Source organism: Vombatus ursinus, unplaced genomic scaffold, assembly GCF_900497805.2.
Source record: "Vombatus ursinus unplaced genomic scaffold, bare-nosed wombat genome assembly UNPS02014818.1, whole genome shotgun sequence".
Classification (NCBI taxonomy): Eukaryota; Metazoa; Chordata; class Mammalia; order Diprotodontia; family Vombatidae; genus Vombatus; species Vombatus ursinus.
This window is the reverse complement of record NW_020954596.1, coordinates 71,435,333-71,507,421: the sequence shown is the minus strand read 5'-3', so window position 1 is coordinate 71,507,421 and position 72,089 is coordinate 71,435,333. Positions and strand designations below refer to the sequence as shown.

General features: G+C 35.4%; 2 pseudogenes; both read left to right on the top strand.

Moving 5' to 3' along the window:
- Positions 1–33,049: 33,049 nt before the first annotated feature.
- On the top strand, positions 33,050–51,303 carry LOC114023832 (annotated as a pseudogene).
- LOC114023830 lies at positions 51,303–51,937 on the top strand (annotated as a pseudogene).
- The last annotated feature ends 20,152 nt before the right edge of the window (positions 51,938–72,089 follow it).

Below are 72,089 nucleotides of genomic sequence, written 5' to 3'. Positions count from 1 at the left end.
AAAGACTACAGCTTATAAGAAGGATAAGTTTATTTTGATAGTTGTAGGAAGGTTGATTGGGAAGGGGAGAAAATGCAGGTTGGAGACCAACTATTATAATAGTCATGGGGAAAGGTGATGAGGCCTTGAATTAGGGTGGTCCAGAATGAGTAGAGATAAGGTGATCAATTTAACTTGGGAGCTTTTAAATATTTGATTTGCCCTGGCAAAGAGGTATTACTATTTGACATCTATATATTTCTGTCTTTAGCTCATTATTCTATATTTTTACCAAATATGGTTAGTTAGACCTTCCCTTTATGGTAGAAATGATAGTGCTACTGGTGGTACTTCTGGTGGTAACAGTATTACTCTCAGTTTGACTTGATACTGTGCAAGAAAGAAATATATATATATGTATATATGTATATATATATATACACACACATGTGTGTAGGTATATATATGTGTGTGTGTGTATATATATATATATACACACACACACATATATATAATAATTTATGTAATATATACAAGCAATATCCTAGTGCCTACTATATGCCAAACAATACTGTGCCCTGAAGATACATATATATGCATGTATGTATATACACACAGATATGCACATACACACATACATATAAGTATGTATATGTATATATATATACATATACACACACTATATACACACACACATACACACATACATACATACATACATACGTATATACAAAATCTAGTTTTTGAAGGAGCTTTTTTTCTTTCAATCAGAGAAGATAATGCCATCATATAAGTTTATTTCATAAATGTAATAAGCACCAAGTGAAGAATTTATTCTACCAAAGCATATTGGAGTTGTCCCTAAAATTGTTAGTCCTCCAGAGTTGACTGGGATACTGAGATATTAAGTGATTTGCCATAGTCATGCAATTGGTTAGTGTCAGGAGTAGGACTTAAACTAAGATCTCCCTGTTGTGTCAGCTTGCTGACTATTCATTCTGTCAAGTTGCATCTCAGATAGATAGAGTGAGATATATAGATAGCTATACATATAGATAATATACAGCTGGGGTCACAGGGGATAGAGTGTCAGGACTGGAGTCAGGAAGATTCATCTTTCTGAGTTCAATGTGGCCTCAGACACTCACTAGCTGTGTGACCTTGAACAAGTCACTTAACCATGTTTGCCTCAGTTCACCTGAAAAATGAGCTGGATAAGGTAATGGTAAATCACCCTAGTATTTTTGCCAAGAAAACTCCAAATGGGGACATGGAGAGTCAGACATGACTGAACAACAACAACAACAAAGATAGATAGATAGATGATAGATATAGAGATATACACACAGAGGGAAATCAGGAAAGGCTTCATGTAGAAGGTGTTACTGAAGATGAGTCCTGAAGGAAATAAATAATTCTATGAGATAGAAGGGAACAGGGAATTCATACCAGGTGGGGGATATAGCAAAAGCATTCAAAAAGGAGAAGTGTTGTGTGTATAAAGAACGAAAAGTATAAAATAAGCTTAAATTTAGTTTAAAAAAAGGCTCTGCAGCATATGGATGAATCAACATCTAAAACTACTTCCTCAGAGTAGTCACTATTAGTACCTGTTTCTGAAAGTTAGTCCTAAATGCCAGCACAAATACCATCTTCCTCGAGCATGGTTTTGACCATAGAACTTATCTCCTTGGCAGCCAAGATGTCAGCATTGGTACAAAGCCAACACAATTGGCCTCATTCTGTCTGCTTCAAAAGAAACCTTACTTTATACTATCTATCCCATTTGCCTACTACTACATGAAGGCTAAATTATTCCTTGTACACACATTCATTCTTTTCTCTTCTAGCTCTGTTGTATCACTTATTGTTATAAATCATTTCAAATCCAGTTCAAAAGTGTCACAAAAATTTCTCTGAAATTCAAATAGGAGGTATGCCTCTTCATGGGAAGAGAGAGAACTTTATACTTTATAAATTGTTTTTACAGATCCATATGCATATGGTTACTTTATAGTGTGGTTCTGTTTTCTTTCAACTAGATTGCAAACTCATAAAGAATAAAACTAATCCTGATACTACCACCACCACACTACCAGGTTAAAACTTAAACCTTGTCTTTGATGCAAATATAGGAGACCAAACAGAATATGTAGATGCTAAACAGTCACAAATGTTTGCCAGGGGGAGTCAAACACTGAAAAGATCCCACCTGGTCATCTTCTTATGTGATATGGAAAAGCTGAGGAAGACAGCTTTTGTGCTGCTATTTAGGACTGCTTTGAGGGGAGAGCAGCACACCAATTGCTAAGAATGACATAATGACTCATGTTGCATCAGTCACGTGTTGCAGAGCTTTAGGGTTTTTACAATCAAATTTAGGCTTGTTTTATACTCTGTTCTTCACATACACAATCCTTTCTCTGTGCGTTTTCATTGGCCTTCCTTGAGGGCAGGGGTAATATTTTTACCTTTCTTTGATTTCTCAGCACTTAGTGCAGGGCCTGGCACATAGTATGTTTATTGACTTACTTATTGATCCTATCTAATACAAACCCTCATCAAAATTTATTTGGGCCATTAAACTAACTGGACTCCTTGCCTCCAGTTTCCCCCCTTCCCCAAAAAATCTTTACCTGTCAAGAGACTTTTTTTTTATTCTTTAAGTAACAGTCCTGATCTTGTCATTTATTTTATCAAAAGTCTTCAGTGACTCCTTATTACTAAAATTAGTTAATAAAATGTCATTCTTTTAAGCATAGCATTTAAGACCCTTCAGAATCTGGTTCTAGCCTACTTTCGTAATCTTGTTTTATATTATTCATATTCATGTCCTACAAAGTAGACTGCTGGTTGTCCTCAAAACTTCATGTGGTGATGTTTGCCTCTGTGAATTTAGTCAGGCCTTTCCTGGAATGTACTTCCTCATTTGGGTCATTCAGAATCCTTCTTTTCAAGAGTGATCTAAGGTGTAATACTTTTTATTTGTTTGTTTATTTTTTCCATCCTTCAAGCTTGCTGGGCCCACTTTGCTTTTACTTCTACATTACCTCTGTGATCTCATCAGTTATCATATAGGCTCAACCTTCCCCTCTATGTATATGTTTCCCACGTCCACATATTCAGTCCTAGTCTCTATCCTGAATGATACCTTAAATCATGAACTGCCCTTTAAATACCTCAAATTGGATGTCCCATAAGCATTTCAAACTTTATATTTCTAAAGCAGTACTTCTTATTCAACCCATACTCCCATGAAGAAAACCCTCTTCTTTCTTCTCAACTTCTCTCTTATGGTTTAAGGAACCACCAGACTCCCAGTCAACTAGGGTCCCAGTCCCACGGTCATAAACTTCTTTGTTCCATCCCACACTTCATTCTGTTATCATATTTCATTCTAACCTTCAGAAGAACTCTTACAAATGTGCTTGCCTTTCCACTTACATAATCACCACCCTTTTATAAACCCTCTTTGTCTCTTGTCTGAACTATTGCAATAGCCTTCTAATTCATCTCCTTGACATTTGTCCCTACTCTAACCTATCCCCTACTTAGCGGACAAATCAATTTTCCAAAAGTGCAATAATATCCATGTCTATCTCATATGCAATACCTTCAATGTCTCCTCATTTCCTTTAGGATCAAAAATAAAATTCTGTTTGTTATTTAAAATCATTTGCTTTCTTGCACCTTCCTACCTTCCCAGTTTTCTTATGCATTGCCCCCCCCACCACACATGCAAACACTCTGTGACCCAACTATACTAGCATACTTGCTGTCCCTCACATGAGACACCCCATCTCCCTGCACATTTTCACTCTGTCCTCTGGAATGCTCTCCTCATCTTTAACCTCTCTCAAACTGCTTGTTTCAAGGTCAAGAATTGAGTACCTGTATTGTGACACTTTTAAAAAGAGTTTTGTGTTTCATGTGTATAGATAAATATAGATATAAATAATATTATACATATATATACACATATATGCATGTATACATATAAATGTAAATTATATACATGTTTTTCCAGTCCAAATTACATTTTTAATAGCAAACTCTAAAATAGATAATTTCACATTTGTAATCTACAAGTTTCAACGCATTCATTTAATCATCTCTTTCTTTCTGTTTAGAAAATTTGACCCAAGCTAATGAAACCTGCCCACACAATTTTCTATTTAAAATTATAAGAGAAGTAAACAGATTTCATCCCACTTGCCCTACTATATATTTAAATAATGTTTGACTGTAGGAAAATATCCAATCACATAAATGTTTAGCCTTTGAAAACTGCATGATTATTTCTATTATTTACCCTTTTCCAGAAAAGAGTTCATACAGCAGCAATAATAACAAAAATATATACATTTATCCTTTAGTGCACAATCTAATTGAAAGAAAAATGCTTTTTTAAAAATCCTTCCAAGGTCATCAGGATATATGCAACAACAACAACAACAACAAAAATATAATGAATGACATTTAAAAGTTAGAAAATCATAAAATTATTTTTACTATTTCAATTTCATTATTATACTTTCATGAATATATTTCATACTTTTTACTTTCATCAATTTTGAAATAATATTAGAGAGTCTGTTTATTATTGGTAAAGACTACAGCCAAAAGTGATGACCATTCCCATGAATTCAGCAGCTGCTGGAAATTCGAAGAGAAAACAAAAGCAAAGTTTCATGATATGGTCTTCTCCAAGTAGGGCATTGCCATCCTGCCTAACAACAAATCAATTCCCTAAATAAGCTTTAGTGTGAATGAACAGCAAGCTGTAAAATTCAACCCCAGTCTTTCTTTCATTGAGATACTTATCTTTCTCACAAGTGTAATATCGAAGCACCTTTTCATTCTCAGTTATTAAAAGATTAAAAGCTTAGCATTGTAGTGGGGGGAGGTGGATCAGCCAAGGCTTGCTATCTTCTGCCTAAAGGTTTTGGGTTTTTTTTTTGAACTACGTGAATTGATATCATTTCCTTGGAGGCTGCACCATCTGATGAGAACACTGCTGTTTTGTCCTGTAACACTGCTAGCAGGTGGTGAAGATGAAGGGAAGGAAGAGAATGGAGCATGTGCCACTTAGAGGGGGGATGGCTGTAGCTGGCTTTTAAAAATCATTAAATGGCAGATCCACAATATGTTCTGTTAGAAACTGATAGCCAACTCCTCTGTGTCCTAAAAGAAATTTTAAAGTTCATTTCACCATGAGACTGTAAATATTGGTGTTGATATTCTGTGCAGTGCTAAGCTGGTAACATTTAATAATAATTAATGTCATTATTGAGATCTTTTCACCCCCTAAAGCTGTATAAGCTGGCAAGGTGGATTAGTGACACATGTTTCCTCTCTGTCATATCAAAATTGTGTAAAATGACATGTTCAATTTCTCCCTGAGTTGACTCAGCTCCTTCTATTTTCCAAGGTAGATTAACTTGTTTACTGTACAGCTTCCTAAGAATTTTTCTTTGGATGATTCTTTAAATACTTTACCATTTTCTAAGGTTTTTAGACGTTCTTCTGCCCTAGACTGATTTTCATTCTCTGTTAGGGCTTGTTTAGTCCTGCTACTTATGAGGCATGTCATAAAATGTTTGAGAAACAAAGGTCAAGAGAAAGTGATAGATTTGTTTTCATTTGTATCTCCCCCACACAAACCAATCCTATTCTCCAACATCACCATATACTTAATACTTCCTTTCTTTCAGCATCTATAATCAATGTTTAGATTATTCGATCCTTGGCTGAGAAATAGACATTGAAATCTGCAGGGTTACTTTCAAATTAGCAGTTTAGTTGTTAGGTGAAAGGTGTTAAGAATATTTGAATTAGGGAGGCAATAGTTATCATAGAGTGGTACCCACAAGATAATTAAAAAAAAAAAAAACAACACAAGAAGGCTTCCAGGGAAGAATGTTGATCCTCTGTGGAAATTTAGGGAAAGACATGGACAAGATGAGATAGAAAAGGCATAGGATAAGAAGGTATAAAAGGGATGTGGTGTACATCATTAAAGGGAGGAGCCTTAAAAGTGTTAATGAATCCATCCTTTGACAGCAGTTAAGTGGAGAAGTAGATAGAGCATTAGACCTAGAGTCAGGAGGAGTTGAGTTCAAATCTAGGTGTAGACATATACTAGCTGTGTGACCCTGGGCAAATAACTTGTCCTCTCTCTGCTTCATTTTTTTTAATCTGTAAAATGTGATAATAATAGTATGTCCCTCCCTAAGGTTTTGTGAAGATAATATGAAACATTTGTAAAGCACTTTGCAAACTTTTTAGTTTTATATAAATGTATCATCATCATCATCATCGTAATTTTTATCACTATTATTTTGTAGTAGTGGAAATAGTGTCCAAAGATGTGATAACAGTCAGTTATTAGACTTCAAGAAATCTTTAACTCAACCATTGACACTGTAAATGAGAGTTCCTTATCCAGTAACTAATTCATGGACATGATATTTAAAAATGGAAGCATATCATCTTTTTTTTTTTAATCTTCTCAATATAAATTAAATGAGTGGAAAGAAGAAAACTATACCTAAATGAGTTCTTAGAGAGACAAATTGGTGTTATTTTGTACCCAAAGAAAATAAGAAGAATTGTTTATTAGGATATTTAGTCAGATAATTTTCTAGCATGCTTGGTAATTTTTTTGTTAAAAGATCACCATGACAATAATTGCAGCTTATGCAGTAACATCAATTGCAAAAGATGATAAAATAGAGAAATTCTATGAACTCAATAAGAGCCTCCAAATTAAACCAACATAGACTTTGATAACTGGCCTATCAAATGCCAAGGCACATTGATAGCTGGCAACTTCAATGCAAAGACAGAAATAGATGAGAAATCTATTGGAAAATAAGCATTCAAGAACAAGGAAAGAGAGGAGGCAAAAAGCTAGAGTTCACTGAAGCTTCATACTTATATCATGCATTTTTTTTTCAAGGAAAGAATCACTAGTTCTTGGATGTGGCAAGAACCAAATAGAGCTGTAAAAAATGTATTTAGTTTAGGAAGGAAACTACTTGTTATTGAAATGGGAGTCAGCTTTCAATCAGCTGTCTTAGTATAGTCAGACTCTTGAGATGCGTAATCAAGTATCAAATCACAAAGCTATTAAAAAACAATGAAAGTGAATGAAAAAGAATGATATGCAATTAAAACATATTCAAGCCATTTATTAATAATTTAAATGACATGTAGACAGAAAAAAAGGATATAGAAGTAAACTAGAGCAATGTAATATAGAAATTTAACAATGTGACATGATTGCCACAACAAGGACATGTAAAGAATTTCAATTCAATTCAATAAACATTTATTAAATGTCTACTCTATGTCATGCTAAGCTCTGGGGGTGCAAAGAAGAAAAATACATCCTATACCCTCAAGGAGCTTAGGATTCAACAGGGGACACAGTATGCAAACAAACATATGCAAAGCAAGTGATATAAAGAATGAATAGGAAATTATTAAAATAGGTAAAGCACTGGAATTAAAGGAGATAGAGATGGTTTCCTGTAGAAGATAAGATGTTAGTTGAGACTTAAAGGAAGCCAGGGAGGTCAGCAGTCAGAGCAGTGGGGAGAGAATATTCCAGGCGTGGGAAACAGCCAGAGAAAATTTTGAGATGGGCAGCTAGGTGGTGCAGTGGATAGATCTCCCACCTTGGAGTCAGGAGGACCTGAGTTCAAATCTGACCTCAGGCACTTGATACTTACTAGCTGTATGACCCTGGGCAAGTCACTTAACCCCAATTACCTTACCCCCAAAAATGTCCTGAGTTGAGAAATTGTGTGTCTCGTTCATGGAACAGTCAGGAGGCCAGTGTCACTGGATTAAAACACAGGTTTTGGGGAGAAAAAGAAAGAAGACTGCAAAGATTAAAAGAAGCACTAGTTTGTTAAGGGCTTTGAATGCCAAACAAAGCATTTTCTTATTTGCTCCTAGAGGTAATGGGAATCCACTGGAGTTTATTGAGTAGTGGAGTGACATGATCTGATCTGTGTTTCAGGAAAATCACTGTAGTGGCTAAGTGGATCCTGGATCGGAGTGAAGAGAGAGAATTGAAGAGGGCCTGTAATAGATGCATTGTATTATCAGAAGACAGAAGAAGGCATATTGGAGAGATGTTACAAAGGTGAAATTGATAAGCCTTGGCAACAGCTTTGATATGGAGGTGAGAGATAGGGAGGAAAACAGGATGACTCTTAGATTTTCAGCCAGAGGAACTGGGAGATGCTGTTCCCCTCTGCAGTAAAAAGGAAGCTAGGAGTGGGAGAGAATTTAGGGGAAAAGATAATGAGTTCCATTTTGGTCATAATGAGTTTAAGATGTCTATTGGACAACCAGTTCAAATTGTCTGGTAAGCAGTTGGAGATGTGAGATGCAGACTTAACTTAAGGAACACGAGTTATTTCCCTCACCTTATCCCACAATTCCTGCTATCACCACATATCTCTCCTCATTTTCACTGAAAACTCCCTTGAAAAAGTCATCTAAATTAAATGCCCCAACTTCCAGTCCTTTTCTCTCCTCTAAACCCTCTGCAATGTGGTATCCAACTTCATCATTCAACTGAAACATTCCATAAAATATATTCTTTGATCTCTTGTTGCTAATAACTTCTCACTCAACAAACCTTATCCTTTTTTACCTCTCAGCAGTATATGACACAGTTGATTACCCTGTCTTCCTATATACTCTTTCCACCCTAGATTTTCATAAGGCTCTTCTCCCTGGTTCTCCACATGGCTTTCTGGCCAATACTTATCATTCTCCTTTTCCAGTTCTTTATCCATATCACTTTTACTAATGCTAGGTATCCCCCAAGTCTCTATTTTGGGCTCTCCTTTTTTTTCCTTCTATGCTATCTCATTTGGTAGTACTAATCAATTCAAATCACCTTTATGCAGTTGACTCCTAGTTCCATATATCAAGACCTTGTCCCTCTCCTTAGTTCCAGTATCACATCACCAGGTAGTTTTCAGACCTCTTGAACTGAATGAACATTGGGCTTCTCAAATTAATCATCTTTTTAAAAAAATCTCTTTCCAAGCCTCTTCTCTTCTGAACTTTTTTATTAATGTGAAGGTAATTACCACCCTCCCAGTTACTCATTCTCATAAACTTGGTTTCACCCTATATTCTTCACTCTCACAAACTCTAAATATGCAATCCTTTATCAATGTAGTCATTTTCTACCTTTTCAGCATCTCACATATGTCTCCTCTTCTCTCACACAATCACCAACTTGCTGCAGGCCTTCATCATCACTAGTTTCTTCCATCTATAGAGGAAGGCACTAGGACATTGGCAAGAGTTTTGTAGAGGAGACTGAAGGTGGTGGTGTCAGTCAAGGCTTGAGTTAACAGCATGGTTATGAGATTAGAAGTGATGATTTCATCCTGGGAGGGGTATTTTGTTCCATTTAAATCAGGCAGAGTAGCAGATACAGAGTGGAAAGTATATATGTCTTATCTATTTATCCATCCATCTATCCATCTATCCATCTATCCATTCATCTATCTCTATCTATCTATCTATCTATCTATCTATCTATCTATCTACCTATCTATGTGTGTCTGTTGATTCACATACTCATATATTCTTCACACTCTCAGATGTGCTTATAGAGGAGGTATAAACTGAACTAAAAAAGACAAAGATAGGGAAAATAGACAGATTAGAACAAGTACATGTAGAGCAGATACATGTTTAAGGTGACATAATTATGAAGAATGTTAATTGATTAATTCACAAAGTATTTTAAAGAAAGAAACAAATGAAAAGAAAGGATATAATTGTGGTGTTTATTAATTAGTCAAATGGATCCATATCAATTCTCAAAATCCTTCCAACAATGCATGTTGCTACCCATCCACACCTAAAATCCTGTGGAACTTTTGCCCATATCCTCTCATAAGTTTTACAAAAGAGCAACCAATGAACCATTTTCATGTGACAGATCTATCTTTTTGGATACAATCCAATTAATTGATTCTATCAACAAATTCCTCTTTGGTTACTTATTGTAGTTTCCTTAGCCACCACATGACTCATCTCATTATTCTTTGTATGATATTAATTTTTAATACTTAGGCAATGGCTTTATCCCATGTATTGTCGACATCCAACAATGCCAGGGATATACTGGTCGTAAAAAGAAGGGCATTTATTTTCTTAGATAGCATAATTTTATAAAAGGAACTTTGCAATTTCCTGAAAATAACTTAGATATCTATCTCTTCCTTCTGTTCCTCTCTGAGCCCAACTCATTGGCCATCTGTTCTGTTTGTTCCAGATATATGATAGATGCTATTAATAACAAAATGGTAACTAAGCAAACATCAATTATTGATCTACCCAGCTTATTGTGAAGAATGTTCTGTCTTCATAATATCTCTCACATCCAAATCTTCCCCACTCAGATCATCACCTTCTTAGTTCAGGCCTTCACTGTTGGCTCCTATACCATTGTAATAGCTTTCTAATTATTGCTCTCCCTGCTTCAAATCTCTAATATTCAACAAACTTGGATAGAGTATTGGACTTGGAATCAGGAAGATGTGATTTTAAATTTTAAAAATGCCTATTTACACATATACATATAAAGCATCACATACATATACAAGTGTATATATACAAATGCATATACGTGCATATATATGCTTTCACGCATACACACACACACACACACACACACACACACATACAATGATGCATGGATGGGAGTAATCTATTTGGGAGAGAGCTCCCAAGGCAGTTTTTTTTCTTTACTAAATAAAATATTTAAAAAAAGTAATCACACACCAGGCATATATATGTGTATATACATACATATATATATATGTGTGTATGTGTGTGTGTGTGTGTGTGTGTGTGTGTGTGTATTCTGAGTGGGGAAGAGTTGAATGTGGGAGATATTATGAAGGCAAAACATTCTTTCATATGCAAGTAATGAAAAAGATGGAAGGTTACTAAGCATAGATGCTGAATTGACCTAATGTTGAAGGTATAATCTTTAATCATTCAATAATCCTTTATTTGTTTAGTGCCACTCTGTGCCAGGTTCTAATGATACAAAGACAAATATGAAGCAGCCTTTGCCTTCAAGGAGCTTACATTCTAGGAAACAACATGAACCTAGATAAATAAATAAAAAAATATATACAAAGTACATACAAAGAAAGTTCAAGGACAAAGACACTAGCAATTAAGGTAAGTTAGTCAAATAAGCAGGTAAGTAGGCTTCCTGTAGGAGGTGGCGTATGAGATGAGCCCTTATGTGTTCTGAGACAACAGTGAGGAAGGAGCTAATTCCAAGCACAACGTACAGAGTGTGCAGAGGAAAAAACATGGGAGATGGAAAGCTATAAATGAGGAATAGCAAGTAGATGAGTTTAGCTAGAACTCTAGAGTTCACCATGAACTTAATTTTACCAAAAAAACAGTTATTTGATGCCAGTTATAACAAAGGGTAAGCATACTTAGAATGAATGAGATAATGATAACAGACTATGAGGGGAAGAGATTTAGTTAATTAATATTTTATTCTATCTTCTCTCTCAAAACAATCTTGATAATGAAAAAGCATAAAGCAAAGATACATACCAGGAGCCTACCCAATGAGTCCCATTCTCACATGCACTATGGTCTGCATGATGTCAGTCCATGTGGATCTTGGAAGCCTGATTCCAGAAATGGGTGATAACATATAATAGATGGGACCTATTTCTTGATTCACACATATATAGGCATTCTGGTTATATCCAGTTTCCTTCCACTGTGTCAGACAGGCAATTTAATTGCCTGCTGAGTCAGAAGTGAGAATGCTTTTCAAAAGCACAAACCAACCATGGCCAAGGGGTTTTCTTTTTCTTACCTGGCTACAATCAAGGCAAGAAAGGCTGTCATAAAGAGAAAGTGCCTTGGTGGGTTGATGCCTGTTGAATTCATGCCAACTTCTTGCTCAGGAGCCAATCAAAAGGCTTCTGTTCTTCACATGCTAAGAGAACTAAAAGTAGTCATATTGTCTATGTATTGATGGAGGTGAGGAATAAAGTCCTTAAATTATGTGTCAGGAAGCCTTTCTCATAGCAGGCTTCAAAATCTCTTTCATGAGGACTGGTAACAGGCAGAGCAGGGTGGGTCTGCTCTGGAGCTTAAATGGTCAGGTCCTGAGTCACTCAGTTTATACAAAACTGAAACAAGATAAAAGCAAATAAATTATAAAATACCATGTAGTTCTATCTCAATGAATAAAAATTACTCTTATAAGCCAAAATACACTATGAAGAACTAAGAAACTGAGTATAACTGAGTACAACTTTTTAAATTTATGAATATGTATACACACACATATATATACATATATTTATTCATTTTATTAAATATTTCCCAAACAAGTAAAAAAAAAACTTTTAACATTCATTTTTAAAAGTATGCATTCCAAATTTTCTCCCTACCTAATACACCTCCCCCCTCCTTGGAAAGACAAGTAATTTAATATCAGTTATATATGACAAGTCACATAAAACATATTTCCATATTAACCAGGTTGCAAAAGAAAACACAGATACACACACAAAAGAAAGTGAAAAAAATATGTTTCAATTTGCACTCAGTGTTCTTTAGTTCTCTCTCTGGTAGTGAATAGTGTTTTCCATCATGGATCTTTTAAAATTGTCTTGGATCATTCTCTTGATCAGAGTAGCTGAGTTGATCATCCTTACAATATTGCTGTTACTGTGTATGATATTCCATTTCTGCTAATGTCACTTTGCATGCATTCATGTACTTCTCCCCAGATTTTTTTTTCTGAAACCACCCTGCTACTCATTTCTTATTGCACAATATTATTCCATCACAATCTTTTACCATAACTTGTTCAGTCATTTCCTAATTGATAGGCCTCCCCTCAACTTCCAATTCTTTGCCACCACAAAAAGAGCTGCTATAATTATTATTTGTACTAACAGGTCCTTTTCCCATTTTCTTTGATTTCCTTGGGAAACAGATCTAGTAGAGGTATTTCTAGGTCAAGGAGTAAGCCAAATTTTATAGCCCTTTGGACATAGTTCCAAATTGTTTTTCCAGAATGATTGTACTAGTTCACAATTCTGCCAACAGTGCATTAGTTTGCCAATTTTTCCACATCCCCTCCAGCATTTATGTTCCTTTTCTGTTAAGTTAGCCAATATGATAGGTTGTATGGTGGTACATCAGAATTGTTTTAACTTACATTTTTTCTAATCATTAATGATTTAGAGCATCTTTGATTTCCTATTCTGAAGAATGCCTGTTCATATCTTTTGACAGTTCATCAACTGGAGAATGGCTCATTTTTCTTTTCTTTTTTAATTTAATTCTGTTTCTTATGTATTTGAAAAATGAGATATTTGAGTAACTTGCTATGAAATTTCCCCCCCCCCAGTTTCCTATTTTCCTTATAATTTTGGCTGCATTAATTTTGTGCAAAAGTTTTTTTTTAATATCATGTAATCAAAACTACCATTTTACTTCCTGTGATTCTCTGTATCTCTTCTTTGGTCATAAACATTTCCCTTATGCATAGATCTGAGAGGCACATTTTTTCATGCTACCCTAATTTACTTCTGATGTTACCCTTTATTTCATTCATCCATTTTGTCCTTACCTTAGTATATGGTGTAAGATGTTGGTCTATGCCTAGTTTCTGCCTAATTGTTTTCCAGTTTTCCTAGCAGTTTTGTCAAATGTTGAGCTATTAACCCAAAAGCTTGAATCTTTGGGTTTATCAACACTAGATTACTGTGGGAAGAAAGGTGTCTCCGTGGATAGAGCACCATGCCTGGAATCAGGAAGAGGTAAATTTAAATCCACCCTTAAACATTTACTAGTTGTGCAACCTTGGGAAAGTCACTTAATCCTGTTTGCTTCAGTTCCCTCATCCATAAAAGGAGCTAGACAAGAAAATGGCAAACCACTCCAATATCTTTGCCAGACAAAAACAAACCAAAAAAAACATAAATGGGATCACAAAATCACTAAGAGTTGGACAAGATTGAAATGACTTAAAAACAACAACAGTCTACAGAGGCTCATTTAATGCTGTATTATGTACATAGTCTATTCCATTGGTCCACTACTTTATTCTTAGCCATTACCAGATTGTTTTGATGATTACCACTTTGTAATATAATTTAAAATCTAATATTGGCAAGCCACTTTCTTTCACATTATTTTTTTCATTGATTCCCTATTGATATTCTTGACATTTTGTTCTTCCAGATGAATTTTATTATTTTTTTTCTATCTCTATAAAAGAAATCATTGATAGTTTGTTTGGTGTGACACTGAAAACATAAACTAACTTGGGTAGAATTGTTATTTTTATTATATTGGCTCAGCCTACCCATGAGCAATTGTTATTTCTTAAATTGTTTAGATCTGTTTTTATTTATGTGAAAAGTATTTTGTGATAGTGTCCATATAGCTCCTGGGTTTGCCTTGGAAGCTAGACTCCCAAGTATTTTATACTGTCTACAGTGAGTATAAATGGAATTTCTCTTTCTAGCTCTTCCTGTTGGGTTTCATTAGTACTATATAGAAATAGTTATGACATATGGATTTATTTTATATCCTGCAAATTTGCAAAAATTGGTAATTTTTTTGATTAATCTTTCAGTTGATTCTCTAGGGTTCTCTAAGTATGTCATCTTATGATCTGCAAAGAGTTATAGTTTTGTTTCTTTACTTCCTATTTTTATTCCTTCCATTTATTTTTCTTGTTGTATTGCTATAGCTAGAATTTCTAGTGGTGATAATGGACATCCTTGCTTCACCCCTGATCTTATTGGGGAAGCCTCAAGTTTATCCTTGTCATAGACAATGCTTGCTCTGGGTTTTAGATAGCTACTAGTTTTAAGAAATGCTCCATTTCTTCCTATGTTTTCTAGTGCATTTTAATAGGAATAGCTATTTTATTGTGTCAAAAGATTTTTTCTGAATTTTTGATAATATCATATTATGTTTTATCACTTTTCTCAAGATTTCCATTTTAGGGCTTAATTGGGAATTTCAAATTTGTTTTTCTTCTAGTTTTGTTAGTTGCATGTTCAATTCATTGATCTGCTCTTTCTCTCTTTTGTTGATGTATACATTTAGAGATAAACATTTTCTCCTAAGTAATGTTTTGGCTGTATTCCACAAATTTTGGAATGTCATTTCATTGATGTCATTTTCTTTAATGATGTGATTGATTTTTTCTCTGATTTATTTTTTGACCCACTCATTCTTTAGGAAGAGGAAACTGAGGGAATTGAAAGATTAAAATAGCAAGTGGTTAGTTGTGGGAATTGAGTGAACCACACTGATTCCACCTTATGACTCAATTCTGGAGCTAGCTCAGTTCCCTTTCTATTCAATCATGGGTCCAGTCCAAACTCTGTCTTGCAAGAAAAGTTTATTCAATTGTGGGAATTGGGAGAAAATTTTATTGTGGTTGAGAAGTTGGATCACATTTAACTGCTGCTTAGAGACCCTTAACTAGTGACCTGGGTTATGCTGACCAGAAACCCAGTCAGATCCAGAGACTAATGCAAAGAATATTCTCACAAGTATACATTTTATAAAATGAATATATCTTATCTAAAAACTGGCCCCATATTGATCAATCAGTTATTGTTTCCATGTTCCTTTGATTGTTTACAGGTGCTTTGGGAGATTAGGACATTCTTTTTTTCTTTTTAATTCAGGAAATTGCACACATATGCTCCCCCTCTCAACTTGGAAAGCCCCTAATCTTTCATCCAAAGAGAAATCAGATTACCTAATGTTATATTGTTTCCTTCTGATTATTATTATTATTTTTGATATATGAAAGTCTATCTCCCTCTATATTCAGGGTCCAGCCTTAAAATGAGAAATGGACCTGGTCCCAATTTGTTAGGCATTAAACATGCATTGCTTAATAAATCAATATGCTTAGAAGATCAAACCTTTGTTTCCTCTGTCATTTGGTGAGCCATGCTAGGTCTAGTCAGGGCTCTGACTCTCCTGTTGAATCAAGTCTTCCAGAAAAAACAAACAAACTCTCTCCCTTGAGCACTCTTTAATCTTTCACTGAAGAATTTTTTTTGGTAGAAGACTGTCCACCTCCACCCTCGAAGTAGGACTCCTCTTAATCACCATTTCTTCCAAGCTAACGTAAGGTTTAAGTTTTAGTTTTAGATTAAGTGTGCCACTGAGAATAAGCTAGCTTTCATTAACACCACCAAACAGCAAGAATCACATCACAGCAGAGGTGGCAGCAGAGGGGAAAAGAAACATGAAGGAAAGAGTTAAGGATAGAAGCAAGACTGCAAATCTTGTCAGTTAAAAGCACACAGCTGGGAAACTTCAGGTGAGAGATTCCTGACTGATCACGAAAATCGACTTCATTAGCAAATAGATGCAGGGACAGCCATTGTCTTTAAAAGACGAAATGTGCTTTTCATAAGGACTTAACTGTTCTCTGTTGCAACTTCTGGCTTGAGAAGGAACAGCAGATGGCCTTTGTAGATGGTTTGATATTCTAATGAGGGAAGATATATTGCTATGAGCTCTCTGTTCTGATCGCATAGCCCACTAATCAACTAATTGAATAATTGACTGGGCTGTTATATATAGCCCAGATATAGCCAGCTTAAAGAGTTTGGTGGTTCTTTAGCTTTAAGAGATGTGCTCTTCACATTAAAAGTTAACACTGTCTAAATGTCTTTTTAAGGATAATAATTAATAGAAAGGCTTGTTCAAGTAGAGAAGACTTGAGGATTTCCCTAGTTGAAAAGTGGTAAGGATCAACATTTAATCAATCAATGAACAGAGAAGCAGTTTTGTGTGGTACAGATGTTCCTGAATGGACTAATAACATTGAAGCCTAAAGCCTGGACTTGTGAGTTTCACTAAACCCAAGTTTTTCTCTCTCATGGGTTTCTATGCCAGGTTCTTGTAAATGTGGGCCCACTTTTCACCACATTATTGAGTTTATTGGTACGATAGTGTGATATGGGCTTATATATGTATTTTGATGTATTTTATTCTTTATGCATTTGCTTTGCTATATTAGTATTCATACTGTTTTTATTTCTTTCGCCCTTATTAAGTAAATATTTATGCTTCATATATACAAACACATATAAAAACATCAATATTGTGAGTGTCTGGTTGTATAAATAATATTTAAAAAAATTAATGGAGGCTTAAGAAGTGTAGAGGTAAGAGAGGTAGTATATTTCTCCTCAACGGTGTTACCCCCAGGACCCTGACAGAGTTGGAATGTAACCATGTGATATTTTTCTCTTTCTGAAAATTTAGACTTGCTAGTATGAGAGAAGATTACAGTGAGCCAAACCAATAGAGAAATAAGGTGGCTCACACATCTAGTGAAAGGTGTGATGTCCCAAGTACAACATTGTCATGGTGTTTATAACCTTATGATAATCTCTAGATTTTTAACATGTTAGATTTTGGGAGGACTGTAATAAACTATCTAATTTGTGTCTTTAAATGCTGCTAACACTACCACTCTAGTCCAAGTCTTACTTATCCCTGTTCTTGATGACTCTAGTTATCTTTTTACTGATATCCCTCCCTCCAGTGGTTCTTCTCTCCAATTCATCCTTTACCTTACTGCCAAAGTAATATTGTTAATGCACATGTCTAATGATGCCCCTTGCTCAAAAACCTTTAATTGTTCTGTATTGCCTTTTAAATAAAATATATACTGTGCTGTCTAGCATTCAAGGTCTTCATCATTCTGGTTTCTACCTGCCTTGCTAGCTTTTTCTTCTTCCCCACTGTCTTCCCCTTTTCATAGTTTACACTCCATTCAAACTGCACTAATCATTTATTCCTCCAAAATTTTAAACTGCCTCCTTCCACTTTTGTACATTTGCCAAATGCTATCTCCATGCTTGAAATGGACAATCCCCTTCCCCCACATCTCTGCATATTAAAATCATTATTCTTTCTATTTATTTCTCTACTCAACCTCTCATTACACTTAATCATTTAAGATGTCCCCAAGAAATTTTGTAATAAAAAAAGAAAATGGACTAGTGCTATACTGTTACTCTCATAGTATTAGGAGAAAGTGAGGATGTCATCCAGTATATCAGGCAATTGTTCAATGTCAAATTATGGAAAGGCATGGACAGGAATCACACAGGATAGGCAGACCTAGACAAATTGCTATCTACATCATTGTAGGGGACTTCTCAATCAAGAAGTATTTGAGTATTTAGGTATGATTCAAAAGAGAGCTTAAACTTGTTCTGAAACCTCTCATAAAATGGATGGAAGTTACAATTAAGTAGATTTTAGCTCAATATAATAAAGGCCTTCAAACAGTTAAAAATTCTCCCAAAGTGGAATTATTTGCTTCAAAACAGAATAAGGTTGACATAAATCTTAGTCTAAGACACTGGCATGGGATAAATACTGTAGTAACAGTAGTACAAAGCAGACACTGTTACAGACTGCATACTAGAGGTTCAACAAATAGCAAAAGTCTATTTTTGCAATTAGATTTGCCAATCTGACATCTAATTTGTGAAGATACTTCAGTTTCATGACAAATGGGAAAATAAATTAAATATTTTTAATTCATTAAAGAATAATATTGCTTTAGAGTTAGGAGAGAATTTAGAGGCCATTTAGTTCAAATTTCTCATTTATTTTTTTTCCTAATATGAGGAAAAGAAAAATTAAATGATTTATCCAAAGGCACAATGTTATGCAGTAACAGGGTCAAAACTAGGATCTAGATTTTATTATGAGCCAGGTACTTTCTTCTTCCCTTGTATACCATTAGGTTTTTCTCCCACCAAAAAAAGGCTGTTTTTATAGCCAGTATCTCTGATAAAAGCCTAATTTCTAAAATACATAGGGAACTGAGTCAAATTTATAAGACTACAAGTCATTCCCCAGTGGATAAATGGTCAAAGGATATGAAAAGGCAATCCTCAGATGAAGAAATTAAAGCTATCTATAGTCATTTTTTTAAAAAAAAAATCTCTAAATCACTATTGATTAGAGAAATGTAAATTAAAACGACTCTCAGGTACCACCTCAAACCTATCAGATTGGCTAATATGACAAAAAAAGACAACAACAAATGTTGGAGAAGATGTGGGAAAATTGGAACACGAATGAATTGTTGGTGGAGTTGTGAACTGCTCCAACTATTCTGTAGAGCAATTTGGAACTATTCACAAAGGCCAACCAAATTGTGCTTACCCTTTGATCCAGCAATACCACACTACTAGATCTGTATCCCAAAGAGATCATAAAGAAGGGAAAAGGACCCACATGTACAAATATATTTATGGCAGCTCTTTTTGTGGTGGTAAAAAATTGGAAATTGAGTGGATGCCCATCAATTGGGGAATGACTAAACAAGTTGTGGTATATGTATGTAATTTAAAACTATTGTTCTAAAAGAAGTGATGAGCATGGGGATTTCAGAAAAACCTAGAAAGACTTACATGAACTGATGCTGAGTGAAGTGAACAGAACCAGGAGAACTTTGTATACAACAACAACAGCATGGTGTGATGACCAGCTTTGACAGACTTAGCTCTTCTCAGCAGTACAATGATCTATGACAATTCCAAAAGACTCCTGAAGAAAGATGCTACCCACATTGAGAGGAAAAACTATGGAGTCTGAATGCAGATCAGAGCATACACTTTTCTCTTTTTTTTCTTACTTGTGATTGTTCTTTTCTTTTTTTCCTGATTCTTCTTTCACAACATAACCAATGTGGAAATATGCATAATATGATGGAGGAGAAAAGGCAGGGACTCACCTGAGCTCTCACTAGAAACCCTCCAAACAACTATAAATAATGCCTAAAAACAAATATAGGAGAGGCAGAACCTACAGAATGACAGGGTGAAACAATTGTCTAGCCCAAAACAACTTAGAAGGTCAGCAGGAAAGATCTGTCCCACAGAGCTGATAGAGCAGCACAATACAGTGTTGGCCATACCATCACAGAGCAGCCCTAGAAAACCAGGAGCAGGCCTTGGGAGCCACTGAGTCATAAGCATCAGCTGTTATTTGGGATCTCTCAGGACACAGAGAGTAAGAAGATCAAACAACAAGTTGGAAGGAGATTACAGGGGTCTTTTTCCTCTCACTGAGTATAGGAATCTTTTGCTTAACCCATACTTGGATCCAGGTCATAGTACTAGGTTGCAGTCCCAGGGCAAGGAAGAGTATGAGCACATCAGAGCTTGTGGCTTTAGTGGATCAGGGATCCTCATCACAGTTCTAAGGTACCAAAGAATGCTTATGGTTACCCCCAGACAAAAGCACAGTCCAGGAGAGGAGTAAACACACCTCTCCTTAGATCATACCATCTTGGAAGAATGGAAAACTTACAGGTCCCTAGAAGTACCTCTGAAAATAGCTGTACAAAACTTCTGAAGTTTGGGATGGTGCCCCATCTACTTGTGAAGCACAGCCCCACTTTAACAAAAAAGATAAAAGTCAAGAAATGGGCTGGAAAACTGAGCAAAAAAAAAAACAGAAAAAAAATCTGACCATAGAAAGATACTATTTTAACAAACAAGATCAAAACACACACTCAGAAGATGACAACAAAGTAAAAACTCCTACATAAAAAACCTCAAACAAAAATGTGAATTGGTCTTGGGCTACGGAAGAGCTCACAAAGATTTTGAAAATTAAGAAAGAAAGAGTAAAAATGAAAATGATGCAAGAAAATCATGAAAAAGGAGGGACATAAAATACTGAAGAAAATATTACCTGATAAAACAGAAAAGGCCAAGTGGTAACAGAGGTACAAAAATCCAGTAAGGAGAAGAATACCTTGAAAAGAAGAAAGAAAAAAGATATACAAAAATTCACTGAACAGAAAAGCTCCTTAAAAAGCAGAGTTGGCCAAATGGGAAAAAAAGCACAAAAGCACACTGAAGAAAATAATTCCTTAAAAATTACAATTGAGCAAATGGAAACTAATGACTTTATAAGACATCAAGAAACAATAAAATAAAACCAAAAGGATGAAAAAAAAGAGACAATATGAAGTACCTCATTGGAAAAACAACTGACCTAGAAAATAGATCCAGGAAAAACAATTTTAAAAATATTGGACTACCAGAAAGCCAAGATCAAAACAAGAATCAAGAAATCATATTTCAAGAAACTATCAAGGAAAATTACCTTGCTATTCTAGAACCAGAAGGCAAAATTGAAATTGAAAGAATCTACCAATCACCTCCTGAGACACAAAAATAAAAAAAAAATTCCAGCAAAACTATACAAATTCCAGAGCTCCCAGGTCAAGGAGAAAATATGGCAAGCAGCTAAAAAGAAAAAAAAAGTCAAGTATTGTGGAGCCACAGTCAGGATAACACAATATTGAGTAGCTTCTACATTAAAGGATTGGAGGACTTGGGATATGATATTCTGGAGAGCAAAGGAATGAGAATTACAATTAAAAATCACCTACCTAGCAAAACTGAGTATAATCCTTCGGGGGGAAATGGACATTCAATGAAATAGAGGGTTTTCAAACATTGCTGATGAAAAGCACAGAGCTGAATAAAAGATTTTATGTTTAAATACAATACTCAAAAGAAGCATCAAAAGGTAGACAGAGAAGAAAATCATAAAGGACTTAATAAGGTTAAACTGTTTATAAGCCTATGTGAGAAAATGATACTTATAATTCATTAAGTCAGTTAGAGGGAATATATATTGACAGAGGACACAGGTATAAGTTGAATATGATGGACAATATCTAAAAAATAAAATTAAGGAGTGAGAAAGAGGAATGCACTGAGAGAAAGAAAAAGGGACAGGTAGAATGGGATAAATTACCTCACACAAAAGAGGCAAGAAAAAACTTTTACAGTAGAGGGGAAGATGGGGGAAATGGGGAGGGGAGAGCATGAACCTTACTGCCATTGGAATTGGCTCAAAGAAAGAATCATATACAGTACCAAGAGTGGGGAACCTGTCACCTCAAAGCCACATGTGGCCTTCTAGGTACTTGGGTGCAGCCTTTTGACTGAGTCCAAGTTTCACAGAACAAATCTTTTTATTAAGGAGATTTGTTCCATGAAGTTAGGATCTCATCAAAGGGCAACACTTGAGGACCTAGAAGGCCATATGCTGCCTTGAGGCCACAGGTTCCCCACCCCTGACTCACTCAAGTGGGTATAGAAATCTATCTTACCCTACAGGAAAATAGGAGGGGAAAGGGATAAGAGAATGAAAGGAGTTGCTGATAGAAGGGAGGGCAGAATGGAGGAGGGAATAGTATGAAGCAAAACACTTTAGAGAAGGGACAAGGTGAATGGGGAAAGTGAATAGAATAAGTAAGGCAAATAGGGTGGAGAGAAATATAATTTTCAATAATTGTGAAAAAAACATTTTGAAGCAGGTTTCTGTGATAAAGATCTCATTTCTCAAATATATAAAGACAATAATCAAATTTATAAAAATAAGAGCCATTCCTCAATTAATAAATAATCAAAATATATGAACAGCCAGTTTTCAGATGAAGTAATAAAAGCTATCTCCAGTCATATGTAAAAATGCTCTAAATCGCTACTAGTTGGAGAAATTAAAACAATCCTAAGGTATTAACTCAGATCTATTATATTGACTAATATGGTAGAAAAGGAAAATGAACAAATGTTAAAGGGGATGTGGAAAAACTGATACACTAATATATTGTTGGTGGAGTTGTGAACTGATTCAACCAATACATAAAGCAATTTGGAATTATGCACAAAGGGCTATAAAACCATGCATACCTTTTGACCTATCGGTACCACTACCAATTTTGTATCCAAAAAAAGATTAAAAACAGGAAAATTATATATATATATATACACATATATTCATATATCTATCTATCTATCTATCTATCTATCTATCTATCTATCTATCTATCTACCTATCTATCTATCCATCTATCTATCACCTCTTTTCCAGTGGCAAAGAATTGGAAATAAATGGGATTCCCCATTAATTGGGGAATGGCTGAACAAGTTGTGTTATATGATTGTAATAGAACATTATTGTGCTATTAGAAATGATGAGCAAGATGCTCTCAAAAAAACCTGGGAAGACTTACAGGAACTGATCCAAAGTGAAATAAATAGAACGATAACATTGTACAAGGTAATAACAATTCTGTAAGATAATCAACTGTGAACAACTTAGCTATTCTCAGCAATACAATGATCCATGACAACTTTGATGGACTTATAATGAAAAATGATATCCATCCCCAGAGAAAGAACTGGTAGAGTCTGAACACAGATTAAAACATATTTTTTAACTTTATTTTTCTTGGTTTTGTTGTGTTTGTTTGTTGTTTTGGTCTACACTTTCTTTTGTCATAAAAGAAATATTTTCATATTTGTCATAAATATGAAAATGCATCTTGCATGTCTACACAAGTATAACCTACAACAATTGCTTCCCTTCTCAATGTGGGGTTGGGAGTGGGAAGGGAGGGAGAGGATTTGGAAATCAGAATTTTAAAAACAAATGTTAAAAATTGTTTTCCCATGCAATTGTGGAAAATAAAATACCAAATTAAAAAAAAAGTCAACCACCCTTTCTTTTGTTATTCTTTATAATCATGATGCACAACCAGAAGAGAATATAAATAGCTATGAAAAAGGGAAGGGAATGGGAATTAAATGAATCTTACATATCACAAAACATAAAAAGGCCAAGGAAACATTTATAAATAAAAGCATAATAAAGATTAGTAGGAATTCAAAAGACAACAAACAAGGAGGATGGTTTTGAAAGTATTATATTTAATTGGTTACATACTTGTTAAAAAATCAAATTGAATAAATTAGAGAGAAAGATTGAAGATGAAATCTCAAATCTTTTCCTATTCCATACAGTTTGTCCCATTTGAATTTTAAACAAACAAAAATATATGTGTGTACACACATACATGTGCATACATACATATAAGCACATATATGTATACACAAAAGCATTGTGTGTATGTGTACAAATATACACATGTTTAATAAACATGTATATGTATATATTATATACATGGAACTACTCTTTTTATGTTAAATCTAGAATTTAAAAAGAATGAACCATAGAAACTGCATTCTCCTCATCAGCCAGTCAATAACACTGTCTAAAAAGAAATGACTATCCAGGAATGGCCTATTCATTATGAAGCAATGCAAGATCTTTCTGATGATGATTTCCTTTTCTAGATGTTTTCTAACTATCTGTTTTAATAACTTCTAGAATTTTGTCATAAATTGAAGTTAGGCTCCCTGGCTTGTAATTTATAGAATTATTTCTCTTCCCTTTTTTTGAAACATCATGATGAATGAGTGAGATACTACGGGACTGAAGGGATGCAATGTTGGCCTTATTTTCAAAAAAAAAAAGAAGGCTCAGTCATTACATTTGTCATTTAATACCAGAGGATATTTAACACCACAGAATACAGTTTATCAAAGACTGCTTAATGTCCTCTGGCTATATTTCTTCTTATTTATTTTGAAGTTAGTATCAATTTTTATTCATGAGTAGAAGCAATAATTAAGGAATCTTGCTTAATTTGAAAATCTGGAAAATTGATTGATGTCTGTTGATTATTTTATCTTTATGTCATTACCTTCTGGCTCTTTGACATACATATACTGACTAATTAAGCACCATCGATGATATGCTGGGTGAGAGAGAAGAAGAAGCAAATGGAGAGGTTAAAACAAGAGAAGAAGAGACAGAGTAGGAGAACTATCCTCTTCTCACAAACAGTTTTATTCACTTTTTTTATGAAAAGAAGTGTTTAACTCATTTTAGACATGTAAATGGTCCAAAAGAAACAAACTTGTGCTTTATGATGTGACTTTAAGAGATGTCCTGGGTTATTTCAAAGTTTACCCCGTTTCTCTCTGTGTGAATGTGTAGGATCAGGAGTATATTTATTATCTGAGGCATCATAGAAATTGACAAGTAGTTCACTGTCTAGGACTTTGAAACTAGAAATTCCTAAAATAAATGAATAATCAAAGTAATGTGGGTGAATCTAGCTGACCAACACAATACACTAGAGCAGAGCTACTCAATTCTTATTATAGATTTGTTGATACATATTTAAAATATGATGTTACACATTGACACATATACACATACACACATACACACATACATGTGTGTATATATGTAATGTCACAAAGAATATTCATATAGATATGGCTAAATCAAACACTTCAAAGGCTGACTGGTGAACTTAACAGAAAAGAGCTTACTTAGCTGCTCAGTTCTTCATCAGTATGCAATTGTCACCAGTAATATCATCATTCATATTGAGAACCTCCATAGGGGCTGATGTTACACAAAACATATTTAGATGAGTCAAAAGACTTAGTTATCTTTTGGTTTTTCTGGAACATTCTCTGTGTTAATAAAATATGTCATTCTCACTGTTCATAGTACTTAGATATTTTGTATTTAATTCTTTTCATAATATTTGTTTCATATGTCTTTGCTAGAGCAACTAAACTTTATTTCTGTGCTATACCTTGGGTTTTTAAAGGGTAGGTGGGGGGGACTGGGGAACTACTTCAGCCCTATGAGGTTCTTTGATGGTTTATATGACCCTAATCAAAGAAGTGTGAGAAGATGGGAGGAGAAAAGTCACTACAAATTATAGACCTAGAAATTACCTCAGAGGTTATATATTCCACCTCATACATGAAGTATGAACCATCTCTCCAATATCCCACAAAGCAATGGCATCAGATGAAAGATATGCAACATTAGGGAACATATCACATCCTTATTTCCTTAGGTAACCCATTCCATTTTGAGGCAATTCAAATAATTAAGTATATATTCTCTATATTTATTCAAAATTTCCCTCTGTGCAGTTAATTCCAATTTGTCTTAGTTTTGTCTTCTGGAACCAAACAAAACAATACTAATACATCTGTCATGTGACGGGCCTTCAAAATTTGAATGTAGCAGTCATATAGTTCCTCCCCAAGTCTTCCATTGTCAAGAGATAAAATTCTCAGTTCTTTCATGAGATTCTTATGTGATATAGGTTCAATCTCTCATCATCCCAATAATCCTCATCCAGAACATTTAGGTATCTCAAAGTCCTTTTAAAAATTTGACATCCAGGAGTGATTGAAACATTCCAGAATTTGTCAACCTGGGAAAAGTATAATGGAACTGTTCAAATACATTTTTATTAATGAACCCAAAGATTTCATTAGTTTTTTATTTGTTTGTGTGGTTTTCTTGTTTGTCTTTGTTGTCATGTTCAACTATATATAAAAAAAGTAGAGTAAAACTGACAATTCCCTATAAAACTTTATCTAGCCTCATTTTCCATCATTCTCTACTTTTATAGTTAGATTTTTAAACTTAATTGAAAGGCTTGAAATTTAATATATGAAAGAGGCATCATGGAAAAAAGAGGTGGAATTGGAGGTATTAGAGACCTGAATTCAAATCTCACTTTTGAAATATTAGCTCACTTAATTAATGTTGAAACTAATCGAATTGACCATAGGCAAGTCACAATCTCTCTGAAATTCAGTTTCCTAATCTTTGAAGTGGCCAAGAGAAAAGAATATATATATATATATATTATATATATATATATATATATATATGAACTACCTACCTCACTTGGTGTGTGTGTGTGTGTGTGTGTGTGTATATGTGTGAGTTTCTAATACTCTATACAAAAATGAACACTACATAAAAACTAGTGATGGGCCCTAAGCTCTCGATAGTGTACACAAACTCATATTCAAGGAAGATGTAAGGTAGGGTACTTAAACATTTCAATAAAGAAATCAGTCAAGTGTGATACTCCATTGAAGGCCATTTTGCCAAAAGTGGTTCAGCACTTAGTACAATACTTAATAACCCCATTGACTGGGATTCGGATATCCTAGAGACAATAACAAATGGAGAAGAGATATAATAATAATTTCTAAAATCTCCTATAAGAGCAATAATCCTCACCATTTATCAGAAATGCTAATTCATGGTTTTCTATAGCTGAAAATGGTCTCAGCTGCTGAGGCCAATGCTCTCCTTTCAGTATCTCAGATACTGTAACTCTGTGTACTTATTTTAATGGGGTTTCATGAACATTTTCCAGTTTCCAACAAGCAACAATACGTTAGCAATAGACATAGAAATGAAAAGTCAGTTTCCAGGAGCTGCTAACAACCACTATTCAAATAGATATTCAAGATATAGAGCCATGTAAAGAAGTGTTTTAATGACCTGAAAAGTATGCATTTTTATGTATCAAATGAGGTAATATATATAAAACAGTTTTACTATCCTCAAAGCCCTATATAAACATTAGCTATCACTGTCATCATCATTGTTCATGCCTGATATGATTACCAATTATGTCTGCAGAAAATTCAAGTTTGTTTCACTAAACTAAAAGAAAATGTGAAAGAATTTGAACAGTGTTTCCCTTTTCACCACTTTATTAGAGTGGTTGAAGGAGTCTAGGATTGAAAGGCAGAAATAACCAAGGAAGAAAGTCAGAAAGGGAAATGTGTGTGTGCATGTGTGTGTGTGTGTCTGTGTGTGTGTGTGTGTGTGTGTGTGTGTGTGTGTGTGTGTTCTTAAGTACAGGAAAGAAATCAATGTCAAAAGGTGGGCAAGTAATAGAATATAATACATTGGAGGAAAAAAATACCAAAATTGGAGTTATACAGAATATAATAGAAAATAGGCAGTTCTCTTGGAGAAAGATTCTAAAAAGAAGCACTATCCAGTGCTCCACTGAAAATTAAGGATTCATAGGTTCTAATTCATGGAAGGAATGGTATCACTAGTACCAGAAGGAAAAGATATGTGATAGTGACTGGATAATTACAATTGAAGTATAGAGATATAATGGAATTATTAGTTCTAACATCAGCATTTTTATTATTCAATCATCCATGCAACTTTCCATACATGTGTAATGTTTAAAAAGTTTGAGACAGTTTCTGGGTAATTAATCATTCTATTAATAATACTAGCATTTTATTAATAAAAAAGGTCAGTGGCACTCTCGAGTGACAAAGACCTCTCATGGAACCTCTTCAAGGCTTATACATCCTGGGTGTTCCTGAGGGTGGCAATCAATTCTGATTGGGTAACAATTTACGAGAAAAAGAATATTATAATGAGGGGCTGGGCAATATTCCAATGAAGATGTTGCAGTACATGACACTGAGGACCCAAATCTTGGTCAAAGACATTTATCTATTTCCATATCACATGTCAGACAAAAGGGAGAATCCTCATTTTCCCAGACCTGTCTGAGTAAACACAATGAGAAGGAATCCACCCATTTACCCAAACTTAGAATTTGTTTTACTGTCTTTGATTAGATCTTAGCCTGGGTAAGTCTTTGTCCAATATTCCCCATACTGGATGACTTCTGGGTGAGAAGTTAAAAAAAGGGGAAAACTTTGGTTTTAATTCAATAATTAGTTATTAAATACAGGAGAGAAATAATCATTTTTCTCATGATCATGAATTTATTCATCAAGTAATCACTTAGTAAGCCATTTGATATGTCAGGTACGGTATTAAGTGTTGAGGACATAAAGAAAAAAATAGTTCTTGCCCTCCAAAAGCTTATATTCTCTTTCTAGAGGCAGAATATCATATGGAATTTAGATCACAGGATTTAGAGTCAGAATGTCTGAGTTTAAGGCTAGCTCTGCCAACCTACTGAACAACACCTTGCTTGCTGCAAGACTTTGGACAAGTAAATTTTGTGGATATATCACATGGTTCATCTAGCATGCTGTCTTTCTAAGGCCTATATCCAAGATACGACAGAGAGCCAACCAAGAGCCATAAAATATCAAACACTAATTACTTCTGCTAATTCACATTATAAATAAGTATTTCCAGATACAATTTGTAAAATTCCTACAAAGTCAAGCAATTGAAATGTCAATCTACACAGAGTATATAAATAAAGAGTAAAGTATTTGACAAATTGTATAATTTCTCAACATTTCAACTGAAAGAAAGTAGAGAAAATACTAAAAGAAGAACTTCAAAAGTTGATTTAATTCTAAAAAGACAGAAATCTGCTTCAGGATGTTGAGTTGAATGAGAATTTTGAAAGTAGATGATATGCTAGCTTGAAATTCATGAAAATGGATGAAGCAAGTGAAAACTGAAAATTGGACCTACACAATAGGGTTAATACTATCTATTTAGATAGTGCTTGGAATTGTATTAGATTCTGTTGGTGTGATTTTTTGTTATGAAATAACTGCTGCCCTCAATATTGATCTGCCCTCAAATACTTCCCTCCCCCGGTTATTCTATTAATAAAGGGGTGTTATACTTTAGAGAAAATAACATGGTACTAGGCATCAGAATACCTGACTTTTAGACAATATCTGAGTTGGTAACTAGCTGTATCCCTAAGCATTACCTTGAGCAAGTCATTTCTCTTCTCTGAAACTTGGATTCTTCATTTGTAAAATGAGAATAAGAATCTCTTCCCAACCTACCTCAGAGAGAAGTTGTGAGGCTTAAATTGTAGTAACATGATGAATCTACAAATGTCAGCTATCTGTGTTATTTAAAAATCTAACTGGTGAATGTAATTTTGTTTAACTCATATAACACTGACTTTTGTGTCCTTCATTGTGCAATCAGAAGACCATTGGCTTAAGTGTCAGGAAAGAGACTAAGTAGACTTAGATTTGACATAAACTAGCTGTGCAATGACAGGCAAGACCCTTGCTTTCTTAATAGATCATTTTCCTCATCTATGAAATGAAGGTTTTGGACTAGACAGAGGTTTCTAACCTTTTTTTTTGTTTGTTTGTTTCATGGACACCTTTAGAAGAATGTTGAAGTATATGGACCTCTTAGAGTAATGTTTTTAGATGCATAAATGGTATTATAAAAGGAAACCAATTATACAGAAATGCTATTATTAAAATATTTAAAAACAAAACTCAAAGACATTATCATATTATTATTATTGTTTAAGATGCTGCATTGTTATATCTCTAACTTTGTTGCTTCATTTCATGTCTTCCTTTGAACTACTTGTATTGTTTGCCTAATTAGTAAAGGTCCAGGTCCTTGTCAGTACTAATAATTCTTGATTTTGATTCTATTTTGGACCACAAAGTACTCTGAACTAGGATTAATCTTGTATGGGGTTATATTCTGTGACTTTGGCAGGGTATGCTTCTGATTGCTGCAGATATGACTTCAGATGAATAGTTCAGGGAAACTTAATGGATAACTGGTACTTATAATGCAAACAAATGTGTTAGGAAAGGTATTGATACACAGAAGAGTTTTCAGAGGAAGAGGACCAGGATTGCAAAAAGCTTCAATCAAGTCACAAAAGGACAGTTTGAAAGAACTCAAAAAAGGAGAAGACATATGAGAAATTTGAAAGTTGCCTTCAAGTACCTGAGGGGCCATTATGTAGAAAAAAGAATAGATTTGCTCTGGTTGTTCCCTTAAGGCAGAATTAAGATCATTGACTGGATGTTACAGTGGCAAACTTGGGCTCCATGTAAAGGAAAATACCCTAACACTTAGAAGTACCTGAAAGTAGAATAAATGAGCTGCCTCAGAAGATAATGGGTTCCCTTTTATTTGGGGTCTGTAACCAAATGATAAATAACTACTTGTCAGACATATTTTAGAACAGATTGCTATCCTGGCATGGTCTGAAACACATGATCTTAGAGCCCCCTTCCAATTTAGAGTTTCCATGATTCCATGAATGGTCAGACATGTGCCCTGGATTTTAAAAACTAGTTTCCAAAATTCTCAAAGTACATATAGGTATGATATAATGATCATGGAAACTTAAAGGAGATTATGACTCAAGATAAATGGAAAGATCTTAAAATGAGCAATCAGGATTATAAAATTACAAATAATTCATTAAGAAAGAAAAGGAAAAAATATCTAAGTCTATGAGTGTAGCTACAAAAGGAGCTCTCTGGTTTCCAACTTTAAGAGGATATATACAAAAGAAAGAAAAAGGTCCACATAATTAAATGAGAATATAGAAGAGGGACACTAATCTATGAGACCAATATCAGAAATAAAGAAAAAATAGAATGAAGTGAGGTTTGCAAAATGCTGAAACACACAAAAAAATTTTAAAAAAAGAAAAAGAAAAATCTTTTAAGTGTTTGGATCAAGAACAGTAAAGAAGGGATATTTTCACTAGATAAGAAAGATGATCATACTATTATTATTATTATAAAGAAAATCCAAAAGTACTTTTTTTTCTTTTTAGATTCTCTAGAAATATGAATGGTTGTAAAAGTGGAAAGTATATAATAAGTTTCATAAAGAGGAAGGATAGCCCAAGATAAGTCAAGCAGGAGTACACAAAGCTAGTAAGTGAATTACATACAAAGGAAATGACAAAGGTGAACCCAGAATTTGTAAGTATTCTTTTAAAAATGATTGATGAGAAAATGAAAAAATTAAGGATCCCAATTTTTTTAAAAAAGGGATATAGATGGAAGACTGCAAATTATCCTAGGAGTATTTCTCTTATTAAAAGTTAATATAAAGTATTTTTAAATGATAGTTTTATTTCTACATATTATTCACCTTTCTTTTGAGGCCTATGGCATAATTTTATAAACATTTCAAATGCATGAGCTTTCAATGCAAATATTTTGAAGCATCAACTTTTAGAGCCACATGACCTTCCTAATATAATTGATTATTTTCTAATTGGAATATCCTGCTTTCACATTTCACTTCACTATATGTGATATATACATATACATATATATATATAGAGAGAGAGAGATAGATAGATATAGATATATAGATATTGATCCTCTCTCAATTGGAGTCATTTAGTTAAATTAAAGTTGTTATGGGGCAAATACAAATTTCATCAGCTGTAAAGGAATACTACTGACTCAAGCCCTGTATTTCTAAAGATCTCACTGGAAACCTGAATTATGGAAATCCATATTAATCTAATAAGGGTTTATTAATCACTTACTATGTACAAAATGCTGTGACATATTTTAAGGATTAAAAAAAGGGTAGTTTTTATCCTTAAAGACTTACATTCCATAGCCAAAGGCAGCCCATGAGAGGTTGATTCTGTCTGGGTGACTCATGAGAAATTTTAATTTTTTAAGACTAATCTGAAAAGACAGAATAATATTAGAATAAAGCAGAAGACAATTGTGCCCTCTCCAAACCTGTAGTAGCTCCTATTTAAAGGGTGTGGGGAGTTGATATTTGGGTCTTCATAGCATTCCATTTCTTCAGTGGCCTTCAATATGATGGGAACCCTTTGAACATTTAATATCTCCATCTCTTAATATGTCACTGGAAAAGAAAGCAGGCACAATCCTCCTACTGACTGTTAAGGGGCTCCCTGAACTTATCTTTTTGAGTTACCATATTTTCCAGAAACATTGGACCCAGAGTAGGCAGGAGGCCCTCAAACATGGCAGGGATGAAGCTCCCCACTGAGCAGATATTATTTGTTGTTTGCACCCCAAGCTGGACTCCCTGTCAAGATAGGACCAGTCTGAGAAACTGTTTGTGCAGCTGGGACCCTTGTAGATAAGCAGACCATCTTATCTTTATGGTTTGACAGTTCCCAATGTAAAAGAATGCTGCTTTTATCATTACCTTTCTCCTCCCCTTCAGGAGGGAATTATTCCTTTCCCCATCCCTGCTGCTCTTTTCCTCCTCCCATCCCTCTCCCTTTTGAGATGAGATTGCTGTCCCTCCTCCTCTTTATGCTACAATTTCATAAATATGCAAACTTCTCTTTGAATTGTGAACTCCTTGCACCTGGAGTTCCATATGCATGTTCATTTCTCTCATAATAAGTCCAGTTGCAATGCGTGTCTCATGGACATGTGATTTGTTGTTGTTGTTAACATAAATCTGTGTGCTACCAGTCTCAGAGTTGAAGCAGACCTTGTTCTAGTGCCTTTATCATGGGGAGGTTTAGGAAGAATTAGTACCAGAAGTGCACATGTCAGAGGCCAAAGTCAGAGCAGAGAACCTCATTACTTCTTGTTCACAGGTAGCTCCATCTGGGGTGCCCCAGCTCAGTTTGGACTTGTGGAGGGTCCTAGAGTCCTGCATCACAGTTCACTGCAGCTTCGCTGACTGAATTTTCTTGAGGATTATCTGGCTGTGTCTGAATCTCTTGGCATCTCTCACTTCCTCATCTTCAGCAAAACAAAGAAGAATGTGACTTTTAGATTGATCTGGCTTTCTGGGGACCCTACTCCGACCTTCCTGGTACTCCCTGGTACTGCATGTTGCTTCCTCCCTGAGCTGCCACTGGATGCTAGAGCAGTAGTTTTCACAACCACCACTCTTAGTGCTCAATGGCTTTGGTTCCCATGAAATTCACATGAAGCTCACTGCCTGTATGATCCAGACCATGCTTCCATCCTTCAACGTGAACAAGGTGAACCTGAACTGTGTAAATTGTTGCCATCTTTTTAGCTACAATCACAACTCCCAAAAGCCCCAGTTCTGATACTATGGCCTAAAGGTTGTTCCTGTGGGGGCCATTCAGGGAATGAAGAAGCTTCAACAAGAAAAATTCCCAAACATGAGCCACTTAGAGGATTTCAGAATGTCAAAAAGTGAAACAGAAGCTTAAGCTAGACTTGAGAACATCAAGGCTTAGCAGAAGGCCTTGGGCTTTCTGAGAGCGGCAAGCCTCAGGATGACTCTAGGTTGACCGTGCAGCTCATCATGATCCAGGACAGCATCAGAGATGGAAATATCCTCTACCACAGCCTTGTGCGCAAGTCTGAGGAGGAGCTGAGGGCTGCTCTGACCACCAGAGAAGAGGCTGAAGGCTGGAAGTAGAGCCTGGAAAGTATGCAGTGTGTAAAGTCCCCAGGTGTAGAGAAGGGGGATAGGAACTGTGGTGCAGAGGACCCTGGAAAGTTGTCTGGAATAGCCCATGTGTCTGAGGAGGAAGAGAATGAGGGAAAGTATTTTCTTTTTTCCCCCCCTTAATAGTATTTTTTTTTCAATTGCATGTAAAGATAGTTTTCAACATTTATTTGTGTGAAATTTTGAGTTCCAGATTTTTCTCCCTCCCCTCCTCCCTTCCCACAACAGCAACCAATCTGATATAGGTCATACATGTACAATCATGTTAAACATGTTTCCAAATTAGCATGTTGTGAAAGAAGAATCAGAACAAAAGAAAAAAAAAACACAAGAAAGAAAAAAAATGAAAATAGTATGCCTTGATCTGCATTCAGAGCTCATAGTTCTTTCTCTGGATGTGATTGGCATTTTCTATCACAAATCTTTTGGAATTGTCTTGGATCATTATATTGCTGAGATGAGCTAAGTCTATCAGAATTAATCTTCGTGCAATGTTGCTGTTACTGTGTACAATATTCTTTTGGTTCTGCTCACTTTACTCAGCATCAGTTCATGTAGTCTTCCCAGGTTTTTCTGAAATCTGCCTGCTCATCATTTCTTATAGCACAATAGTATTCCATTACATTCATATACCATAACTTGTTCAGTCATTCTGCAATTGATGGACATTCCCTCAATTTCCAATTGTTTGCCATCGCAAAAAGAGCTGCTATAAATATTTTTGGGCATGTGTATCCTTTTCTCTTTTTTATAATCTCTTTGGGATGCAAGAGAGATATCATCTCTTCTGAACTGAGATCTAGTAGTGGTATTGCTAGGTCAAAAGATATGCACATTTTTGTAGCTTTTTTGGGCATAGTTGAAACTGCTCTCCAGAATTCAGGTTGGATCAGCTCACAACCCCACCAACAATACATTAGTGTTCCACTTTTCCTGTATCTTCTCCAAAATTTATCATTTTCCTTTTCTGTCATATTAGCCAATCTGATATGTGTGAGATGATACTTCAGACTTGTTTTAATTTACACCTCTCTAATCAATAGTGAATTAGAACATCTTTTCATATTATTATAGATAGCTTTAATTTCTTTATCTGAAAACAAGGCAGAGTATTTTCACCAAGCAATTAGTTGAGAACCAGATGAAGATATGTTCCCACAAGTGAAACAAGGATGAACTAACATGTCCCCTGGACAGCCAATCTTGAATGACCAGCAACCAGGATGAGATAGAGGTCAGCATCCAAAGGGTAGGTTCTGAGTAACCAAAAGCAAACAGCCCAAAGGAGCCACAACTGGCCATTTCCTGGTGGTCAAGCCCTGGGCAGAACTTTGACTTCTAGGAGGTGTAGGAGCAAATCCACAGCAGTGTCAGAGCTTCAGATTCAGCTGAAGGATGAACTGATTGCCATTTTTTTTTCTTTTCTGGGGAAGGGATAAATACATTAAACATTATGACTTATAAAGACAGGGGAAGAGTTTCTCTCCTCCATTCCCCCCTGCCCCCTTTATTCTGTCTTCAGTCCTCTAAATCCAGTTTGTTAGGCTTCTTCAGCAGGGAGGAAGGGGAATTGAAGTAAGAGGTCTGGTTTCCTGTCTTGACTCTTGGTTGAGGGAGGGGAGGGTGGTTCCCCTTTTCTGAGAATTATCAGGAGACATGACTGACACAGATTGTGTCCAAGTTAATGATCTATTGTGGGGAAAGGGGGGAACAGCCCAAGAGTTGGCCTCTAGGGATGAAGCAACTTATGTAAAAATGCTCCAGTGGGAACCCTAAGAGCTACCCATGGAGCAAGTGGAAGCACGTATTTGCTAGCCTGGACCTTGTATCCCAAAGGACACGGGTCAACTAAAGGGGAGGGGGTTTCATCTGATGAAATTTGAATTGTCAAGGGGAAGTTGGGGAGGACAGTTCTCATTTGCCCAGCCTCTTACTTAGACAATGTTAGGGCTCACAGAATGTGTTCTTGTCTAGTATAGAGTCTGGATATACAGGTGATAGGAAGTAATGGCTTGTGCTTTTACATCCTCAGTAAAGAAGCAAATAAAGAAAAGAAAAGAAAACTTGAAAGCTTGTTAACAGTCAATAGGAACTCTCAGGGATCATTGCACTATGGGAGCTATACCAAGATAGATATAAACCCTTTGAAGAGTCTTCATGAAGTTCATCTTAGCTATGCTGTAACCTTCATTTTCTTTGTAGAGTCTTAAAGATACCTTTCCTTAGTTGAGTTTAGCCTTAGCTCCTACTATAGGCACTATCACCTGCCTTTCCAGGGATACTGCTAAGATTCTGATGAGAAATCCAAAAACTTTTGGGAAAAGAGTCAAAAAGTAATCTTCTGGTCAGAGTTGGGGGGGGGGGGAAGGAGGGAAAAAGAAGAGGGAAGCTTTTCTCAATTCCCTTCTCTGCCAAATGAATGCCTCTCAAGAGCTTAGCCGTAATTGCTCTCTCCTCTTATCTGTTACACTCAATTCCAAACTAGCATGCTGGTTTTATATAATCCCCACAGGTACATGACTAAGTCTCCTCAACTAATCCCAATATACTTCCTGTCAAACTCCATTGAGATGCCTTTAATTCAGGAAAAGTCTAGGACTTATTTATATTTAGTTCACAACTCTAATTCAATTGAGAAGTATATACGATTTCCCCTTTACACACACACACACACATACATACACACACAAACACATAATATAAAGAAGATATATACATGTAAATGGACAATATGTATAGCATATACATACATATGTACATATATATATATATATCACCTTTTGAAATAATTATAATAGAACAGTAAAATTGAGAAGACAGCTTTGTAGCTCCAAATGACAATATGTCTGATATTGGAAATGATGCAGAATCATTACCTGTTAAGCTTTATCTCTGACCTTCAGGATTCCCTAAAGTTTCTGAAAATATTCTCTGGTAGAAATAAGTGAATCTGAAGCATAAGAAATACAAGGAGAAGTTTTGAGTTTAGCTTATACACAGATGGGCATGACTGAAAGTTGAACAAAGAGCCAAGCACATGTTTCCTCCTGACCTTTTCCTTTTTCCATTTATGTGAGATTAAACTGCAAGGATTCCAGGTATAGCAGAAAACACCTTGAGACTGTTCAAATTATACAGATTTTATTTTGGGTCCAGGTAAGCGAAGAAAATTTTTTTCACGTTTTCCTTCCCACCTTTTCCTGATAAAAAGGTGCTAAATATCGCAGCCCAATGTCTGTATGAATAGAACCACTCCCTGATCTAGAAATAGCAAGCAAATTCAATCCAAACTAATCCTGTGGAGAGAGAATTCTCATTGTCATTATTGTCAACAGCAGAAATATCCACCTAAATCACAAATATTTTAAGGCTTAACAAGTGTTTTCCTTATAGAATCCTTATGAGTTTTTCATGGCAGTTGAGTGAGATAAAATTGTGGAAGACATCACAAGATTAAAATAAATTAAAAAGAAGTAATTTTTTCCTCTTGAGATGTCTCCAAGATGCAGAATATTAAGTACAAGTAATGACACTGTAACCCTAGGTAAGGTATAAATAATCTATTTGTTCATGACAGTTTGCCTGTCAGATATCAGATTTGAGCCAAAGAAAATATTACCATACTCACAACTGAAATATCAAAGCATGGTGTTCATTGGGCTAAAGATACATTAAAGAACATATTACACAAGAATCAGAGTCTCCACCTCCACCCAGGATTTCCAAACACTAGAGTACATAATGACAAAAATGTCATCAAACATTACCTTCTAAAGAGACAGTCATCATTTTGGACCAATGATCCTAACTAAAATGATCTCAAAGATAAATTTCCTTGTCCATGAATTTCCTTTAAGAGCATGAGCCCTAGAAACCCTGGGCCAATTAGTAACACAGTACAAAGGAATACTCCAATAGAGATTAAAAATTGTACCATGACACCTAAGATTATAAACATGTAGGGCTAGCCAGTTATTATGCTGATATTGATCATTATAATATCTGGGTTGTATAAATATAGAAAGATGTGAAGGTGAGATGAACCATACAGGCAGTTCAAAGCCATGAAACAAGAATAGTCTTTCACAAATGATAAATCATTAGTCTCCGTGAGTTGAAACTAGGTACCCTGAAATGCTACAAAGAGCAAATCAATCATGTCAAGAGTCAATCACATAAAGTCCTATTCTATTACCTTTAAACATCTCACATTTAAATCTTACATATGTATAACATTTAGAAAACACCTTATCTATATTGCCATTTAATCCTAGCACCAACTTTGTGAGGTGAATAGTATAGCTATTATTAGTTCAGATTTAGGGATAGAGGAATAGAGACTCTGAGAGACAAATTGACATACTCAAAGTCAAAACAGTTAATATGCAAATGAGCACAGATCAAACCCAAGTTTTATGATTGCAAATCCTGTGGCCTTTCTATTATGTCACATTGCTTTTCAATTCTTATTCAATGCTGTGGCATAAAAAAACAAAAACAAAAAAAAACAAAAAAAAACATTTCAGTAACTGATATAAGAATATGGCAGTGACTTTTTCTTAATGAAGAAAATTATTTAAAAAAACTGAAAAGAGCACTAAATGTGAAGTTCTGGCTTTGATATGTATCATACAAAGCTAAAATTCATGTTTGTTAATGATTAAAATAGAGAATAGCATGACTGACCTCTGTGTTTTTCAATCTTTGTTATTTGTAATGAACAAGAGTCAAATTAATGTCACCACAGTCCTTAAGAAGCAGCAAAAAGTAGAAGAAAGAACAATGAACCTAATTAAATTAAATATGGGTTTGAATCCTCTTCTGCCTCTTACTAATGATTCAATTACAGCATTTTATCTCACTGAAACTCACTTTCTTCATCTGTAAAATGGGAGTGATAAAGAAGACAATATGCAACATTTGAATATTGTTTGTAAACTTTACAGTTTGTGAAGGTTCATGCTTTAACTGTGGTTCATGTACCTTTACTTATCATGTCCTTAGACTGTTCATTTTGTGCTTGTAGGTCAAAATTTTCAGTTAGAACAAATCCTCACTCTTATAAAAAATCTACATAAAATAGTTTCTATGACCTAGTAGAAAGTACACATTTTTTTCCAAGCATTATTTAGTATAACAAAATTTTGCTATACTAAAACAAGCTGATGACCCCCTTAGAGTTCACTGTAATATGGTTTGACCTGATAACACTAGTACTGTTTTCTCTAAATAAAAGTGGATGCTGCCTCAGATATATGTATTGGCACCATTAACAGTACCATCCTTCCTGGGAAGTCTGGGCACACACAAGCAGATGTTCAGAGTAAATTACTCACCCAGGAAGAGCTATGTTATCTACATCTCTCTCTCTCTCTCTCTCTCTCTCTCTCTCTCTCTCTCTCTCTCTGTTTCTCTGTCTCTCTTTCTCTCTCTGTGTCTCTCTCTCACATTTCTAGCATTGCTTCAAAATAAAAACACTTATTTAAGGAACCCTGATATGATTGTCTCTAACTGACTCTAAATTAATTTATCTTTATACCTTTTTATTTATAACTTTGAATCTTGAGTCTATCTACCACACCAGAACACTTACAGTATGTGACAGTGAGGTTATACTTGGCAGGTTTGCCAACAGCCCAGTTCATTTTGAGCAAGTTGTAAATAATAATGCCCATATTTCTATTGGCTAATTCTCCAAGGTGGCATCTGTTATTAGCAACCTCATGTAAACTCACCATTGCTACAGCATCTGTTCCATCACACAATGTTCCTATTTCTGTGTCTCGCACATTTTAACTAGAAAGGAACAGATAGACTACTTTAAAATAAGTTGCCAGTGTTTCTAAATGAGAGCTGCAAAACAAAAAGAGCTCCCAGCATAGTTTTCAGACTTGTATGCCATAGGCCAGGAATAAGTATGGACCTTTAGCAGAGGGAAAAATCTGAAGTGGAGTAGTAGAGACTATACTGGTCTTAACGTGAGATATTTTGGGTTCAGGTATTGGCTCTGCCATTTATTAACTTGGGACCTTGGGCAAATTGTTTAATTCTTCATATCCTTATCTGTCAAATGAAAGGGTTGGAATAGGTGAGCCCTAAATTCTCTGCCAGATCTAATATTCTGTGATATTTTTTTATAATACAATATAAACATGGTGCAAAAAAAGAGGCATGTTCTATGTATACTTATCTAAATTATTAAAGGTATTAGTTTTTCATATTTAGTTTTATTCTTAAATTTTGCTAATAAATAACTTAAAGAGATACAAAAGGAAAACCATCTACATGGTTGAATATTAAGATTTTTGCATATAATCATCTGAACTTAGCTCTTTTGTTGCCTGGCAAAGCTTCCAGATAGCATACCACAGTAACTAGGTGGCACAGTGGATAGAGTGCTGGGCTTGGATTCAGAAAAACCAAGTTTAAATCCTGTGTCACACACTTACTTGCTGCCTGACCTTGAGGAAGTCACCCAACCTTCTTAGCTTCAGTTTCCTCAGCTGTAAACTGGTGATAATAGCACTTAGCTCACAGTTTTTATTGTGAACATCAAATAAGGTAACTTGGGCAAAACACTGCAAACTTTAATAAAGCTCCATAAAAATGGTGGCCATTGTTAATGGCTTTTTTTTGTAATCAGAGTGAATTAGATATTCAAATATGGCTGACAGATAGTGACTATAATAAAAATGAAATATTAGGTGACACAGTTTTACAAAGCACATTGCATTTATTATCACATTTGATCCTTACCAAACCTGATGTTGGCTATTGAGATTATTGATATTGGTTTTCTCATTCTACAGAAAAGGAAACTAAGGTTCAGGGTGCTTAACTTATCAATGGTCAAAAAAAGTCAGAGGTAGGATTGAAAATCAGGATTGACACTCTTCCACTGCAGCAAGTTGGAATGTACAAAAATAAATATAAATAGGTGAAAGATTGCATATGAGGTAGTTCTTTTCTCTCCTGGAAAAAATGCATTAGAACATATTTAATGGTTAGAGGTTATTAGTTACATGATATTTCTCCAATGAATAGTCAATAAAGATGTGACTGGCTGGTCGTGACTTTATACACTTGTCTTCCAGTTATCTCTGCAATTGAAAGGCAAGGTGTAAAAGTACTCAGGGACCTCTCAAATGTGACAGTCCCTTGAGGGCTTTCTCTCTATGCTTCGATGAGAACACTATACCCTGCCTGTTTGTTAGCATGAATGGCAGCATATTTCTTCTTTGTTTCAGAAGAAATTCAGCATAAATTATTGCCATGAAAGTGAAATTATTCCACTTATTACTTCTTTACTATTGCAGAACATTCTGGTTGAGAAAAATATGTCCAAACATAAAGGAACATTATTAATGTGTGAGGGGTGACAGAATCTCAGAGAACATGTCATGTTTCTCAGTCAACAAACTCAATGACAAACTTCGTGTCTATTTGTTTTCTTTTTAAACAGGACACAATAAAGACAAGTGACATGCTACATCTGATGAGACAACTTTTGATATATGTCACTGTCCACAGAGCACAAAAATGATTTACTTATTTCATTGTTTGGAATGATTTTTTTTTTCATTTACCCCCAAACAGATGTTAGAATCCAGCACTTATATACAGCAGGGAAGTCATAAACAAGCAATTTCCAGAATAACCAATAGAGTAGAAAATGGTACTTCATTTAACCATATCATCACTTACATTTATATTTTGCTTTAATGTGTGCAATATGTTTCCTACCCAACAACTCTATGAATTAGAGTGTACAAATATCATTTTTCTCCATTTTACAGTTATGGAAACTGAGACTCAGGAAAGTGAAGTGATTTGTTCCAGGAGCACACTACACATAGAAAGAAAATTCAGAAGTGCTAAAGGTCAGAATGAGAGGACACTGATGAAAGGCAAGGAGGAAAACAAAACAACAACAACAACAACAAAATTCTTATTCATTTTTAAACTATCTTCAGGGAAAGAAGATGTCAAGATGCAGGCATAGAATTACTACTTGTGTAAATAAAATAATGGTAACCACTGAGGGAGATTTTGGTTTGATCTTTGGATTAGAAATATTAGAGTCAAAATGGCTAACAGGGATTTGATAGCCAAGATAATTAGGAAGGCAATAAAGGACAACGTAGTTGCCTGCCTCTCTTGAGTTCCAGTGACCATTCCTGGTTGAAGAGAACTCAAGAACTGAAGAAACTAGCAGATGTGGATGCTTAACACAGTCAGTGACCTTTGAAATCTTCTGGAAAAAAGAAAACATATCACAGCGTTTGAGAAGGCCAAACGTGCTAGTTTTTGCAAAAGAGAAGAAAATGTTGTCTCTTAACTAAAGACCAAGTTACTTAACTTGTAGTCTTAGCAAAATTCTAGAATGTGTTCATAAAAGGATGGTTAGCGATAATTTTAAAAATTCAGTAGAGATCACAAATAGCCATCTTGGATTAAGAATAAGTCATAATTTTCTGATAAGCTAAGAAATTTAAGGCAGTATTAGGCTGCATTGAGATCATGCCTAGGTGGCATCCTTGGTTGCTAATATTCCACATATAAAATGACTTACCAAATGTGTTTCTCTCTCTACACCATCTCTTACAAATGTTCCTCTTAGAGGTACAAATATCTTAGATTTAGTTGATCTTAAATCTTCTAAAAGTAGCATAAAGAGATGCAAAAGGAAGACCATGTATTTGAAGACTAACAGGTTTTATGCACATAAACCCTTATCCTAACTTTTCTGGCACCCTGCCAAGCTTCCACTTAGTGAATTAAAGCAAGATATACAAACACGGTCTTACAGCCCCACTGTAGTTCAGACCATCATCACCTCTCACCTAGACTATTGTAATAGCTTTCTGTTTGATCCCCTTCTACTCTAACCTTTCCTTTACACAACTGCCAAAGTGATTTCCTCAAAGTGTGAGTCAGATCATTTTACACCTCTTCTCAAAAACTGCAGTGGCTCCCTGTTATCTTTAGGAATAAATACAAACTACTCTATTTAGCATTTAAAGTACTTTGCAACCCAGCCTCATCCTTTCTTTCCACTCCTCTTATGTACTGATCCTTCTATGTGCTCTATGTTCAGTGGTGACTGTGCTGCAGTCACATGGCACTCCAATTCTCATATCTTGCCGCTTCACAGGCTGTGACCTTTGACTGGAAGGCATTCCCTTGTCAGCTCTACCTCTTAGAATTCTGTCTTCTTTCAAGACTCAGCTCAAGAGCCACCTTCTATATGAAACCTTTCTTGATCCCCCCAGATGCCAGTATACTCCCTCCCCAAACTACATTGGAAACATTTCACATATATAATACTTACATAATACTACCAGTAGAATGTAAGCTTTAGACCTGCATCTCATATTTTATGTCAAGATGAAGTCCAAATGGGTGTGTGACCTAGATATAAAAGGTTGCACCATAAAGGAATTAGAGAAACATGGAAAAATGCATATTACACCTATGACTAAAGGAAGACGTCTCAATCAAACAAAGGATAGATGATCACAAAAGATAAAATAGGTAATTTTGGTGAAATAAAGTTACGTTTTTTTTTTTACACAGGAAATTAATAAAATTAAGATAAAAATGAAACAGTTAACTGAAGGAAAATTTGCAGCAAGTTTCCCTGATAAAGATCTTTTTTCAAAGATATACATGGAACTGATTCAAATTTATAAAAGAGCTCCCAAATTGATATATGGTCTAAGGATATGAACAGGCAGTTATCAAGAGAGGAAACCCAATTTTCTTATAGACGTGAGAAAAAAAGTGTTCCAAATCACTAACCATTTGCTATAGAGAAATGCAAATTTAAGCAAGTCTGATATTCCACCTCACACTCATTGGATTGGCAAGCATGACCAAAAAAGAGAAAAATGAAAAAAAATATTGGAGGGACTGTGGAAACAGATGCATTGGTTCTTTATTAGTGGATCTAAGAAGGATACAATGATTCTAGAAAGCAACTTGGAATTATATATAACTAATTACTAAAAAGTGCATGCTCCTTGACTCAGAGATCAAAAAAAGAGAAAAGGGTCGTGTGTGTGTGTGTGTGTGTGTGTGTTTACAGCAGCTCTTTTGTGATGGTAAAAAAAATTGGACACTAAGGTGATGCTCATCATGTTGAGAATTGTTGAACAGAATGTGGTATGTAAATATGATAGAGAATTGTCATACTCCTAGAAATGAGGAAATCAGTGATACATAAAAATATATGGAAAGAATTGTATGAACTAATGGTGGGGACAAGTGAATAGAAGTGGAAGAACACTTTACATAATAACAACAATATTACAAAAATAAGAAAAATAAGCAACTTTGAAAGCTGTAAGAACTTTGATCAACACTATAACCATCAGTGATTCCTTTAGAATGATGAGAAAGCATGTGATCTACTTCCTGATAAAATGGAGATGGATTTAGGAGGTAGAATGAGACATATATTTTTTGAACATGACCAATAGGGAATATGCTTAATTATTCACATATTTATGAGGAAATTTTTTGTCTCCTCCCTTCTCCCAGGAGGCAATTGATTAAAAAAATTTTGTTTTATGAATATCATTTAAAGGAAGTAATAGAAAGCTAGAAATAGCTTTCTCAGGTCAGCTGCCCCTGTACGGTCACTGAAGCTTATTCCAGTGAACTTCTTAGGACCCATTTTTTAGGATGAGTAGAACTAAATCTCAGTGTGAGAGAAAAGGCTTAATCTCTAATGTCTTCATTGCCATCTCTACTAGATTGTGATTGTTGAAAAATAAATGTCAGTCAAAAGCAAAGTATCTCTGATATTGTGTCATTGAATGCTATCAGCCTTCTTTCCTTTATTAACTGGTGAAATGATTATTCTCCAGATTATATGACTTAAAATATAAATGTGATCACATGCGTTGTTTTCTTAAGAATTCAAATTGCATGGTTGGTCCATCACTTCCTTTATAGCAGGGACAAAGTCTTATTCCTCTTTGAAATCCTTCAGTACAATATCCAACATTTTATAGATGTTCAAAATGTTGATTTTGCAGCTACACTGGTAGCAAAATTAATAAAATCAATATTATTTTCTACTTGTTGCTTACCTTCCCTCACCAATCCCAACACATGATTGGTGTCAGAGTTGCACCTGGAACCAAAAAAATGTTTACCTGTCCTGTTTTTCTGTCACTGATCATATTCTTTCACAATTGCAGTGTATGCAGATAATGGTACTAAATATTCCATTAAATAGATAGTCCAACAATGTTGACTGTGAAACAAATTTTTGTAAAGCATTTTTCCCTGACAGATTATCTTTTTAAAATTGGAGATGAATTCTTTACTAAATGCTCCCTGTATACTGAATTATAACTCAGTACACTACATACAGACAAACCTAAAATATTTTCCAGATTTGTCCTGGTATTGTGTGCATATGAGATACATTTTAAAAATATATATTATGTACTATATGCTGAAATACAGATGATGTATAAGACATGATGTGTTTTTATGTTCCTGTCCTTATTGCTGAGAGTGGTAATATCCAGAGTAAGTCCAGCCTCCTGAGGGGCATGACTTGGCCATAGTGACACATAGAGGAAGAGAAGGTGAATTACATAACACCATTCCCACTAGCCAGTCATGATGTTTGTATGCAACAGCCACATCTACCTTTCATATATTTAGGGCAATGTCACCCCCAAGCATTACATCCCTCTCCATGCAGTTTAAGGGCTTACCATTCTTTTTTTTTGAACCAAAGTTCAAACTCCTAAATCAGTTATAAATTAACTGACCCCAGTGCCAACAGGAGTAGCTGTGATAATGCCATTGGGAAAAGCCATTGTCCTTCCCTTGATATATCTATTCGGGAAAGGGATAGTAGGGGTATGTGATCAAAAAAGTTTGGAGATCAATGTTTTAGAGGACCAAGAAATCACTTTGAAAGAATAAATGGAAAAAAACAAAGCTTCATCTGAAGGGAAAAACCAGTCATAAAAATCAGTTTCTAAATCAGCTTCAGGCAGCTTAGCTAAGATGTTTAAAAATTGACACTGACTTCATGGTTGGTGAAGCTATCAGAACCACTGGAAGAGTTAGAGACTTCTAAAGGGAGTAAGATGCTGAGAAGTTTAGGGTAAGAATCTTTGGTAGGGTCAAATATTACAAGTATAAGGTATTCCAACTCCAGAAGACTAGTATATAGATTGCAAAAGAGATTCTGAGTTTAATTCTACAATTGTCCATCTGTCCCTCCTCCCCACCCCAATGTAGAAGGTCGAGTCAATATCTGATAAAGATAAATCTGGGATGAGCTGACTTTGGGAACAAAAAATGGATAGAGTTTAATCAGTAAATAAGGATATCAGATTTCAATGACTAATTTAAAAGAAAAATGAAAAGAACAAGTAAAAAATATATTTTGAAAGAAAAAAATCAAGAATTTGTGATATTTGCTAATGAGGAAAAGGAAAAGGGTTAAGGATGAAAGTAAGGTGTTGAGGCCTATTATATATTATTCACTTTCATTCACTTTACATTTCTTCCCCTTGACTTTGCACTGTGCCAACATACTTCTGTTCCTGTGGTCCACTAGTAGACTACTCTCTCTCCTCACATTTATGCATAATTTCCTTCAAGTATCAGTTGATGTCCTACCTCTTACAAAAATCCTTTATCTTCTTAATTACCCTCACCCCCTCCTTTTCAAACTGCCCTGTATATACTTGTCTGTTTTGTTATTATATTCTCCTCTTGTGCTCCTTGCTTGAAAGTAAAGACTTTTTATTTTGTTTTGTCTTTGCATCCCCAATACCTAACACAGTTACATATACATGTAAGTTACATATACATAAAGGTGCTTAATAAAATACTTTTTGCAATGGATTGGATTAGACTTGATCAAAAGACAAGGAAGTAAGAAGGGTTTCCTATTATGAAGGCTAAAAGGGCCCTTAGAAATTCAAATTGGTGCCTGTGAGTTTGGAAGTGCCTTATTAAAAAAAAAGGTGCTATGAAAGCTATATTTATCATTGCAATTTTAGCTATGGTTGTTACACTCAATGTTATATTTTCTTGTGATATTTCAGATAGGAAAGATACTCAATAGTGGCCTTCAAAAGAGTGATCAAATCCATTATATCTCAACAGAACTGAGTGTGTGTGGCTTACATATATTTCCCATCACAATGTAGCATGACTACAAGTAGTTTCAGGTTTATACATCCTATTTTAATAATGGTACTCTCAATGACACATATTACATACTATTAATAAATCTAAGGAAAAAAAACAAAGTCAAATGCAAGCCAAAAATGTTGGCAACATAGAACTGAAATCTGTCACTCAATTCTGCTACCTAGGTAGCATACTGTTCAATAATGCAATGATTGACAAAGTGGAAAAGATTGTCAAGAAGATAGACACATCTTTCTAAGAATAAAGAGAAAGGAAACAAATATTTATATATTGCCTAATGTTTGCCAGGCACTGTGCTAAGCTTTTTTTATAAATATTTTCCCATTTGATGTTCACATTAACTGTTTGAAGAAGCTTATTATTGTCTCTAGTTCACTGTTGATGCCTCAGTTGAGGCAAATAGAAGTTCAGTGACTTGCCCAGAGTCAAACAACCATTATGAGTCTGAAATCCTATTGGAACTCAGAACTTCTTGAGTCCAAGCCCAATGCTCTATCCCCTGAGCCACCATCTGCTTCCAAAAATGACAGAATATATAAATTTTGCTCTCATGGAACTAAGGGGATTATAGAACTGCAAGTCTAGAAAAGAGCAGTAAGGTGCAACCTTGTCACAGTTAGGAAACTAGTATCATCTACAAATAACATATCCAGATTTCTAAACAATTTATTCAACTTTGTCTGTATACAATTAAGTGGGAGATGGAGGAGCAGCCACAATTACAAAAGACTTTTCACACAACTAAAGAAAGATTTAAACAATTGGAGAAATATTGTTGTTGTTCATCCTTCTTTCTAGAAGAGGACCAATGACATTATGTGGGCGATGTCTTGGTTCACAAATGAATTGGATTTAAGTGAGGAAGGACTGTGCAAAGTCATAAACCTCACTCTATCCTCCAGAGTCATTAGGAATCCAGTAATAAGACACAAGTCAGGATGACTTGAGAAATATTAATTGCTTGTGCATGGACTGAGACAATATAATAAAAATGACAATTCTACCTAAGATTATTTACTTATTTAGTGACATACCACTCAAACTACCAAAGAATCATAGAATAGAGTTAGGAAAGAATTCATCTGAAAGGACAAAAAGGCCAAAAATATCAAGAGAATCAATGAAAAAATGTGAAGGAAGGATACCTAGCAGTATCAGATTTCAAACTATATTACAAAGCGTAATCATGAAAAAAATCAGGTACTGGTCAAGAAATAGCATGATGAATCCATGGAAAAAACTAAGTACATAATGCATAGTAGGAAATGACCATAATAATCCAGTGTCTGATAAACCCAAAGATCCAAGCTTTGGGGGTAAGAACTCACTATTCGAAAAAAAAAAATCTGGAAAAACTGGAAAACATTTTGGCAGAAACTGGACATAGGATTCAATGGATTAACCCTGGTGAATGAAAATGCTGTGAATTAATCATTTCAAATGTAGCATGTTTGGGGCAGCTAGGTGGTACAGTGAATAGAGTATCAGCCCTGGAGTCAGGAGGACCTGAGTTCAAATCTGACTTCAAAACAGACACTTGACACTTATTAGCTGTGTGCCCCTGGGCACATCACTTAACCCCAATTGTCCCCCCCAAAATAAAAAAAAATAAATATAGTATGTTCAAGCTTTTGTTCTGGGGTGAGGGAAGCACATAGCTAGATACTTTGATGGGCAAATAGGCAATGAACTTTATAAAACCTTGGACCTGGAAACTGGACTACTTGAGTTCAAATTTAGTCTGAGACATTAACTAGCAATATGATCCTGTCAGTCTGTGTTTGCCTCAGTTTGTTCATCTGTAAAATGGAAATAATGATAGCACCTACCTTCCAGGGTTGTTGTAAGGATCAAATGACATAATATTTTCAAGTTATTTTTCAAAATTTAAAACACTATATAAATGCTTTCTATTATTATTGTGGTTGCTCCCCTCCATCACCATAGATATTTCCACGATCAATGCAAATTTTAACCCCTCTACGCCATTTCACCTGTGAAATTTCTGTCCATTTTTTTCCTCTAAATCCTTTTCAGACATTGGGTATCTGAATATGAGGCTCAATTTTTGGGAAGAAGGATGGGCTAAAGATATGCAGTTGAGAAATATCATAATTGAAGCCATGGGACAGGATCAGTTTATTCAGAAAAAGAGAGAAGAAGCAGAGAGGGGAGAGAAGAGGAATAACCATCCAACCTTGTTGAATTATGACCACAATTAGAAAGTAAATAGGTACTGGAACTAAATATGATGACCAATTAAACAAAAGCAACACTGTAACTTTAAGATTTTTACTTAATGGAACTAGGGATGTAATAAAATCAGAAAACAAGTAGCTGAATCAACATAATTCAGTAGAATGAGTGATATACATAAAACCTTGTGCTGGGTGCTATGTAGAATATAAAATAAGTAAAACTAAATCCCAGTCCCTGTCCTTAGGAACCTTATAATGTAAGTAGATGTAGTAGGTCAGTGAAAGAATATCTATAATTCAAAAAATATGCATTGGTCATGGCCCAGAACTAAACTTACAGATATGTAGGTACTGTGTACAATTACAAGGATTTCTCACTAAATCATTCTTTCTTTGATACAAGTCTTGCATTGGTTTCCCCCTGAAAACATGATTACTTGGATCAGTTCTCTGTAACAACATCAAAAAGTCACTGACCTTTGAGTACTCAGATTAACACAACATTGAATGGGCTTCGTACTCAAGCTCTTAAGAATCGTGACAACTCTCTCCCCAAGGGTTCTTTGCCTTTCAAAAACCCATAAAGTCCTCTTGGTTTATAGTGCTACTTTGATGGAAAGGCCCTTTACAAAGAGAAAACTCTTGAAATCTGAAAAGGAGTTTATTCCCTTCACCAAAACTGCTCAAATAGAGAAATCATGGTACTAGTCAGATGCAAGATTGAAGTTTCCTCCTCTATATAATGATTTTATGACTTGACACTCCTTGCCTCTAATTAATCTTGGTCCAGGAATTGCTCTGACACATTGCTAATGTCACTATATGGCTCATATTTCTGTACATCTGGCTTGGGTTTGATTTAGGCGCTCTTTCACTATGACACAACTGCTTCTGTCTGTAGCTATCTCTTAGGCTATACGGTTCCTCCTTTCCTGTGTGCCATATTATTACCCATTACACAAAGTTTTCTGATGGATATGGTTCCCTGGTAAATGTGACATGTTGAAAGGCTATGTTGTTGTTCAGGCTTCCCTCAAAATAAGCCAAGAGTATGTCTCTGATAGTTTTCTCTATGTCTACTTATCAATCTGTGGTTCTTAATTCTGGGTGCCCGTGTCTTTGTTCTTGTAAAGGATTCAATGGATTAGCCGTGACATATGAAAAGACTGTGAATTAGTCATTTCAAATATAGTATTAAAGGGCCAAGGCTGGGGAAATTTATACCTTTTACAAAAATTAACCTTCTCAAGGGAATTTAAAACATGGTTAAGTTGATATCAATAACTGCAAAACAGAATTTTCATGAAGAGAGCAATGAGAACTGAAGACAATTCTTGGACTCACTCATTATATTTTAGAAATACCATAGCAAAGGAACAAACAGAATTAAATGATGGTTCCAAGTAGTGAGAGAACATGTCTAGCTGCAGAAATCAGAAAACTTTTCTTGATCTTGAATAAGGAGAATTTAAAAGGATAGGATTTTTGTGATGGGCCAAAAAGAATGGTTAGTATTTCAATAGGCATGTGTGCCAGGGAGAATGAGCAGAGGGGATAGGATATAAGTAAAGGCGTGGAACCAGGGCAACAGTTGACTTTCTCTATAGGCACATTCTAGCTGTTGTCATTATGTGTTTCTATGAATATCCAAAAGTTTTACAAGTGCAGTTAAAATGTCAAAAGTCTTCTGTACTCATGTCCTCAAACTTTTTATCTCCCAGCAAAATTATGTCTCTGTCCCTTGTTGCATTCTTCTGTCATTTATGTGTTCTGACTTCTGACTTCATGGGATTCCCCATCCCTGAGATTCCCACTGGCAAACTAAAATGTAATTTCCTTTACCTAACCCTTTCCTTTGTCCCCTATATTTTGGATATTTAAAAAAAAAGATTTAGCTTCACTGAGGGGCTTTGCTGCTGCTGCTGCTGCGCCTGAGAGCAACTTCTCCCTCTCCTTCCTCAGCCCCTCTTTGACATAAAGATGAGTAGCTCAGAGGAAGTATCGTGGATCTCATGGTTCTGTGGGCTTCATGGCAATGAATTTTTCTGTGAAGTGGATGAAGACTATATCCAAGACAAATTCAACTTCACAAGGCTTAACAAACTGGTGCCCCACTATAAGCAGGCACTAGACATGATCCTCAACTTCAAACCTGATAAAGAGTTAGAGGGCAACCCCTACCAGAGTGACCTGATTGAGCAGGTAGCCCAGATGCTGTATGGACTGATTCATGCCCACTACATCCTCACAAAACATGACGTCACCCAGATTTTGGAAAAATGCTAGCAGGGAGACTTTGGCTATTGTCCTTTTATATATTGTGAAAAACAGCCCATGTTGCCCATTGGACTGTCAGACATACCAGGTGAGGCCATGGTGAAACCGTACTGCCCCAAGTATATGGATGTGTACACCCCAAGTCATCCAGGCATCACCACACAGATGGTGCTTACTTTGGCACTGGCTTGTCCCTCATGCTCTTCCTAGTGCATCCTGAGTACAGGCCCAAGTGGCCTGCCAACCAACTTGTGCCCAGGCTGTATGGCTTCAAAATCCACCCTCTGGCTTATCAACTGCCCCCCAGTACACACACACCTTTCTGGAACCCCTAATGGTTTTCAGTTTAAATTAAGAATAAGTCATCATTGTGGTGTAGTGGGAGTATGAAATAAAGTGAAGGAAAAGGCAAAAAAAAAAAGATTTACTATGAAGTACTATAGGGAAACACAATTGATGTAGAGAGGATCAGAGTAACAAAATTGTGACAAAGTTAACAATTCATAATTTAAATTTATTTAGCTAATCTTGTTCCCCAATTCCAACCAAGGACATTTGGTCAACTGTTCTTAGATTCCTCTCAGAAATTTCTTGTCTGCAACCTTGGTCTTGATATTAGTGTTTTGTTTTGTTTTTCCCTGGGCTTCCAAATCCTTTGAGTTAGATCTGTCTTTCTAAGTCTTCCAGGATTTGTTTATTGAGCTTTCAATAACAGAATTTCCTTTATGGTAGAAATTTTTAAACTTTTGTGTGTATATCATGGGCCCTTTTATGAGTTTGGTGAAGTTAGTGGAACCCATCTCAAAATGTTTTTGAATGCATAAAACTAATTACAGTTACAAAGAAAACCAATTGTATTGAAATACAGTTATTAAACTATTTTAAAAAAAGAAAGAAAACAAGCCCACAGATGCCGAGTCAAGAAATCCTGTAGTATAACCCTCTCTCTACATGTATAACACTATCTCTACAGACTCGGTGTCTGCATATAAGAATATATGTTTGGGCATCCATAGCAAGTGTTATAACTTGCAAGTTTGGTAATTGATTAAATGATGCTGAGGTGGGGAAGCAATTGATTTTCAAAATATTATAGTGTGATTCTTTTATAATTATTAACAGTAATGTGGATATTGGTCAAGGCAACTTCATGTGGTGGTATGCTTCTTTTTCAAATTTCTGCTTTGCTTCAACTTTGAACCTGGCTCTTAAAGTTCCCCAGAATATTTATTCATTCACAGAAATGATGGTACAGTTTTTAGCAGTCAGTTATAATTTAATAGTCAGTTAAATGCAAAATAAAGCAATGTTACCTATTCTTCTTATAATTGCTAAATAATGATGAGCATGAGGAAAGATGTGGAGCTCCATCCATAGATGCATCAATCTATGAGCCATCATTTCTCTCAAATACCTACTTAGAAAATAACTGCTACTAATAACTCTCTACTATTTTTAAACTACTTAGGTTATCAGATCAGAAATATTTCCTTTCAGATATTATCCAAGTTATATATATGAGTTATTAGCTCATCTCCTTCTACTCTCAATTCTGATTGAAGTAGTTTCTCCCCTAGTAGCTTATTCTCAAACTATTCTACTTGCCTTGCCTTTTTGCCTTTAGCCTAAAGCCTGCATGTTTAAAAGAAACAGATGAACTTTTCAAGATTCAATTCAATTAACTCTAACATTTGTTTACACATTAATTAATTTATTTATTTGGGTATTGAGACTCCATAGGAGATAAAAGTAAGTATATATCATGATCCCTGCCTTCAAAAAGCTCAGAAGCTTTTGAGGGAGACTCTCCTTGTCTCTGTCTCTATCTCTGTAGCTTTCTGTCTTTGTCTCTCTGTGTCTCTCTGTTTCTCTGTCTTTTTATCTTTCTGTCTGTCCATATTTCTGTTCCTCTATCCATCTATCTGCGTCTGCCTCTCTCTCTCTGTATATGTATATGTATATGTATGTATATATATATACACACATACATATATGTATGTATGTATCTATCCTTCTCCAGATCATTTTACAAATGAGGAAACTGATGCAAATAGGGTTAAGTGATTTGCCCAGGGTCACACAGTTAGTAAGTGTCTAAGACTGTATTTGAACTCAGGTCTTCCTAACTCCAGGTCCAGTGCTCTATCAACAGCACCATCTCATTGGAACAAAATGTCTTCATCTGTATAATGAAAGAGTTGATTAAATAACCTCTAATTCCCCTTCCAAATAAAAATCTATATTCCAATGTTATACAAATACAATTAAACACCAATAGAAAATATGCCTAAAAACATAATATATGCATCTTAGAATTGTAGCAGTAGGAAAAGTTAAAACTTGGAGAAGAAACCTGATTTGTGCTCTGGTAAGGAAGGAAGGAAAATATAATATGATCATAGATTTAAAGTTGGAAAGAGCATGAGAGACCATTACGATCTATACTTACTCTGAAAATATCACAACTTTGTGTAGTCTTCAGTTTTCTCCTTTATCTATAGGCTGCTTAATTATTTTAGTTCTAAAATACTATGATTTGAGGCTTGCTGAGAGCTGTTTTGTACATTTAGCTCAGAGGTGAGGTGGGTCAAGTTTTATTCTAGTTGCTCAGAACTCAAGATGCTGGGAAATACTGGATTCTCTCCTCAAGAACAGACTTTCACCTGCTAAAGTTGGACCAATCCCCTATTTGTACACAAAAGAGGAAGAAGATTGCAAAGAAGGTGAATGTGGAGGGACTTAAGACTATCTCATCTTACTCTTTCACTCTCAACCTAACAGAAGGCAATCAGGTTGACTTTCATTCAGGACACGCTATGTTAGAATGGAACCTACAATTTATGAAACTTAATATCCATTCCCTTACACCTTCCTATCTGGTTGCTAGTATCTGAAATCCCTTCATCAGGGAGACTGACTGTGCTTTTCATTCAACTAGCCAGAAAATACTTAAAATGCAAATATCTGGTTCAGGTAACACATTGACTCTAATTAAATCACAGTAAATCATAATCTGTTGACCAATTAACAGGTGTAAAAGACTGCCAATGCTTTCTGCTTGTTAAGTAATAGGAACTTAGAGAACAGGAAGGAACCAGGTCCCCTGAAGGGGAAAAGAAGGTGATTGCAAAGGGGCATAAATTTCAAGAAAAGGGAGGCCGGAAATACTGTAAATGAACTTCCCTGAATTCTCAGTTTTTCATATGATTTCCTTTCTGTGCACCAACAAAACTATACATGCATAGAGATATTTTTTGTTGTATGCAACCATAATAAGAAGTAGTAATACTTCTAATTTATTTAACATTCCTGCTTAAAGTACATTGTCTGATTTGATCTTTTTAAAAGCCTGTGAAGTAGATGACTTTAGTATCCCCATTTTATGAATGAGGAAACCAAGAGGGGAGGAGAATATTGTTAAAGGGTTTGTACAAAATCACACAGTAGATGTCTGAGGGTGAACTCAAACTGTGGACTTCCCAATTCCAGATCCACCACTCTCTTCATTAAACTCATTGCTGTTCATGTGGCAACTTAGCAGGAATGTGACCCATATGATGCACCACACATTTTTTCCCTGATTTCTAAAGATCTTTGAAGATTGCCACATTCATTTTAGAGAAATTTCCTTTCCAGAATCCTTAGTGATTGAGATTTCCCTGAAAATTAAAGAGTCTATTATCTAAATATACTTTGTCCACAATCAATCTTCATCTCATATCTGAGGGCCACAAGGAAACAGAAAACACATGAAGAACACCCATATACACATGCACACACACATGCATGCATACAGGCACATACACATGCACATACACATGCACACTGAAAATCAAAGCCCAGTTTTCAAACAATGACAGACTTGGAGAAAGATCAGTCAGTAGAGGATTGACGCAGAACAATGCCTTATTCTTTTGCAAAGTCAGGCTGGAAGCTGCTTAGGCTACAGGCTAGGAGGAAAAGCTATAGAAAGTGATAACCTCAACCCTGGAAATAGCTGTAGCAAAAACTTATGGAAAGTGTGAGAATGCCTGTTCACCAGGATTCCTGGGACAATAGCAACAATGGTATCTATGTTCCAACTTGAAGGACAACCTAGACATAGAAGTGTGTACAGATCTTAGTTATCAAAAAGATATGTATGTCCAAGTAGGTAAAATCCATTTCTTTAAAAGATCATGTATGATATCAAAAGTTGTTTTTTTAATTATATAGGATGAATTTAAAGCTCATGGTAGTGATTCATAACTAATAATACCAAAAAAACCCCCTTTTTTAATGAGACTCCTATTTGAACATTGTTGTCAAAGATACCATATAAAATATACCCTTATGCTAGAGGGAACAACTTAATTCACTCAAAAATGCCCAAAGCATACTTAGAGCCACATTCTGTCCTGAGATCTTGTCCTTAATAACTCTGTGCCCTAGCAATTCCCATAGGTATGATAATCACAAACATACAAAACCATCCACTCCCAAGTAGCTCCTTGGTCCTTCTGTTCTGCTGACAGTACTTACATTTCAAACAAGAAGGTACTAGAAAATAAATATAGAGGAGTCATTTGGAGATATGAAAGATAAAATCAATCAGTATATTTATTACATTTTGTAATTTATCATTGTGTTACTAAGTTGAAAATGTACTCTCTCTTCCTGTATCTCATGCATTCATTTCAAAGTCTATTTTTGGCCATTAATAAGTTGAAATTGTTGTATATTATGTTCCTCTATTTCAGGAAAATATTAATGAAATACACATAGTAATTAATTAGCCAAAGATCTGATATCTCAAAGCCCAGGCTTAACAAAATGTGATAATGCACTTCGGGTCAGTATGAAGATTTCCAACTAGTACTAACAAATATTGAGAATCTAAAAATAGCCATCAAGGCTATTTTTATGCCATTTGATATTCCATGTGGTTGGGGGTGGGGGAGGAGTCTAGCAATAATATTTTTTTCAGAAGAAAAAACTTTGTCTCACATTCCTAAAATGACTCAGATAAGGTCACAAAGTAAGCTAATGAAAAAGATGGGACTATTCTAGTTCTCAGGATTCCTATTCAGTACACTTTTCCTTCCATTATGGTTCACTGGAGACCATGACCAGTTGTATCAAACAATTTCATGAGAGCAGTGAATGACATTTACATATGGTCTAATTTCATCACAAAATAGACTTACTTCATGATAGTTTCCTAAATATACAAATATATAGAAGATTCCCCAAGTATGAAAATATAAAGCAAAAGTGTCAGGAAACAGATAAACATCCTTTGTTTTATTTTGTTTTTTAATTTTGTTTTAGCTTACTGGCAATAAGTTGGTTGTCAAATTATTTAGAGATGCAGACTCATTTTTTAATATTATTTTTAATTTTTAAATTTTTTTTAACTTTTAACATGTGTTGTTAAAACTTTGGGTTGCAAATATTCTCCCTTCCTCTATCCCCACCCACCCTCATTGAAAAGGTAAGCATCTCAGTACATGTTATAGATGTGTAGTCAAGCAAAACACCTCCATGGTAGTCATGTTGTGAAAAACTATATTTCCCTTCACCCTATCCTACCCCCCATTTATCCTATTCTCTCTTTTGACCCTGTCCCTCCTCAGGAGTGTTTGCTTTTGAGTATCCCCTCCCCCAATCTGTCCTCCCCTCTATCAACCCCCTGCTCTCTTGTCCCCTTCCCCCCTTATTTTCCTGTAGGGTAAGATAGATTTCCAAATCCCATTGTGTATGTTATTCCCTCCTTAAGCCAAATCCTATGAGAATAAGATTCACTCACTCCCTCTCACCTTCCCTCATTTCTCTTCCACTGTAAAAGCCTTTTCTTGTCTGTTTCATGTTAGATAATTTACCCCATTCTACTTCTGTCTTTCTCCTTCTCCCAGTATAATCCTCTCTCACTCCTTAATTTTATTTTCCTGATATCATCCCTTCATCTTCAACTCACCCTGTGCCCTCTATCTATCTATCTATACATACATATAATTTTTTCCCTCCCACTATCCTGATACTAACAAAGGACTCAAGAGTTACAAATATCATCTTTCCCTGCAGGGATATAAACAGTTCAACCTTAATAAGTCTCTTATGATTTCTCTTTCCTGTTTACCTCTTCATGTTTCACTTGAGTCTTGTATTTGAAAGTCAAATTTTATATTCAGCTCTGGTCTTCTCAGGAATGCTTGAAAGTCCCCTACTTCATTGAATGACCATTGGTCACCCTGAAGGATTATACTCAGCTTTGCTGGGTAGGTGATTCTTGGTTGTAATCCTATCTCCTTTGTCCTCTGGGTTATTATATTCCATGCCCTGTTGTCCCTTAATGTAGAAGCTGCTAAATCTTGTGTCATCCTGATTGTATTCTCACAATACTTGAATTGTTTCTTTCTGGCTGCCTGAAATATTTTCTCCTTGACCTGGGAATTCTGGAATTTGGCTACAATATTCCTAGGAGTTTTCCTTTGGGGATCTCTTTCAGGAGGTGATTGATGCATTCTTTCAAATTCTATTGTGCCCTCTGGTTCTAAAATATCAGTGCAGTTTTCCTTGATAATTTCTTGAAAGATGATGTCTAGGTTCTTTTTTGGTCATGGCTTTCAGCTAGTCCAATAATTTTTAAGTTCTCTCTCCTGGATCTATTTTCCAGGTCAGCTGTTTTTCCAATGGGATTGGAAAAACATTCTCTTCTATTTTTTCATTCTTTTGGATTAGTTTTGCAGTGCCTTGATTTCTCAAATTGTCACTAGCTTCCAATTGCTCTATTCTAATTTTTAAGGAAGTATTTTCTTCAGTATGCTTTTGGACTTCCTTTTCCATTTGGCCAATTTTGCTTTTTGGGACATTCTTCCCCTCATTGGCTTTTTGAACATCTTTTGCCATTTGGGTTAGGCTAATTTTTAAGGTGTTATTTTCTTCAGTATTTTTTGGGGGTCTCCTTTAGCATCACTCTCAGTTTTTCCTCTGCTTCTCTTACTTGCTTCTCAAAATCTTTTTTGAGCTCTTCCATGGCCTGGGACCAATTCATATTTTTCTTGGAGGCTTTGGATGTGGGAGGTTTTGCTTCATTGTCTTCTTCTGGTTGTGTGTTTTGATCTTCTTTGTCACCAAAGTAAGATAATATAGTCTGACTCTTTTTGTGCTGTTTGCTCATGATCCTGGTCAATTACGTGAGTTATAAACTCTTTGTTGAGGTAGGGGTCTGTTTGCAGTGTGGAGAATGTACTGTCCCAAGCTTCAGGGGTTTTGTGAAACTGTTTTCAGAGATACTTCTAGGGACCTGTAAATTTTCAGTTCTTCCAAGATGCTATGATCAAGCATGAGATGTTTACTCCTTTCCTGACCTGTGCTCTGGTCTATGAGTGACCACAAGCACTCTTTTTTGTCTTGGAACTGTGAGGAGGATTTCCTCTCCACAGCCACTACAAGCTACACCACACCAGCATTCCTCCTTGCTCCAGGACAGCCATCCAGAACTGTGACCTAGATCCAAGCATGGGCAAAGAAAGAGAATCCTGCACCAGCAGAAAGATTCCTGCAATCCTCTTCTGTTCAGCCACTTGATTTCCCCTCAGTCTGTGAGCTGGAAGCACAAGAGGCAGCCACTACCCTGGGGATGAGCTTGGGGAATGGGGCTAGGACCACGTGTTTCCCTCTCACCGCTGCAGAAATAGATTTTTTCTACTGACCTTCTAAGTTGTTTTTGGTGTTCATGGGTTGAGAAGTCAGGAAACCACCACAGCTGCCTGTGATTCAGTCCTCTGAGGCCTGATCCAGGTTTGCTGTGGCCTGTGTGCCCACGTCAAACTGCATTCCTCTCCCAGTCCAGCGGAATATACCTTTCCAATCAACTATTCAGGTTATCTTGGACTGGAAATTTGTTTTTCTCTGTCTTTTTGTGGGTTCTACTGCTTTAGAATTTGTTTAGAGCCATTTTTATAGGTACTTGGAGGGGTTTGGGGGAGAGGTCAAGCAAGTCACTGCTTTTACTCCACTATCTTGGCTCTGTCACTCCCAGATGCTGACTTTTGCTCTCTAACTTTGGGTTTCACTGTCATTCACACCTTTTCCCCACACAAAGTTTACTACTTAGGGTTTGTACCTTAATAGCTCTAGTGAGTTTTGTTACTACAGCTTCAATATTCTCCTGTACAGCTCCATTAGTCCTATGGTAAGTATTCCCATTACACACACACACACACACACACACACACACACTCACTCACACACATATGTATGTACATATACATATATACACATATGCATGTATACGTATGCATACATACATACATGCATATATGCGTGTGTGTGTGTGTGTGTGTGTGTGTGTGTGTGTGTGTGTGTATAACCAGCATAAACTGGTTTTGGCTTCAGCAAACTTCCAGTCTTACATTTTTGATAGGCTTCTGGCTAAAGCTGTAAATCTACTTATGCTAGTACTTCTTTGTGAAATCTAGAAGTTCTAGTCATTTTCCTCATACTATTATTGACAAAGTTTCATTTGATCTCATTCTCTCAGTTCTATTAATGAACTATTTCCTATCTCAATTAATATCAAGTTCTATAGCAATGTCCTATCTTCTTCAGTTACCCTGTCTGTTATTTGACATATGGAACCATGGGATATGCTCAAACAAAAAAACATTTAGTTTATGGAATAAACTGAGGTCACCTCAAAATCAGCAGCTAACCCCTGCTAAATTAACCAGCTCAAAAGTCATCTGGGAATTATTTCAAAACCCACATTGGTACACAGATAGGGGTAAGACTTGAAAAAGAAGTTCAAAAAAGATGAATGAACAGATTCTTCTTTGAGGAAAGAAGCCATATGGATGGTTCAGTGGCTAAAATGGAACACTGAGTCAGGAACTGTAGTAGGCATCACCTGCAACTATGCAATGCAATGAATGCCAGCCAGAAGCCCAGCAAAATGGGCCATACAATAACAGAGGGCTGAGTTTTGGGGAAGCAGATGGGTCAGACAAAGTGGCAATCTCTGAATTTTACCTTCCTTATCTCTAGAATGTTTCCTGGCTCTGAATCCTTTGATTCTCCACTAGACCACAGCAGATCTCAGTCCTTTATATATTAGAGCCTTACAGGCACTCTAGTAATTTATATGACCTGGCTTTTGGTTTGTATTCCTTTTTATCAGGAGTTGAAGAAATCTACTCAGGCAAAGGTTTCTTCTGGAAATAACAGAGAGATGCAGTTACTGAATTACTGGCATGTATAAACTATAACCTGGAGCTGGAGATGACACCTAGAATGGTCAAGATAGAGTAATCCCTTTCAATGTAATTGCCCATCTAGAAATTTCAAAACAAGAAAAATCCACCAAATTTATAATTATTAGAAATGTATTGACAAGATAAAGGGAAATAATATACTATGTTAAAAACATTCTGCAATATCATCAGAGAATTGGTACAATCAAAGGTCAGACTCAATTTACCTAAACTATGGCAAATTTGTGTTTCAAGCTTCTGTGTCTTGGCATTTCTTGGCCTCCTTATATCAGTGACTCAATTTGAAGTCCTGCCACCTTCCCTATACAGGCATATCTTGTTTCGTATCACTTTACTTTATAGCACTTTGCAGATTTTGCATTTTACTTTAAACAAATTGAAGGTTTGTAGCAACTCTGTGTCAAGCAAGTCTATTGGTACCATTTTTCCAACAGCTTGTGCTTACATCATGTTGCTGGGTCACATTTTGGTAATTCTGACAATATTTCAAACTTTTTTCATTATTATATTATCTGTTATTGTGATCTGTGATCAGTGATCTTTAATGTTACCATTTTCATCGTTTAGGGGAGCTATAAACTGCACCCATAGAGTATAGTGAATTTAGTAGAACTCGTGTGAATTTTGACGACTCCACCAACAGGCCATTCTCTATTTCTCTCCCTCTCCACAGTCCTCCCTATTCCCTGAGACACAACAATGTTGAAATTAGGCCATTAATAACCCTACAATGTCCTCTAAATGTTTAAGTGACAGGAGGAATCAATCCATGGAGCAGACTTCATTATTGTTTTATTTTAAAAAATTCACAAAGCCACTCTAATCTTCAGCAATGACCACCTTGATGAGTCAGCAGCCATCAACAAAAAGATTATCACTTGCTGAAGGTTCAAATGATGGTTAGTATTTTTTAATAAATAAAATATGTTTGAATTAAATTATGTACTTTTTTTTAGATAATACTGTTGCATACTTCATAGATGAAAGTATAGTGTAAATATAACTTTATACACATTGGTAAACCAAAAAATTGGTGTGACTCATTTCTTTATGATATTCACTTTATTGTGCCGGTCTAAGAACCCAAATCTGTGATATCTGTGAGGGATACCTGTATTCCATTAAGATATGAAAAACTGGTCTTGACTAGTCAATGGAAAGTGGTTGCAACTGTGAGGTGGGAAGGGGCATACCAATGCAGAACTGGCTAGGGGGGGAATTGCTGTGCACAAGAGAATAGTACCTCAAAATCTAAGTAGAGGTAGACCTCTTCTGGTTGAGTTACACATACTAAGAATCTAGTCAGGCCTCCCCTCCACCACCACATAAACCTAAAAGAAGCAATGCTCACTCTGTCCCAAGGGTTTGTAAAGGGGGAAAAGAATAACCAATTTTATATATATGTGTGTATGTGTGTATATATATATATATATATATACACATACATACATATATATGTGTGTGTGTGTGTGTATACACACACACAAGCTATATATCTTAAACTTTCCACAGCTTATGTGTATGTATATATATGTATATGTATATACATGTACATAAGCTGTGGAAAGTTTAAGATAAGCTACCCAAATTATAAGCAAAAAAGCAAAAAAAAAAAGCCAAGCAGACAAAAGTTGAATTATTAACCTAGCTTCCAAGATAAGGAAAAAGATGAGACTCAAAAAAGGAAGAAAAAATGAGTAAAATTTTTTAAAAGGTCACAACACAATGAATAAATATTATACATTAAAAAAAAGCGGACTCAAAACCCTGATGAAAAAGAGAAAATGAAAACAAACTCTGTGAATTCTCAAACTAATTAAACAATAGTGAATAATTCTAGAATTATACAAAAGACACTTTAAACAGAAGTTATTGGAATGGGAATTGGGTCAGAAATCAGTATTCTTTAAAAGAGTAATTTTAAAAGGAAAACAACAGAGAAGATAAGTTAAAATCCATGACAGAATTCCACCAGAGTAGTATAGGCTCTAAAGAGAAAGTTACACATTTGGGACTCAAATAATTCAGATGGGGAAGAAAAAATTTGGAGAAAAGAAGAAAAATAGTAATAACTTAGAAAGAAAACATTAATCACATTCAAAACGAAGTGACTAATCTGGAAGACAGGATACATAATGTAATCCAAGGATGTATCCAAAGATAAAAAGTTTCCAAGGAGAACAAGATACATTTTAATTCCATACCAAAAGAAATTATATCAAAGAAGCAACAATTTTGAAAGCAAACAGTAAAATGCTGGCATAGCATTTGGATTTAGTAAATAAATACAATTATCAAGAAAGGACTAAAGAACTAAGTAAATTATCTCATTGCTAAAAAAAAAAAAAAAAAAACTTAATTGTTAGCCAAAAGAAAAGAGATTATCAAGGGACAAAGAGATCTAAGGCACTAAAGATTTGAGGGGAACTTAAAGAGTGAAAAGAAAGGAACTGACTAAAAGGAAAATTAATATTCCACCAATTAAATACTTGCTCCATTACAGATGAATCAATTTCATGGGTGGGGGGAAGGGTGACATCAGCAAGAGTCAAAGGGGAAACTGGTTATTTCCCCATATGCCATAGTTGTGAACAGAATGACATAGTCATGTCTTCAGATTCGACACCAACTCTGGGAACTGTGGGAGAGTGAGAATAAGAGAATGGAAGGAAAGGACAGCAGTAGAAATCAGAATAGTAGGAGGCTAGAAAAGGGAAATAAAAAAGGTACCATTGAAGCTTATTCCCATAGTGAGTTGAGGGGAAGCAGAGAATGACAGGAACCTGACAAAGATTTTAGTCTTTGTTAATGGACGCTTTTAGAAGAGAAAGTGTATGTGTCCCCAAGAGTAACCACTATATATGATAGTAGAAGGAATGTGGAACCTGATGTACAATGTTCCAGCCTTAGAAGGGCTAAGTGATCATAGCAAATGTCTTGAGATACAGCATGACTCCCACCAACCTAACTGCATCTTTAATGGATTAATATTGAGGCACACAAAGAAGAGGTCTTGAAAAATAAGCACCCAGCAAAATAGCACCCAGTGTCTTATTTTAATGAGGGTTGGGGTTGGGGGGTGACAATTGACTCATAACAAAAAGAAGCGGTGTCTTGGTCACTAGATATTTCATATTAGAGTTCTTCAGGAGACCATAAAATTTTTTAAAAAAAGAAGCCTCTTAACATTTTAACTGTCAGAGATAGAGCTCTCACAGAGAGACAATCCCCATCCTCCCCACCACCACCACTACCATAGACCAGAGGGCAGAATATTAAAGGAGAGTACCAGGAAGTGTCCTTATAGCCAGAACAGAAGGATGTCGTGCATTGGTTTTAATATTTGCCATTATACTATCACTTCCAGGGGGAAATGACTACAGGGAATGCCCCGGCTTATAGGATCAGTATACATTCCTATGCTTTACCCTGTGTACAAATATGATTCTCAACTCTCTCTGAATGGAGACCTGCCATAGATGGATGTCACATCTCCAAGTTCATGTAATATGTCTTCTTCATGTTCTTAAATATGCTGTATTTATTTTTCTTTTGGCAGAGATTGTAAGATCTAGGAGACAGATCTACTAGGGGACAGGACTTGGAAAATTCTTTTAACACTAAGAAAATTCATCAACAATACCTTTGAGTTTCCAAAAATATTCTCTAAGGGCATAGTTTTGACCACCTTCTTCCTGATAACTTTGTCCTTATAACTGCCTCTGTTTTTCTTTTCATTATTTCTCCTTCATTTCACCTTCCTTATTTTCAATTTTATAATGCCAAGAACAGGCTTAAAATTCTCTGTACAGCATCTTGAATTCTTTAGAGAAATAGCACTTTAGAAATTTAACAAATAAATAAAGCAGCAAATTAATGAGGAGCAGCAGACTAGAATCCTTATGGAATGCCACATAAAAGAATCCTTGGGCTTAGGGAGAATCATTCCTTTCATATTCTGCTAGGAAGCAAGCTTATTTGGTCTTTGCCAGAGTCAGAGCATTAGACATTAAAGATTCTATTCATGTTACAGTGAGCTCTGTAGTGCCAGACCTTGACTTATGGTGGTAGTAAGGGATGTTCTATTAATGTGAATTGTCCAAGAATGTCTTCTAATTGTAAACCTTAAAATAATAAATTACTCCCAGAAAGGTTTGAAGAACAGGGTAAAATGTCAATATATGGACTATGAAACATACCATAAGAGCAGGAACAGAATCGCAGCTGATAGCTAGGCTGAAGGTTAAGAGGCTACTGGTCACTGGTGTTAAGTATATATTTGTCAGTTTAGATCTGCCAATGAGCTAAAAACAGGGGTCACCAAGAAGAGAAATTTTGAGTTAGAACAGGCTTAATGTCATTGATCTAGGCCACATGACCTTTAGGGAGTATTTTGATAACTTATGTGTACTTTTTAAATGACGAGTATTTTTTTCATTAACTTGTACCTCCCACTAATGATGCCCATAGAGCAAATTATAAAAGGAAAAGAAAATAGAAACAAAGAAACAACCCCACCCCCCCAATAAATCTGTCAATATATCGCTGTGTAGTCCAGCAAAATGATTTTCCACATTAGCCATGTCCACAAAATTTTTTTTTCTCTTTCTGAATTTTGAGTTCATCACCTCTCTTTCAGGAGGCAAATGGAGTGCTTCATCTTCATTCTTTTGGCCTTCAAGTTGGTCATTGCATTGATTAGAGTCCTGAGGTGTTTCAAAGTTGGTTTTACTCTATAGTGTTATTATCATTGTATAATTTTTTCTCCAAATACTACTCACTTTGCTATACATTATTTTGTAAAAGCCCTCCCAGTTTCCTCTGAAATTGTCTACTTCATCATTGCTTATGGAACAATAAAAGGCAAGGGGAGGAGGGAAGGAAACAAGTATATATTAAGTACCTCCTTTGTGCCATTCACTGTGCTAAGCACTTTACAAATTTAGCTTATTTGACAACATTTGTATATTTGTAATATTCTATTACTTTCATATACCATACTTTGTTTAGCCATTTTCCAGTAGGAATATTCCACCTTATTTTCTGCTTTTGGAGTACCACCACAACTTGCGCCATAAAACTTTCTTGAACATATAGTTAATTTCTTCCTTCTTTGATTTCTTTGGGGTACTGGCCTAGTAGTGATATAGCTGGGTCAAAGGGCAAGCAGAATTTAGTAACTTTCTGGGCTTAGTTCCAAATTATTTTCCAGAATGGCTGGAATGATTCACAGCTCAAACAGTGCATAAATGTTCCTGTTCTCCCACTCCCTCTAGAGCAAGTGGTACTATTGAGATGTAGATGCTAGGGGTGCTGGGACCCCAAAAGCACAACACTTGGGTCCTGCCTGAATGAATTGGACTCAAAACTTCTTTCAGCCAAAGACAAGGTTTATTAATGACAAACCATACAGGCCAGACTCTCAGATTCATATGTGAGCGGGTATGAGGATATCTCAGTGTTTAAATGGGGGCCAAGATAGATCTTATATATAGCCAAGTAATTTGGGGTGACCAGAGAAGGGTCTGGGAGGAGGATCCTGAAGTTGGGGTGACTGGAGGAGGAGTTTATTGAGAATCCCCATGGGAGTGTCTGGGAAGTTGAATGGGGTCATCCAGGAATAGACAATGGAAGGCTAGGTTTATTAAGGTAACAATGAACTGAAAGGGAAGGAAGAGGTTGAATGGGGTCTGGATAAGATCAAAGATGGGGAATGTACTAGGCTTCATTATGGTATCAAAGGGAAATAGAGCCTAGGAGATAAGGCTAGTTGATAGGAATTAGAATAAGAGATAAGGAAAGACCAGTTGAGTGGATTATAGCCTCAGACAACCTCTTGAGACTTCTTTGATAGTTCAAAGAAAGTATAAGAGTTTTCTAGGGCCATAGACAAATGAGACCCAAATTCTTTTTGGGGTGAGGGGCAAAGGTCTTGGCTTGGGCCCATACCCTATCAGTATAAGAGGTAAGAAAACCATAAAAGGTGGAACCAGTCAGTGCATTCTGGCTGGGGGATTTGTTCTGGCCAGACCAACCAAAAATAGATATAAGATACTGTAGTTAGAAGCAATTACAGGAGCAAGGCAAAGAACAGGAGTTCTGAACTAGAAATGAGTTGGGAAAGCTCTATTTCTGTCTAATCTGAGAAGAAAAATATTTAGGTGAGGTCAAAATTATTATCTGTTCTGGCTACCCATTGTTTACTTATTTTAATTTTGGTGGACATTAGAGACTCCAGATTTGGCAAATGACAAAGTAGGCCTCTTTTTTTTTCTTTCCTTCTTGAAAAAGAGGGTATAATCCTAATAATTTTAAAAATTCAAAGGAAAAAAAAACTAACTCAAACAACTCATATCCTTTTTTAGCACTTAATTCAAAATTTCAACAACAACAACCAAAAATAAACTATCAAAAGAATTAAGTATGGTAGTTTGTCTTCTTCCTCCCACTACTATATTTATAGATAGGGAAACTAAGTCAGGAAATCATAGGGTCCTGTGTGTGATGATGTTTAAAACAGGATGTGTTTCTGTTTTTCTCAGACCAGCAGCCTGACATTTCAAAAGATAAGAAGTACTGCTCAGCTTGAATGAACTCAGAAATATCTCTGCGAATGTATTTGACCTCATCTTTTCAAATGTCAGTTTGGGATTGGGTGATATGAGTAACTCTTTGTGAAACCAAAAGAAAAAAAAAGTGTTAAAACTCCCAAACAAAAATTTCTAATATATATTTCCAGAATGAATGTCTTTGCCGATTATGCAGAATATTTTGCAAGTAGATCTAGGAAGTCAAAAGTCATGAAAATATAAGAAGTCAAAGAGCAAATGAGATAATGTACTTAAAAGCATTTTCCAAACCTCCCAATCCAATATAAATGTCAACTGTTATTATCATTTGAGTATTTAATACACATCATTTGATAAAAATTCTTTTCTTTTCTCTTCAAATATGTATGAAGCATGTCTTACTCTACTGACACTTAGTCTATAACAATTGACCATTGTAGAATTCATAAATCAGGAAGTGGATTGGATATACATTACCCAAGAAATCCTTCTGCAAAATTTTCAGATAAACTCAACGATGTGTTTCAAGAAGTATGGGTTCCTCTCATGATTTCATTGACTATTATGTGAACTTCAGTAGACATAGAATAACTTTGCCATAGTGAAGTTTTCATTTAAAGTTTTCATGCCAAAGTGTAGAAAAATTCAATTCACATGTCAAATCCTTTTTTTTTTCCTGAAGTAGTAAAAAATATTGGCAAGAGGTAGGATCCTAGGGAGAAAAAAATGAGATAGGTAAAATTTATTTGTGGTAGTTAAGGGTTTCCATATTCCAAAGAGCCCCATTGTTATCTCTTGGTCACCAAGTTCCCTAAGACAAACCTTCAGTGGTCCCAAAGGACCTTGGTCCTCTTGACTTTTCTTCAATCACAAAGTCCCTACTTTAAGTATCATTCTTTCAAGGCTTTTCTCCCAGAAAGGTGATAAACTAATCCATATTGATATGCTAATGAAGCTAATGGATTAGTGCATTTTCTAGATAACATATTTGCATTTCAACTGAGGCTTGCAAAAGATTATGCCTTAACCCAAATCAGACCATAATGGTGGAAATGTCAGGTTGCATAAGAATCTGGCGGAAGAGATATTTGTGGCCAAATGAACCTTTGGACTATACTAGGTGGATTGATGAGTGCCTATTAATAACAGAGGTAGTCCTCATCAGAGAACCTAATTTTTTTTTGTGGATGTGAGTTCATTTGCTTTTTTTTTAATCTCTGTAATGGCCTATGTTAGATTCATGAACGAAAAAGTAAATTTTAATGTAAAGTCATTTGATGAGCCATGTATTTTCTAAGAAATCATCAATAATGACATGTGAAACCATTTTCAAATGTGAACTAAAAGGCACATCAGTGTCTTAACTGGCTGCAATCAAGTTTAGTGAAAACCATCAATACTTCATCTATAGCAGAACCATCTCCTCTTAGTGCTTGAAAGAAGACTAATGCAATGCTATTTTTTCTGGCCTTCTACTTTCAAGCTTGCTTGAAAACATTTACAATAAAATAAATAAAAAACACCAATTAGGCAAAGCTCTTTAGGCTCTTCAAGGAAACGACATCAATAACTTTAGTTATCCTTATAGGGAATAGCAATTTGCAGATTTTCTGCCACAAATATTCAAATACTGGCTGATTTCCCTGCATAAGCTGGTGTGTTTTGGGACCAGCTCTTCCTACCATAATATAATGGGATATAAACTAATTTTAGAATTAGGAAAAGCGTAATAATCATTATGTGTTTCAGCCCACATAGCACAGGTAGAGGACAAAACTTGTGCATCAAGGATCAAAACAACTCAAATTCTGCCTTATAGAATTTATTTTAGAAGAAATTCAGAGCAAAGGATGATAGGAAAAGGAGTCATGGAAAAGTCCTTCAGGGAAGCATGAGAAAAAAGTAATTTGGGGAGCCCAAAGAGGGAAGGGCCACTTTGGCCCTTTGGAGGAAGAAGGATAGTATTCTCAAGGTATGGCCGGTGAGTTAGAAGGTTATCCTGTAGGGACAGTGGAAAGTAAGTCCTTGCTGGTTGTATCAGGAGCTAGAGAAACACATTCCAGAGGACTGACATGAATAGCCCTGTCTTGTCAATTCCATGGCTATGGAACTAGAAGTTAATATTAAAGCCCAGCCTTAAAAGAAAAGAAAAAAATTAATAAGTAAATCGGAAGAAGAGAGTTGAGAAGAGCAATTGTTCTGTATCAAGCAGAAAACCATATTGATGTATTAAAAAACAAAACAATACAAAACACCTTTGCAGATTTGGAACTCTTAACTTTTTCTTCAATTATTACTGTACCTCGCCTCTCAGTCCTGCCTCCCTTCCTTGCAATGCATGTATACATGTTCATCAGTCCTGCTTTATAGTATATCTCCATTGATTATCCCAAGACAAGTGTGTTATTATCAGCTAAGAGGAGAAAGAGCAGAAGAAAAGAAACAATGTGATTTTTGTGAGTTTCCTGTTAGGGGATCTGCTTTGGGGGAAACATGCAGAAGTCTGAAACAATTGAGCAACATACAAAATATTCATTAGTCTGGTGATAATGACTTTGAACCTGAAGGAGGTAGCTATGAGTCAAAATTGGGCTTTGGCTAGTTGAAAAAAAAAGTCAGAGTTATGGGATATCCCTCACACGCTGTGACAACTGCTGATCATAAAATCATAGATTTTATAGTTGGAGCAAACTTTAAAGGTCATCTAGTCAAATTCACTTATTTGGATGATGATGGAAAAATACACACACACACACACACACACACACTTTTCCTCTTTGGACATGTCCTCATTGTACATATGTGTGTGTGCGTGTATACATACATACATATATTTATATGTACGTGTGTATATGAGTATGTTCCCTCCCCGGACATCAATCTCATCAGCAAAATGAGGAAGTTTGACTAGGTGACCTTTAAAAGTTACCTCCAACTCTAAAACCTATGATTTTATAATCTGTAGTTGTCACACTAGGCAAGGGATGTCTCATACCTCAGTAATTGCACTATTTTTTTTTTCCCTAGCCAAGTCCACCTTTGACTCACAGCTGCCTCCTTCAGGTTAAAATTATAATATCCACTAATACATATATGTAATGTACAGTACACACACAAACACACAAACTCTTTTAATCATATATATGGGTATAATAATATATCTATTCTCTTTCACATGCATGTGAATGAGTTTTTTATTTAAATAAAGTTTCAAAATTAAAACGGGAATGGACATGTATCTTTTAATAGTTGTCATAATTAAAAGATGCTACTGGTGAATTTGCTTGAGAAATTGATTTTATTAGCTCATCCAGAAGTGATGTTTACAACAGTGTAATTCATACTAACAAAATTCTCAAAATGTTGGTTTAGAAATCTGAATGTCAAAGTATTAATTTACAATTGAAGAAATAACTGGCAAGATAATTGGCACTGAACATTCATACAGGTCACAGGGAGGATGCTTTCTATGCATGGTCTACCTAGGAAATCCAACTCAATAAATATCAATAGTTTGTTTTAATTAATTTAATTAAAATTAAATTAATTAAAATTAAATTGAAAAAATTAAAATTCTTTTAATTAGAATGAAAAAGTTTCATGAACATAGAACAAAAACTGCTTATATATGGTCTACTTTCATGAGATTTGAGTAACTTGAATTTCCATTCTCTACTCTATCAATATTTTGATTGAAAGAGCTGGCTCCAGGACTAGAACCATGGTCCTCAAAGGTTGTGCTCCAAGTTTATCTATGTATATCAAGAATGAGATAAAATATGTAAAATGCTTTGCATAGTGCCTGGCACATAGTAGGTATTATATAAATGTTAGCTATTATTATCTCCTTCTTGGTAACAAATATGTTCTATTTTATATTCTGAACAAATTTTATCTGTCATAGTGAATATGTTATGCTCCATAATATTTCTTCAAAAAATGGAAAATAAGACAAAATAGGACAAATTACACTAAGAAATCTCTCAGGATAAAGTTCTATGTTACTTCTTAAGTTGCATTAGTAATTATTGCCAATAACATAAATAATAAATATTATTTAATAATAATAAATATTATTAAAATAAATTTAAGGTTGGATTTTTTTCTATTCTATGACTTCTTTTCAATTAGATATCCAGTTCCTCTTAGCTTCCTCATCTAAAAATATAATATGATTAGATGATAAAGATGATCTTGTGCAGAACAGGATTTTATGACTTGTAATTCCCCTTTTCCACTTTTTCCATTCTATTTTTTCCTTCTGATTAAATATGTGTTTACTTGTAACCTTGTTGGTATTCTTTTCTTTCTTTCTTCTTTTTCCTGGTGAGTCATCTTTTCAATTTCTTACTTTGTCGTTTTGTTTCCCCCCAGTTCCATTGATCTGTCTGCACCACATATTTTGTCTTGATCGAAAGCAAACCAGGAAAATACTAATTGTTCAGGTATTATTGTGCAGCTTTTACATAGTCTTCTTATTTTTTTCCCCTAGTCTATATTCTGTCTACTCCTCATTTCATCTATTATATAATATTTAAATTTCTTCTTAAATATTGTTTTGAACATTTTCAGGATGACTAATGACAGTCAAGTGATATGTAATTGTCGTAATTAAGAGCTCCCTGGAACTTCCTTCCTTCCTTCCTTCCTTCCTTCCTTCCTTC